General features: G+C 41.2%; 2 protein-coding genes across 2 annotated transcripts; one reads left to right on the forward strand and one right to left on the reverse strand.

Annotated features, from left to right (window-relative positions):
- Window positions 1–20,503: 20,503 nt before the first annotated feature.
- On the reverse strand, window positions 20,504–37,010 carry cmpk2 (cytidine/uridine monophosphate kinase 2). Its single transcript, XM_062983405.1, has 5 exons — window positions 36,703–37,010; window positions 33,683–33,797; window positions 24,835–25,036; window positions 23,531–23,764; window positions 20,504–22,602 (listed from the first exon to the last, which is right to left on the reverse strand). The coding sequence occupies exons 1-5, from the start codon at window positions 36,922–36,924 to the stop codon at window positions 22,473–22,475; spliced, it is 903 nt and encodes a 300-aa protein (XP_062839475.1). The 5' UTR covers window positions 36,925–37,010; the 3' UTR covers window positions 20,504–22,472.
- A 7,821-nt stretch (window positions 37,011–44,831) lies between these two features.
- On the forward strand, window positions 44,832–60,719 carry rsad2 (radical S-adenosyl methionine domain containing 2). The gene is made up of 6 exons (XM_003215411.4): window positions 44,832–45,288; window positions 49,284–49,445; window positions 51,055–51,284; window positions 53,450–53,599; window positions 54,994–55,026; window positions 57,936–60,719. The coding sequence occupies exons 1-6, from the start codon at window positions 44,964–44,966 to the stop codon at window positions 58,098–58,100; spliced, it is 1,065 nt and encodes a 354-aa protein (XP_003215459.2). The 5' UTR covers window positions 44,832–44,963; the 3' UTR covers window positions 58,101–60,719.
- Window positions 60,720–60,948: the final 229 nt, after the last annotated feature.

Genomic DNA, 60,948 nt, shown 5'->3' on the forward strand with positions numbered 1-60,948 from the left:
CCAGTGCTCTAGCACAACTGAGTGCTATGCTTAACCCAGAACTCAGGGAATTCAATGTCAATGTCATTTGGTCAAACCCACAGTTTCAATTCAATTACATTCGAGCCAGGAATATACATACCCCTTGTGCATTTTACTGTCCCAAGCATGGGAAAAGTTGAAGCTGTGTTCTTGTGATCAAATGGGTTGCTGGAGCTGCATGATTACCCGTTCACTCCGCAAGTGGTAGAGGCTGGTGTCTATCCAGAAAGAAGTCCCACTGAGTTCAAAGGAGCATAGTAAGTGGGCATAGGACTGCAGTGTAATCTATCTCCTACCTATTGGTATTGACATTCTTCCTGACAGAGGACTTGTAAAAAAAAAAAAAAAAAAAACAAGACAAGAAATACTGAAGCCAGGTGAATGTCCCAAGCCATAAATTTTCCTAGGAGCCTTAAAGGGCCTCTGAGGCCTCATTCTTCTGAAGATCCTGTGCTGTGCAGTCAAAGCAAGCAAGCTACAAAATAAAAAAGCATGGAGGTTTGGCTGGATCTCCAAGGCCTGCAAAATCCCTGCAGCTGTTCTTTTCACAGAAGCTTATGGGCTGACAGAGAATTATGTCACTCTGCCCACTCAGCCTCCCCCCTGCTGTGGCAAGTCAGTGTTTTAGCATTAAACAAGGAATGAGACAAGAAGGGAGTAGTAATTTCAGAGTGGGAATTGCATTAGACAGTTGAAGCAAAAACTTCTAGTGATGGCTTGCATGTTGCTGAAGTAGCAACGGCTGTTCCTCGTTTTAGTCTGAATTTCAAATGAGCTACTCAATATAGCAAGGGGACAAGATGCAGCATTTGGAATGGAGTCTATAAAGTTTAAACTATATTCCAGAGTGGTTTAATCCCTTCACCAATTACTAGTTTTAACTGCCATCCTAAAATAAATGTATTATTGTATAAGATATTGTAAATGCCAACTGCTCCATCAAATGTATGTTTCTTAAGTGATTACTACAGTCAGCCCTCCACATTCACTGGGGTTAGAAATGCAGGGCCCAAACAAAAAGTGGAAAAACTATGGGGCTCCTATAATTGGTGGCAGCAACTATCAAACAAGCTAAAGATAATTTTTTGTTTGCTTCTTTTGTAAAACCTTCTATTCAGAAGGAAGTCCTCTCATTTGACTTATCTACAGATAGGTGGATATCAAATTGTATCTTTAAATCAGCCTTAAAGTGAAAGCAAGCTAGTATGCCCACCACAACGCATGCAGCTGAATCAGACTTTACTTTTAAAACAAGATGTCCCCAGTTTAGGATCTCCTGGAAGATGCATCTTTGAATCCCCTGCTCTAAGCCTATCTTTAATTATTGTTTGTTTATTTGTCCTGCTTCACTCCTAGCTGGAGATGTAAGGTAACATACGTTGGGGGATAATTTCCAAAAAAGAAAAAAAAAACACCAAAAAATTGTAAGGTAGCAATAACAGTAGTAGCAGCAGCTCTGCAGATCAGAAGCTTCTAGTGCCAGCAGTAGACTTTAAAAAAACAAACAAACAAACAAACAAAAAACAGAATCTGACACAACTTCTGTACCATTATCCCTTACACTGACTGAGCAAATGGGAGGAATACTTCTCCAGCTCCTCTCACCCTATCTGTGTAGAGATATATGTGTTACGCGCATGCACACACACATCAATCTGCCCCCTTTATTCACCACAATGGCTGTATCTGGTCCCTTTCTGTTCTCTCCTCTCCCTTGCCCATGGAGGGGTATGTCTGCAGGAGAGGGTCTTGCAGAGCATGAATGGCCAGTCTGCAACAATTGAGATTATAGAGGAAAGAATGAAGAAAGGAAAATCCCAAAGAAAGAGTTTCCTCCTGTGTATCAAGGGTCCCCCCCCCCAAGACTTGACCTTTTTCTGCATGTCTCCTATTTTATTTTATTTGTGAACAAGTTATTTCTGCATGTCTCCTATTTTATTTTATTTGTGAACAATTTCAACCATTTCTTGTATTTGACAGGGCCCTGGTCCCTAACCTAATGAATAAAGGGGGAATCCGGTGTCTGTTTAAAATGAAGGGTTGCTCTATATTTACATTTGAAAATTCTGATGTCTTAGGCTGAGCGCCACTGAACATGGGCAGACACCTTTACTTTTGTCACAGAAAGCATCTTCTAAGACAATCCTGAATGTATTCAAGATTACCCCTATTTCTAGCAGAAAAAAACATTTTCAAAGAGAAATGTCAACTTCTGGACATGTTGAAAGTAAGGGTGTTTTGAACATAAATTTAAAAGTAGCAATTTTTGTGTTTCAGAATTTACTTTATTGGAAGGGAAGAAATAGTCAGGTCATTCCCTCCTGAAAACATTCTAAAAAAGATATGTGGAATATATTCCAGATCTACACATCCTTATTTTCCAGTACATTGAAATTCTGGCCAGCTAGCATTATTTGCAGATGCTGCATTGTGCTGTTACTACCTCATTTCACATAATCATAGAATACTACTGTGTTTGTATTCTTTTTCTTGTTTTACAAGAGTAGCCATTTGGTTCCTGGTTTACTACCTTTTAATCTGCCATGGGAGTCTTTTACTACACCTTTTATATGCAGTGTTTTGCATTACAGCAGAAACAGACCTCTCCACTCTTATATGCTGAGTGGCCACTTTCCCTTAAAAATAATGTATTTTATTGTACCATAGGCAGCATTTATTGGGTCATGTGTGTAAAGCAGATAGGCAACATATACCTCATCCAGCCTTTGTTGGATTACAACTTTCAGCACTTCTCACCACTGATTATTCTGGCTAGGGCTGATGAGGGTTGCAATCCAAGGTCATCTATAGTAAAGCATTTGTTGCCAGAATACCTCTCAGCCTCCTATTTGATCCTGGGACGTTTTCCCACCAGCATTGTAGAAAGGAGGTTATCGTCTGCCAATCGTTCGATCTGCTCCTGCAGAATTCTGGGAAATGTAGTTTAGGGAAGCCAAGGACCTTTTTATCTGAGAATTTGAAAGACTCTGCCCTGAACTACATTTCCCAGAATTCTGCAGGAGCACCGGGGATAATTAGCCTACAGTTACCCCCGTTCTATAACACTGTGGTTCAATGTGTTTTAAGATGTTAGATGTTCCTGCTGAAATCTGTCCATGAAATGGAAAAGGAAAGCATCCATCTTTCTGCATTGTAGGATAGGATCTCTGCTTGTCTACATCTCACCTCATAGCCATTGAGATCTGTACACACGACGTTCTAGATGATTTCCTTGGACTGTGGTTGCTTGGGCTTTAATCTGTTTTTTAAAAACTTGCTTTTTAGCCCACAGTTTTCCAGAAAACCCATTAAAATACAATTTTAACTTCCATGTCTCAATGCTATGGAATTGTGGGAATTGTAGTTTTGCAAGGTCTTTACCCATCTCTGTCAAGGCATCCTGGGACACCACCAGACTACAACTCCCAAGATTGAGACATGGCTATTAAAGTGTTGTCAAATGCAATAATTACACAGTGTACACGCAGACTGTGACAATTATAAACAAGTTATCTACAGGGACACATTTGTGACTCGTTTGTATGCACGATCCCTTTGTAGCTCCTAATTTCAGTTATACATAGGGAATGTGAAAGTCTGAAAATCCTATTCATGTGATCTCAAGCATAATTCCATTAGCATGATCTCTGGTACAAGGGAGGCTTGTGAGAGGGACCTTTCAATGGAGGTTGCTCACAGAAGGAGAGAAGAACGTCAGCCAACTGTTTCCTAAACAGACTTCCCTTGATCAGAGCAGTAAGTGGGGATGGGGAGAATTAGGCCAGGAAGCACTACATGGCTATGTAAATATTGTGGTTCTGTAGCTACATAGCTGATAGAGAATTCCATCCCATATGTCCATGCAACTGGGATTAAAACTACTCAGTGAGCTAGGACTTTGTGGGTTCTTGGCTCATTTTCCTTTCACCAGGGAGAAGAAAAGGAGAAAGAAGAAGGTTATCTGTTACCTCTGGTGAGTGGAGTTCACAGGTCCATAAAGATCTGCAAATGTATGATGGTCTTTAGCCAGGAGCTGGATGAAAGGTTTCCAATAATATATTGTTAATATAGCCAGGAACTGCTATTAACTGATGGTAAACCTGGAATAACAGTTGTTAGATTTTGATCTAGTAAACATGTTCTCACAAGGCCTGTTTGTCTCTAGGACTCTTTCAAGGTAAGTGAGAAAATCAACACATTCATAGGGTTTCCATCAGCTGAATCCATAGGTAAGCCTTTCGGGTTGGTTCCCCTCAGGGCCGTAGCCAGAAAAAAAATTCGGGGGGGAGGGGGGTTGAAAATTTCGGGGGGGGGGGGGGGGTTAACCCCTTGCACACACCCCTCCCCGCTACAAACCTGTCAATATCTGCTTGGGATAGTGCATGGAGGGACTCTTAATGTTTTGTGTCTCATAGACTTAGCATGGGGATTTGGTTAACCAGTTAAAATTCATGAGTAAACCAGGTTTTTTTTTTATAACCTGAAAAATTTCGGGGGGGAGGGGGGTTGAAAATTTCGGGGGGGGGTTAACCCCTTGCACACACCCCTCCCCGCTACAAACCTGTCAATATCTGCTTGAGATAGTGCATGGAGGGACTCTTAATGTTTTGTGTCTCATAGACTTAGCATGGGGATTTGGTTAACCAGTTAAAATTCATGAGTAAACCAGGTTTTTTTTTTATAACCTGAAAAATTTCAGGGGGGGGGTTGAACCCCTAAAACCGCCCCCTCGCTACAGGCCTGGTTCCCCTGGTTCCAAGTAAGGCCATTGGATGAAGTTAAGGCTCAAGCAGAGATTTCTGCTACAGATATGTGAAGTGCCCTTATTTCTGTTTTACATTAAGTTAATGACATCTCAAAACTAAAGTAAATCTCTGAGGGCTTTTGATGTAGTTGTTTTGCTGAATTCAAACTAATGTATTCATTTAAGCTGTGTATGTGAGAGTCCTGATTGATCTTGGAAGCTCAGCAAGGATAGCCCTGGATGGGAGATGGCCACTGAATGATGCCATAGGTTCTGTTTCAGAGAAAGGGACTGACAAAACTGCCTTTGAGTATACCATGTGTATGGAAACTCTATGAAATTAATGGGGTTATCAATCAATAAATAACTTGAAGTCTCTCTCACACACATACACACTTGGAACATACATAAATGCATACAAGGAAGAGAAACATATGTTATCCTGGGTGGGAGGAGGAGTGAGACATAAACATGACTGATAGATAAATGCATACAGAATACCTTTTTCTTCCCATGGACACAGTAACCAATATTGCTGCATACGTCAAAAATAGCAATTGAACTTCTGAAATTAAAGGTGTTGCCAAATGCAAGAGGCCCTGCCAATGTGCCATCTGCCCGACACTCTGTCACTACACTTCTAAGCTGTAACAGAGAGATAATGGATCACCATTATGCCCCAACCTGTTCCCATCCATGAAGCATCTCCTTTGTCATAGCCATGTGTCGCAGTTTTTAACTCCAGAGGCAAAATAGAATGCTCTTTATTTGCCTGCTCTGAGATGATTGAACACATTGGTAGGTCTACAGAGGGACGTAACTGGCCATTTGCCTAGACCCCAAGATTGGCAGAGGGCCACCTACCTAACCTGTGCTGAGCACTAACCCCTAGAGTCAGACACGACTAGACTTAATGTCAGGGGAAAACCTTTACTTTTACCTTATGAAATGAATTATATCAACATAAAACAAAACATTAAAAATAAGCATCAATTTCCCAGAGCCAACATAATTTATTGGGGGTATATAAGTTGATTATTGCTAAAGATGTTAACTGGGCTAGTAGGGTAATCAGAAGTATAGTAGCAGTACTATACTAATAATATCATACCAAAGACCCCCCCCCCCCAATTGTATAGTTAAATACTCACTTATCCCTATACAAAGGCTGCATTTAAGGTAACCATTATTAGTCCTTGCTGCTGATTGGAGCAAGGTGCATTACACAGAATTCCCAGATGAAGACTTTGAAAGCAATTCAAAGGTTGAAGCCATACGCAGTCTCTGGCAGGTGTGATCTTCTCTGATAGCCCCAAACCTGCCAAAGAAACAGCTGCTGTGCTGACACCCCACCACTAGAGATATTGATAAGGTAAAGGTAAAGGTTTTCACCTGACATTAAGTCTACTCGTGTCTGATTCTGGGGGTTGGTGCTCATCTTCATTTATAAGCTGAAGAGTCGGCATTGTCCATAGACACCTCCAAGGTCATGTGGCTGGCATCACTGAATGGAGCGCTGTTACCTTCCCGCCAGAGCAGTACTTATAAAATAATATGAAATATCCAATAACCTATAGAAAAGAGAAAGAAGATGTGATGTTCAATTGCTTGGGTATAGAATTAGAAATGTTGCATTAACAAATATCCATACATTTGTAATTGTGAGTATAAAGGGAATTTTATCGCTTGAAGATGAGGTCTAACTAACTAAACCAGTATTCCTTAAGCAAAACAAAAGTTCAGTCCAAATAAGACTTTAAGGAACATCTTAAAGCAGTTGTTCTCAAATGTTTTACCCCATGATCCCCTTGGCTGCTTGTGAACATTTCTCTCTCTCTCTCTCTCTCTCTCTCTCTCTCTCTCTCTCTCTCTCTCTCTCTCTCACACACACACACACACACACACACACACACACACAGAGCACTGGATGCAGTATATGATTAAAAAAACATTTTGCTTGTTTAGTGTGCCTGCTGTCATAAATCACTCTCTATCTGATGTACTATCCACCTCCTCTCTTCATTCACTCTTCCCTCCCAATAAACCATCATCTCCTGGTTGCTAAAGAGCATGTGCCTGCTGCACCAGCAACAAAATGCTAAGTGGGGAAAGCATAAAAAAAATACATATTTTTCCTATGTCAGAGATTGAAGAAAGGCATAATGGTGGAATGTGTACTGGAATGGCTTTAGGGCTTTTTCAACAGCCACTTTTCCTTCTTCGCCATCCCACCATCTTCTCCACCATGCCAGGCAGGCTGGCCTGTGCACATCTCAAGCAGCCAGGAATTTGGTGGGTTGCTTCTAGATGACCCTCTTCCTTCCTCCTTGCCCCCGCTCCCATTCTTCAGCAGCACATGCTCCTGTAAACCTATCCAGACAAAGTGATCAACCTAAATCTGGCCAGTGGGATGAAGAAGACAGTGAGCGTCCAAAAGCAACCCGGAAAATGCCTCTGGCTTGAGGTGAACAGAGGCCAGGCTGCCTGGCTGGAGAAGGAAATATGAAAAAGCGACTGCCTTACAGTAGCTTATGTTCCTTAAGCTGGTAGGAAATTGCTTGGTTGCTTTTGGATTATCCTCTCTCCACCCCCTGGGCCTGTTCAGGGCAGTCATCCCAAATTGGTAGCAGGAAGCCTGTTTCTTGCTCTAACCACAAGCTGGCCGCAAACTATATAAATTATGTAGAAGCCCTAAGGACAAAATCTTTTAGATCTGTCTCAAACCTTAGGTTTGTCATCTAGAGCCTGAAAATGGAATTGAATATAATAGCCAGATTTTAATTATCTGAACTTAGTCCTAAACACATACATACAACAAATACTAAATAGCTATGACAGAACTCACACCGAGTATTCACACCAAGTTTCATGTGTCCAGGTTAAATGGTTTGTAGATATGGTGGAAACAGACAATTGCGTATGGAAACAATTATTATTATTATTATTGTTGTTGTTGTTGTTGTTGTATTATTATAGGTAAAAATTGCATCTGAGTTACTGGTAGTAGTAACATCTGAGTTGCTAATATAATATTACTATTATTGAAAGACTGAAACAATATTTATCCATCCACCTGCATAGACATTGTGATATACCACTTTTGTCCATCCCTGCAACACCAGAAACATTTTACTAAGTTTTGAGCTCACAGATATGTGCTCAAATGTTCCCAAAATGTGGTCACGGTAGGACCATTAATTAGCACATTCAAATTCACTTTTCAGTTCTAGCATACTGTCATTTCTTTTTCTGTGTATGTGAGCAGCTTTGAGTCTCCGTATGGAGAAAAAAGTGGGATATCAATAAACATAATAATAACAACAACAACCTGTATACATGTTTGTGAGCACGTATATACACATACCTATAAAGAAGGAATTAATGTAACTGGAATTCTCTTTAAGCCTTTGTGATATTTTTAATTTAATTTAAGTTTTAGCGCTTCCTCAGCCCTTCTTCTCTTTGACATGATATTTAATAGCACTTTAGAAAAGGCATCCATGTGAGCTTTGGCAAATAGTCATACATGTGTGAGATGACTCACACATGTATGTGTATATGTGTGAAATAGTCCCCTTAAAGAGTTTTTGATAGATTCATCATGAATAAAAGACATTATTTTAAATCCAATTTCCTCTCTAGAATAAAAATGCCTCTTCTTCCCAAGGCAAGCCGCTGAGAGATGACACACCTCCCTAATTACTCTCTCTGTGTGTGTAATGGGCTAGATTTTCACACCCTCTTCCACATTCCATCTTATCCTGTGGTAGCATATATACAGCAAGTGAACTTTCTGTGAACCATTTAGAAGCACTGATTGAAATTAAATGTGCTGTAAATTATGTGCTTTCCCTTTGGAATAACACGGGGACTAGTTTCTGGTTTGTTCTTTTATTTTAAGTAAATTTTAAGCTCAAATTTAATTTGTCACTTCATTAATGCAGCACTTACTTTATACGAAAACCTGAAACCCATCATTGACCTTATAAGGGGAAAAGACAGTGGTTCTTTATTTTATTTAAACCAAACTTCCTCTCTGGATGGAGCCAATAGACAGGGTAACCAATAGGCTTGATCGATCCATGAAAAATTTGATTCTAAACTCGTTTCAAAACTAGAGGGGGCAGTTTTTCGTTTTTGTTGCTAATAACGAATTTGGCCCCCAAAATCTTTTGAAATTAACGAAAATTCGTTATTTTCGAAATTAATTCGTTAATGGCGGACGCGCATGCGCGGTTGCCCCAAAACAGCCCCGGGGGGGGGACTTAGGGGGCTCTCCCGCCCTCATTTTTTGAGTGATCTTCTTCAATCTTGGTACAGTGGTAGAACACATTTAACACTGATAGCTCACCAAAATGTGGAACGTTTCCCTTATCCTCTGATTTTTGGCAAATTTTCATAGCTTTTATAATAAACCATTTTTTAATAATTGCAGAAATCTGTTCCTGGTTTGAAAGTCTTATTTCCTGTTTCATTGGGTTGTCTTTACTGTGAAAGTCATTGTTCTACTTCAGAAACTTTGTTTTTGTGACTGAAACTTTGTTAAATTGGTGGACCAAACCATAATATGTTCCATCCATGTCGCTTGCACAAAGTTCAGGCAGTGTCATAGATTTTGCCATGTTTCTATGACAGAACCAATTAGGAAATGACATTTATCACCCAGGAACAGAAATCGTAGTACACCATCAAATCATTCCTGACAGATGGCTATCAGCCTCTGAATAAGGAAATTAGTTCCTGGTTTGAAAGTGCTATTTCCTGTTCCATTGGCTTTTCTGGGCTGAGAGTGTGTGACTTGCCCAAGTGGGTGGCAGAGTGGGGAATCATGACACAATTGGAGTCCAAAATTCAAACCTCTTCCTCCCTCCTTCTCTCTAAACTTCTCATACCTTCTAAGAATTCACATACTGTATGAAAGTTTGGTCAAGATGGTCAGAGGAGGGCAACTAAAATGATCTAGGGTCTGGAGAACAAGCCCTATGAGGAGTGGCTTGAAGAACTGGGCATGTTTAGCCTGCAGAAAAGAAGGCTGAGAGGAGACATGATGTATAATATGTGAGGGGAAGTCATAGAGAGGAGGGAGCAAGCTTGTTTTCTGCTGCCCTGCAGACTAGGACACTGAACAATGGCTTTAAACTACAGGAAAGGAGATTTCACCTGAACATTAGGAAGAACTTCCTCACTGTGAGCTGTTCACCTGTGGAACTCTCTGCCCCGGACTGTGGTGGAGGCTCCTTCTTTGGAGGCTTTTAAGCAGAGGCTGGATGGCCATCTGTTGGGGGTGCTTTGAATGCGATTTCCTGCTTCTTGGCAGAATAGGGTTGGACTGGATGGCCCAAGAGGTCTCTTCCAACTCTACTGTTCAATGACGCTATGATTCTAAGTGAGGACAAAAGGGGGTGGAGAATGTTAAGAGGAGAGAGGGCCTGGAACACCTGGGAATTGTAGTTTTAAAGCGGGCATAATACTATTGGAGAAACGTTTGCTTCAGCCCAATGCTTTTATAAATGGTCAATATTCAGAGGCTTCCTTCTCCTGCATTTTGAAAGCTATTATGATGAAATTTGCCAGAATGGAAGCAAAAATTAAGTACTCTTTGCCTATCAAGTTTCATAATGTTTGACCCATCCACTGATTTTTGGGGATTTCTGAAGCAACATTTTTTTAAAATGTTAGCAGATCGATAGCCACGCCTCCCTGTCCTTCTTCCTTCCACTTTGATTGGCTTGCTAAGGCTTCTGGGAAATGGAGTTTTTTCTCTCGTTATGGCGAATTGCTTCATTAATGGTCAATATTCAGAGGCTTCGTTCTCCTGCATTATGAAAGCTATTATGATGAAATTTGCCAGAATGGAAGCAAAAATTAAGTACTCTTTGCCTATCAAGTTTCATAATGTTTGACCCATCCACTGATTTTTGGGGATTTCTGAAGCAACATTTTTTTAAAATGTTAGCAGATCGATAGCCACGCCTCCCTGTCCTTCCACTTCCTTCCACTTTGATTGGCTTGCTAAGGCTTCTGGGAAATGGAGTTTTTTCTCTCGTTATGGCGAATTGCTTCATTAATGGTCAATATTCAGAGGCTTCGTTCTCCTGCATTATGAAAGCTATTATGATGAAATTTGCCAGAATGGAAGCAAAAATTAAGTACTCTTTGCCTATCAAGTTTCATAATGTTTGACCCATCCACTGATTTTTGGGGATTTTTGAAGCAACATTTTTTTTAAAATGCTAGCAGATCGATGTCCCATGCCTCTCCCTCCCTCCCTCTTCCGCTCTGATTGACTGAGAGGCATGCCAACATGGCTTCTCCTCTACAGCTTCATCCGAAGACATCAGAAACAAACGAAAAAAGGTACTTTTATTATTCAAATTCGTAATATTTGTAAGGGCAGTGAGCAGATGGTTCAATATTAATTCAAAATTGCTTACGAAACGAATTTTTAACGAATTTAACGAAATAACGAAAAATTTGCTCAAGCCTAGTAACCAATAGAGATACCCTCTTTAAACATTTCCACAGGCAATTGTAACTTTTATAAGTGACCACCTTCCATGTTACCTATTCAGCATTTTTATCCTTCAATACACATGCACAACTATTTGGCTGTCTGTTGAAGCAGGTGCCCAGGCCTAAGATTTGATAGAAACAGACAAACTTCCATCTCCCTAGTCTGTTTGTTTGTCAATTTATACTTTACCATTCTCTAGGGATGGGATTCAAGAGTCATTGAATAGCAAACGGCTAAATGGTTTGCCAAATTTTTCAAGCTCCAACCATTTAGTCTCTCATCACCTCTTGTCATACCCGAATCCTACCTCTATTATTGTTGCACCCCAGGCCTGGAAACCCCTATGATCACAGCACCACGCAAGAGTCCAGAATATAAGCAAATGGTTTATTGTAAAATATATCAAAAGTATAGAAAAAATTCAGGAATAGAGAAAGAAGTTTATCCAGAAAGGGTTTAGCAATAAGCAATAATCCAACAGGAGTTGGATTCAAAGGTAATACAGTCCAGGAATAGCCAAAAATCACAAGAACAGCTTAAGTCCACAAGCAAAAGGTATCCTTAGAAAAACTTAATCATGAATATAAACACAGGAACAGAGAAACTTCCAATATAATTGAATCCCAAAACCAAAGTCTTGACTTGAAACATGGACCAGGAATGCAGGCCCAGCTTCTTACTCCAAACACTATGTTGCCTGAACTAACTTGAAAGTAAAAGCCGCCCATGAAAGCATTTCGTCTCCCCTGAAGAGAGGAGAGCTTTGCCTCCCCAGCTTTGCCACGCAAACACTCTGCCCTGTGATGTCTATTGTCGGCTCTTATCTGTAAATGAAGGCCTGTGTTGATTTCCGTATCTGCAGATACTTTTTCCTGGGAACCTACTGTATCACTTAATTCTCCACTGGATTCTTCCTTATCTAATGTCTCTGGCTGCTTTGACTGACCTTGAAGGCCTACACTTTCCCAGTGAGCTTTCTCACTGAAAGAAGCATCATTCCCTTGATTTGAATCTTCATCACAATCCTCTCTAAAACATCAGTGAACTCATCAGTCTCAGGCTGATCTACAACTATTATTATGGCATCTTAAGAATGTATGGGTTTCATCTGGGGACTCCCAACTCCCAGAATTCCCCAGCTAGCACAGCAGTATTGACCGGAAGACTCTAGGAGATGTAGCCCAGTAATAAACTTCTCTGAGGTCTGGCACTATACCAATAATGGTTCATAGTAGTCACACTATCATCTAGTGTTAGGACTTTATTGCACAAGGCAGACAAGCTTGTATTGAAATTGGCACTGGCCCTATTTCACAATGCCATGTACAACCTGTTGCTACTCTCCCTCCTCTCCAAGAGTAACCTGACCCCCACTACTTATGGACAAAACACATCAATAGCTCACAACCCCACAACATTCCCATTGCCTGCCTTGTATAATAGGCCCCTTCTGATGCCATTGGGTAGGAATTTCCTTCTCACCCATATTTTCCCATTCCTGTCATGATTTTTTGAGCTGTTTATTTAATATCTTACAGTTATGTTTCTTTTTTATTTTTAACTGTAAAAACTACAAAATTGCTCTAAAAATAGGAGAAATATGGGAAGGTGTGGTTGCGAGGGTGTATGAAATAACAATCAAGGAAATGTGATTTGGCAAATCAGCACAATTATCTGAATGAAGAGATACTGAAGCTGCTCATCCCAGTACATATCTTAGGCATGGGCAAACTAAGCCGCTCCAGATGTTTTGGAGTTCAACTCCCACAATTCCAAACAAACAGCCAGTAAGCCGGCTGGGATTTCTAGGAGTTAAAGTTTAAAATACAGAGAGCTGAAGTTTGTACATCCCAGCATATATCTACTATCTAAGATCATCCAACTACTGTGGAATAGCAACTTTGTGCAACAAAGTCCTTAGAGTGTTTGAACAGGTGCTATGGAGATGCTGTCAGCATTTCAGCTTTCAGTTCCAGCTTTCACAAAAGAGTATGCCCAGAAGACTTATTTTTTTCCCTTGGACTGATGCTGTTCTTAGTCTCCTTTTCCCTGACATGAAATAAAATGGCTGAGCTCAGAACAGTTGTTTTTCAACTAAATCCCAGAATCCCCATAGACACCATAAGCACTGGCTTCTGACAGCTGCATCCTTCCCACAGCAACTTTTCTAGACTCTGAAAAATTGTCAAGGCTGCTCCACTGAGAATAACTAAAATACAAGTGGTCTTTCTCATGTTATACATTATGGTATGTACAATACCTGGAGCAGAGATTTTTGCACTTTCCTCCCACAGACAGACATAAACAGGGCTTTATTTCTAGTCTTGTCTTGTGAGCTAATATAATGCAATTAAATGGAAGTTATATGTTATGCTGTGCAGTCCTGGGAGTCATAGTTTTTCAAGGTTCATACCCTACTCTTGGTGCATTTACAATATAGAATGAATGCTCTTGCACCCTACTTTAAATACCACGGCTTCATACTATGCAGTCCTGGGAGTTATAGTTTTCCAAGTTCCATACCCTTCTCTGGGTGCATCTACACTGGAGAATAAATACAGTTGGACCTTATTTTAAAGGTCATTATTATGAAATTGTTGTTGTTGTTATTATTATTATGCCATGTCTCCATGCTGTGCAGTCCTGGGAGTTATAGTTTTCCAAGGTCCATACCATTCCCTGGGTGCATCTACGCCAGGCATGGGCAAACTAAGGCCCAGGAGCCGGATGCAGCCCCCTGAGCACTTATCTCAGGCCCTTTTCATTTTCCCTATTCTCTTGGCATAAGGACATGGTGGCTCACTGCATCCTTATGCCAAAAAGATGGGAGTGGGGGGGAGGCACATAGCTGATGAGCCCTCTGGAGCGCTCTCAGCCACGACGTCTCACCCTCCTGCTGGCATAAGGACAGTGAGAGCAGCCCCATCCTTATGCTGGGAGGATAGCTCAAGAAAGGCATGTGGCAGCTGAGAGCCCTCCAGAGCACTCTCAGATGTCGCCTGTCTCACCTTCCTCCTGGCATAATGCCAAGAGGGCAGCCCAAGTATCAGGAGAGGAGGATCGGGGCAGTCTCTGCATGTCCCGCCTTCCTCTCGGCATAAGGATGGGGCTGGCAGCCCCGTCCTTATGCTGGGAGGACAACCTGAGGTCGGGACCAACTTTCTGCAGTGTTATGAGAACTACTGAAAGAATACTGAAAGAATACTGAGCAACACAGAAAGATTTAACAGTATGATGAAGGTAGGGAAATCGGCCATTTGATTTCAAAACTGAGTATCAAATCCTGAGAAGATGAAGTCCTTATTGTAATCCTATTGCTTTCAATGGAAGAGTTAAAGAAATTGTTGAAGAATGGTTAAAGAATTATCAATTTCAGCTAAAAACTTCAAGTGAGGCAATGGAATTTTATTCCACCAAAATCAATGGGCTTCATATAAAGCCGTGATGTTTCTTAGTATAGAAAATTTGCTATGGACACCAAAATGATTGAGGGTCAATGAATAAACATGCTGCTAGAACACTGCAATAAGAGTCTACCATTGTTTTTGATGTTGAAAACGTGTGAAAGGTGTGTTCTGTGGTGACAAAAAGGACAAGACGACATTTAGAGATGTCAATATAATTGTGACTGGATTAAGAAGGAAGAAAAATTTAAGCCATCTTAGAAAATTTCCCAGATCTTCAAAATAACCCAGAGGTGTTAATACATTTTAAAGGAATGAGTGTAATAGAAATATAACTAATGGAAATCAGAGAACTAGTGTAGCGTAGTGATTTGAGTGCTCGACTAAAGACTAGGCTTCAAATCCCTACTTGGCCAAGGAAACACACTGGGTGAGCTTGGGCAAGTCACACTCTCTCAGCCTTAGGGGAAGACAAGGCGAATCTGAACAAATCTTGCCAAGAAAACCAAAACAACCATAGGGTTGTCATTAGTCAGAAATGTCTTGGGATAGACAACAACCACAGCAAACATCAATAAATTGATTATTAGACAATTGTATTGAATAGCTCAAAGCAAGGATCCTGCCTTATCTCCTTTGTAGACTAAAACCTGTTTATGCCAAAGGATGGATTAATTGGTTGGCCCATAAAACAGAGATGAAACTTCATTTCCCCATTCACTGCATTCCCATAATTTCTCGTTGCAAAAATGGTGCCACATTCCTAACACATTTTCATAATTTCTTTTAAAAGAACGCAATTTTTTAAAAAGAGCATGTACATGTTTTTGCTATGACAAAACTGTGGATGTGGGTAGAATGTTTAGCCCAATTTGGGGAGGGAGGGAGAGATATTGAGACATATCGAGAGGGAGAGAGATTGAGAAAGACAGACTTTTTCAGGACTAAAGTATTATTGAATACATACACTTTCTCTCCTTTAATGAGCCAATTTGGTTAAAAGAATGCTTTAAGGCTTCCAGAAATGCTTTAAAAGCAGCAGGTCCTCTGGTATATATTCCAAGATGCAGCCAAGAGTGAAATTTTATAGTCCATTGAAAAAAAAGAGATCCTATTATAGAAAGTCTGACACACCCTTAATTATACCAGCATGAGCGAATCCATTAAAATAAAATACATCAGCGGCACAGAAGGGCTTTCTGTAATGTGGTGTCCGATCAATGCAATCAGTACATGACTTCAGAGTTCCAGGAATCCTCATTCTTCCCCCTAACCCCAGGCTGAGTGAAGAAAGCATAATGGGAATAGAGACCCGGGTTGAACATGGCAAGGTGGCAGACCAGAATCAGTCAATTCAGGTGGAATTCAAATATGAAATAGGCATAGAGCTAAATGTCACCTCCATCCATCTGTAACATAAGTTTTTATTATTTGCCCCAAGATTGGCTTTGATTTATGGTCACAATATGAATGAGAGATCTAGAGCTAGTCATCAACAGCTCCTGCTCAGGTCTTGCAAACTGATGGCCTTGGCTTCCTGGATTGTGGTGCAGAGGGTTAAACCGCTGAGCTGCTGAATTTGCTGACCGAAAGGTTGGTGGTTCGAATCCGGGGAGTGGAGTGAGCTTCCGCTGTTAGCCCGTTTCTGCCAACCTAGCAGTTCGAAAAACGTTCAAATGTGAGTAGTTCAATAGGTACCACTTCTGTGGGAAAGTCATGCAGTCATGCCGGCCACATGACTTTGGAGGTATCTACAGACAATGCCAGCTCTTCGAAATGGAGATGAGCACCACCCCCCAGAGGCGGACATGACTAGACTTAATGTCAAGGGAAACCTTTACCTTAACCTAATGTGGCTTTCCTTTTTTTCTTATGCGCTTCACTTTACGAAGCATTTTCTAGTGAATCACATCATTTCATGGTATGTCCAAAGTACAACCATGTTAGTCTTATCATTGTGGTTTCTGGGGACAATTCAAGCTCAATTCACTATTGAGTCATCTTTTTGACATTCTAAGTTCCTCACAGACCAATGTTCAGGGGGAAACGAAAATGCTCTTATTCTTATGAAGCCTCATCCTGAACAGTGGAGCCCCCCAGTGGTGCAATGGGTTAAACCCTTGTGTTGGTTGAACTGCTGACCGAAAGGTCAGTAGTTCGAATCTGGAGAGTGGGGTGAAGTTTTGTCTGTCAGCTCTAGCTCCCCATGAGGAGACATGAGAGATGCCTCCCATAAGGATGGTAAAACATCAAACATCCAGGTGTCCCCTGGGCAACGTCCTTGCAGACGGCCAATTCTCTCACACCAGAAGGGACCTGCAGTTTCTCAAGTCGCTCCTGACATTAAAAAAAATCTGAGCAATAGAGTACTAACAGGATTCCTGGTCCAGTGTACCATGCCTTTTCTCTTTCTCTCTCTTTGACAAACATGTCTTCTCTCCCATCTGATATAACACTTTAAAAAAGAATTTGTAGCATTGTGAATCTTTGTTCCTTCCCAAAGCTGAAATAGGCTGCTCACTTACTTATGAGTAAGCCCTACAACGCTTTTGATCTCTGCCTATCACCATCCCCACCTCATGTGTGCCCTATCAGTCATACAGGCATTGGACTTGTGGATAAACTTGAAGGCAGGGAAGAAGAAAAACCAAACACAGGTGGAAGAGGTGGGAGGAATGTATGTGAAAAATTAGAGAGGAAGAAAAATGAGAAAAGAAAATGGAATGGGGAGAGGCATCAAAGCTCTACCTTGATCTTGGAACAGCGATTTGATCCCATTTCTTACATCAAAGCACCTTTAATGTATAAAATGGGTTATATGAACAAAAATGGTTCAAAAGCACTGAGAACTTAATGCCACAAAATGGAAGCTGAATGGCCAGATAAAAATATAGAAGATACAATTCACTTTTACCTTGTTTCAATTATCTTCCACAGCTGCTAAAGTACATGTACTTGTTCATATACACAAACACAAAGAAAGGCTGAGTCCTTTCATGAAACTGTGGCCCTAGAACACAAGGCAGGTTCTGTCACCATGTATGGGTCTCTCATTATGGAAGCAAACGTATATTAAAAAAAGTGAAGATAACCAGAGTAGACTAGGAGGAAACTTCAAAATGCAGTTGGGAAATCTCTTTTTTAAGGGCCAGGCAATATGTCATACACATCTGAAGAACTCAAAAGGATTTCATTATTTTATGGCCTTTGGTCTTAAAGAACAGGAAGGTCAATCTGCAGCTCTCTAGATGTTGCTCAACTTCCATGTTCTCTTCGCATGAGTTACCATGTGGCTAATGGGAGCTGCAGTCCCAAAAGATTGGCAGGGTACGGCTCACTCATTGTGTCCCTTACATGTAAATTTGCTTAATACATATCCAGTAAGATCAGCTCTGAGGTCGAAAAGTGGTTTGTCATGGTAAAGTCAGGTTTTTTTTTTCATGTCAGGAGCAACCTGAGTTGCTTCTGGTGTGAGAGAATTGGCCATCTGCAAGGACGTTGCACAGGGGATGCCCGGATGTTTTTACCATCCTTGTGGGAGGCTTCTCTCATGTCCCCGCATGGAGCTGGAGTTGATAAAGGGAGCTCATCCGCGCTCTCCCTGGGTGGGATTCGAACCTGGCAGCCTTCAGGTCAGCAACACAACCTTCAAATCACAAGGCTTTAACCCACTATGCCATTGGGGCTCCGGGGGAAGTCAGTGAAATTCAATCATGCTATTTTCATAGCTCATGATTCATGCTTTGAGGCTAACATCCTATTTCCCCTCTCCTTGCCACCACTTGTAGCAAATCCTTCCTCCCGATAGTGAAGAGGCTCCCCCTCGATGGATTGTCAGCTTGTCATGGTGAGGGGGCTTGCGTGTGGGCACACACTGATCACTGTCTCCCAAAGCAGTTACTATACTCCCAACAGGAAGAGATTTAAAGAGAGGCTTAAAGCTAACCTCAAAAACTGTGGCATAGACACTGAGAACTGGGAAGCCCTGACCCTCAAGCGCTCTAACTGGAGGTCAGCGGTGACCAGCAGTGCATGAACAGACAGCAAAAGGGAGATGCCCTCACTGTGGAAGATCATGTGGGTCAAGAATAGGGCTCCACAGACACCTGTGTACCCACCGCCAAGACACTACACTGGAGGGCCATCGTACTCGGACGAGAGATTGCCTAAGTAAGTGAAGAGGCTCCACTGCTGATTTTAATGCCAAGGAAGATGTAGGTGATTCTTCAGATATAGGCAGGAGGAAAAAGGAAAGCAGTTTATTCCCATCAATTGTAATTAAATCTACTGCAGAGGAGAACATTGGAAAGGTCAGTAGAAGAGAGACCTTCTTCAAGCATCTGAGAGAGGCAAAGAGAGCCTATAGCACAGTTTTGGACTTCCACAATTCCTAACAACTGGTAAGCTGGCTGGGATTTCTGAGTGTTGAGTTTGTCCATGCCTGCATACAAGAAAGAAGAACAAAAACAAATTCCTGAAGCTTCATTGACTTTGCAAAACACCTGCTTGGGAAAAAGAACCCCATTAGAATTGATTTGCCAAGCTATTAGCCCTTTTGCACCTTAGAATTTACACAATTCTGGTCTTTTACAACTGAGAACCCACAAATATGAGATAAAAAGATGATGGGGGAATGGTTGGGGAATGAGTCTTTCAGAAATTGTTGAATATTTCAAACTTTTAAGGGAAACCCTCCCACTACAATCACAAAATCCTGCCCATCCCAGTATCACCACTGTTGCAGCAGCAGCACAGCCTGAAACTCAAGTGGCAATGAAAACTATTTTGCTGTTTCAGCACTCTTTCACTGTTTCCCCTGCCCCCTTCCAAATAAAGTAAAACATGGATGCCTTAACAGGAGATACTTCTTGCTTCCAATCTAGATTCAAGATCATGCTGTGCCTGGCTCTCTTCTGCTCTCTGGTGGAATTTTCTGCTTATTTTCCAAAATCCACACTTACAAGACAATGCCTTGGTACAAAAACTTTTTAAAGGCTTAATGCCTAGTGTGCATCTACAGTGTAGCATTAATGCAGCTTGACACCACTTTAAGTGCAATTCCTCAATGTTATGGAATCCTGAGATTGGTAGTTTAGTGAGGCACCAATATGCTTTGGTAGAGAAGGCTTCAACAAACTACAGCTCCCACTGAATCCGCAGAACTATTGAATCAATTGATTCAAAGAGCTTGCCTTTGAATTTACATATATATGATTGCCTCATTACTGTGGACCTAACACAATTGACGTGGATTTAGGCCTTTGGTGTCAGTGGTGCTTATACCCTAACAAGCAGGTAAATGATTACATGAATATATTGAGATCAACATATGAAGGAATCTTTGAATCTAAGCAAGTCAACCCTGGCTAAGCTGAATGGGAGACTGTTAAAGAATACCAAGTGCGTTCAACTATATTTCAGAGGAAGGACCTGGCAAAAACCACCTCCTTGCCTTAACACACACCCCCCCCCCCCCCCACACACACACACACAATGAAATCTATGCACTTGCAGGAAGTCTTGTTCAAAGGTGAAAATTGCTGATTTTATTCTGCCGCTTATGTTGCTTGAAAAGACACAAAGTTTATCATCTGAAGCAGGTGAGATGTTTGTACCCTCAAGTGGTAAACATTCTTGACGGTACAGCCCAGGAGTCTAGGCATAAGTGCCCATTTACTCATGGATCATTCTGAAGTGCTGAACTCTTCCCCCATCTGCTCCCACTTCAGTGAGTCCAAATGGAAGTAGTGCAGAGCAAGTTAGCAGTAATAAACTACAGGAAAGTCATGATGTAGCAAAAAAGACTCAACACAGAAATGATTCCATTCAAATTGAGATTTACATCTCTTTGTTAACAAAAGTGTAAGAATATCTGCATCCTGCTCTGCCCTCCTCCCCCCAAAAAGGACAACAAAGGGAATATCCAAAATGCAGAATTATAACGGTTCAATGTCACTGACATGGTTCCATTCTAAGGAATTCTGGGATTTGTAGTTTGACACCAGAACACTTGACAGAAAAGGTTAAATAACTCGCAGAAAGACAACTCCATATAGCATTGACGCAAGCCAGTTAATGATATCATTCTGCAAAATAATAGTGGCTACATAGTTTCATTTCCTTCTTTTCTTTTAAACTCTTGAGCTGTATGTTTTAGCTTTAATAGTGTGTAATTCATAGCCTTATTTCTGTATTTAAAAACTGGTTGACATCATAAAGGCTTGTTGCCCCTTTTCCCTTTAGGCTTCTTATGGCTGGAGAGAATGTATCTCCTCTCTAACGCACACTTGCTGGGGAACATTGGGATGACTCTTTTGTGCTGAATGATACAATTTAGTATCATTTACTGGTATCATGTTGTGATGTCTTACTTAGCTTTGTGGCCAGCATGACTGCATGGAGTGCCGTTACCTTCCCGCCAGAGCGTTACCTAGTGATCTACTCACATTGGCATGTTTTCGAACTGCTAGGTTGGCAGAAGCTGCAGCAACAGCGGGCGCTCACTCCGCTCCCAGGATTTGAACCTGGGACCTTTCGGTCTGCAAGTTCAGCAGCTCAGTGCTTTAACACATTTTGCCACCGGGGCTCCTTTATCACATGTTTACCATATAATTATAGCTTTGTGTATTTACCTTATAACCTTAAAAGTATTTACTTCAAAGCCATAGCTAGTGCTTACCATCAGCATAGCAAGTGTTTACCATTATAGCTTTGAGTGCTTACCACAAAGATTAGAGAATTTTACTTTAGCCTTTAGTTCTGTAATTACCATATAGTTACCATTATAGCTTTGTGTGCTTACTTCAAAGCTAGTACTTACCTCATAGTTGAGTATTTAACATCATAGAAAGTATTTGCCACATAGATATTAAAGCCTAAAAAAGTACTTACCTCATAGTCTTTATAGCCTTTAGTTCTGTACATACCTCATTGATATTATAATTTATACTTACCTCATAGCCAACAGTATATGAATTTATAGCCTTGTGCACCAACCTTACAGCCATTTTAGTTGAGTATATACCTTACCTCAAAATCCTTATAGCAGTAAAGATATCAGCCAATATAGATCAGAGTATTTACCTAATGGTAACCAGAGCCTAAAATATTTTTCACAACATTATAGTTTAGTGCTTTACCATTTATATTCTGAATTGTACTAATTTACTAGTGACATATTTCAGTGATTTTACCTCATATTATTTCAAATACAGTAGAGTCTCACTTATCCAACATAAACGGGCTGGCAGAACGTTGGATAAGTGAATATGTTGGATAATAAGGAGGGATTAAGGAAAAGCCTATTAAAGATCAAATTACATTGATTTTACAAATTAAGCACCAAAACATCATGTTTGACAGAAAAGCAGTTCAATACACAGCAATGTTGTGGAGTAATTACTGTATTTACGAATTTAGCACCAAAACATCACAATGTATTGAAAAGATTGACTACAAAAACATTGATTACTAAAAGGCAGACTGCATTGGATAATCCAGAATGTTGGATAAGTGAATGTTGGATAAGTGAGACACTACTGTACTGCAGAGTTTATTTCCAGTGTGTTTAAGCTCAATCTTCAAGTTTTGTTTCTGTTATACATTATTTTGATTCATTATTCAAGAATACTGACTGAAGTTAACACTGCATTTGTTCAATAAATATATTCTTGGTTATCTTTATCCAGTTTCAAGAGTGTTTACTTTAAAGGGTTTAAAGTACATCATAGGGTAAATCGATGGCTGCTGAGTAGCCAGACATATAGTTACCTTTTCCCTCAGTGTGCCATCATACATGTGGTAGATCGCATTGTGTTTCAATCAGATGTAGGACAGCTTTTACAACTTTTTCTCTAGATGGACTGGCGTCAACTGGTTGGCATCCAGGATTCTCCATTCTTCTGTAGGCCTCCTCTACTCTGTTTTTTAAAAGCAGACAATTCAAAAATTACAGATACAACTCACATGCAATAGATATGCAATACTTCTAATGCAGTGCTACTTATACCTAAGTCTGATCAAGTTCTTATTAACTTTCTCCTTTCATAAGCCTGCTAAGATTTTACTAGATTTTAGTGAAAATAGAACAGATCATGAGGCTCCGGCATCGCAGCAGGTTAAACCGCTGAGCTGCTGAGCTTGCTGACCGAAAGGTCAGCAGTTCAAATCCAGGGAGTGGGGTGAGCTCCCACTGTTAGACCCAGCTTCTGCCAACCTAGTAGGTTGAAAACATGCAAATGTGAGTAGATCAGTAGGTACTGCTTCGGCAGGAGGGTAATGGTGCTCCATGAAGTCATGCAGGCTTAGAAATGGAGATGAGTACCACTCCCCAGTAACTAGTTCTTAAAGGTAGTTAATATAATTATAAAAATAACTTAAAAGCAACATTATTTAAAGTAATTCAGATGATCTTGTCCCCATATAATCTAAATTTAATTAACGGTACAGGATCCCACTCCAAATTTCCCACACTGGAAACCCTATAGTGCAAATGGTTTAACAGTAAAATAGAAAAAGGCTGAGCTCTTACATGCACTTGACAACTTTTCTGAAAGCTGTTTTTAAAGAGTAAGTAATTACAACCATAGTTCTAAGCCACCTATAAGTACTTATTGTAACTGAGTTATAATTACAAAAGTAATTTCTCTTAAACCTAGTACTGAAGGATTTGTCACATTGTCAAATGTAATGATTTTAAAAAATGGGATAGACAGGGTTTCCTGCAGCTAATGAAAATGGTTTATGTCATCCAGAAATGGTTTATAATGTACTGTGGACATTTTTACCCTGGACTGTAGTCACAAAACATAACACTTGATGGTGAAGTATTATCGTTTTAGTTCATACCTCTGACGGAAATATCGATTTTCTTCCAGCTCAGCCTCCTCCCTGGTCTTCTCCACCCCTCGTCCCAGCAATCGCCGGCTTCTTTCGTCTGAGCTGAGAGTCAGCAGCAAGACAATGTCTGGCCTCAGCAAGTCTTTGGGCCAGCAGTAGACCGGATGATGGGGTGGAGGGAGATCTTCTACCTTCCCACTGGTTTCTGTGGCAATTGCATAGGCAGCAGTGCTGTGCCAATATCTATCAGGCCAAACACAACAGCGTGACATTCACACACATATATAAATCTATCTATTTATATATATCAGAATCATATCTACCTTTTCTCAAAAGGAATGCAAGCGGTACATATAGGAGTCCACATTTTATCTTCACAGGGACCACTTTAAGGGATAGGTCTGGTTGGTGGCTGGCAAATTTCCGAAACTTTTGCAGTGACTTTTGAAGCTTCTCAAGAATTTTCTTTTTATATATATATATATATATATATATATATATATATATATATATAGAGAGAGAGAGAGAGAGAGAGAGAGAGAGAGAGAAAGAAAATTTTTGAGATATATATATATATATATATATATATATCTCATAGGGGAAGTCACAGTTTCAGAAAAAGAAACTCCAAAATCCTCTTTGGTTTATGACACTAGTGAACAGAATTGTTATGATCCAAGGCAACTAAGGTAGAGAAACTGCAAGAGTGGGCAAACTGTGAAACTCAGGATGAGTGCAGCTCCTATCAGTTTTCACCACTGGCTTTGCTGACAATTGTCTATGCTGAACTGCTTAGTCGAGTTAGTGTAATATTCAATCATTTTCCAAAAGCCACCAATTGGCCATACCTACAGTATTTGACTTTCCCAAAGGCTGTAAATCAGAACAATGATACAAGTAACAAGAGTGATCTCATTGGAAATGCTTGATGTTGCTGTAAAATAGTTCATGTTATTTCTCTCTTTGCTCTTCTATCTAAATATCACAAACATGGCATCTAAAATAGGATGAATGCCTAAAACAGGTGGTGAGAATCATGCCTCCCCTTCTGCCATAGTTGGACTGCAGATCACAGAAGCCTTAACTAAGGAGGAATACTGGGAAATACAGTCCAATAACAACTGTAGGGTTCCATAATTCCCATGTCTGGCCTATGAAATGTGGGTAGCCTGTGTATAATAATAGAGAGAACCCTTCAAGCTGTAATGGCTGGTTGAGCCTATCTCCATCCAGAATGAGGGTTGGACTCAGAGATGGATCCCCAACTGCTTTTAAATAAAGTGTGACACAGGAGATGCTTCACGTTTACAAACCTATCCACAATCACTGGTGACTTCACAGACTCTTTTGCTATTTCAGAAGCAACAATGTAGTTAGTCAGTGCATAAAATGCTCTCCGTATGAGTGTTGGTTTATCATCAAAAACCTTTCTCCACTGGCTGACACAAGGAGGAGGGGTCCTCAAGAGAACAGCATTCAGTGTGTCCTTCACAGCACTAGTCACTGTCGTTTTGCCTAAATTTGACACAGAAAATACAAAAATGAAAATGTATTTACAGAATAGATTTTGGAAAATAACTGCACCCACTCTCTGGGCACATATCTTTTTGGAAATAAATGGCAATCATACCCTTATTGAAAAGGAAAAATGGTGTCATACCTATTTGACAAATGTGAATCAACTTTTCAAAACCACTACAGTAGAGTTCCGGTTATCCGAGATAAAGGGGCGGGCCCAATCTCGGATAACTGGTGAGCAGCCAGCTGCAGCCAGTTGCAACAAATCACTCTGACCAAGAGGTCATGAGGTCAAGGCCAGCTTGGAGCCTGCATTTGTCTCTGTCTTTGTTCTATGTTAAGGCTTTGAATGTTTGCCTTATATGTGTAATGTGATCCGCCCTGAGTCCCCTTCGGGGTGAGAAGGGCAGAATATAAATACTGTAAATAAATAAATAAATAACCGAATTGCTTGGATAATAGGGAGGCCCTATTATCCCTCCCAGCAAACCGGTTTAGGGAAGCGCCCCGCAATCGCCCCTTGGGAAGCACCCAAGGCTTCTGATTGGCTCCTGGAGCCAGGGCAAGGGAGGGTGGGTGGGAAGGAAAAGGGCTTTCCACTCGTCCTGCTCCTTCTGCTTCTTAAAGGTACAGGACGCATAGGGATTCTCCTCTCATCCTTATTCCTATCCTATGCCATGAAACTTATTATTTTATACTATTATTCTATTACCATATTATTATCATCATATTCTGTTACTATTATTATATCCCATTATTATATTATCCTATTAATATATTTTATATCATTATATTATATTTTTCTATTATTATTATATCATTATATTATTATTCTATTATATTTTCATATTATTATATTATTATTCTATTCCATTTTATATTATCCTATTAATATATTTTATATCATTCTATTCTATACTATTATTCTATTATATTATCATATTATTATTTTATTATTATTAGCATATTCTGTTATTATTATTATATTCCATTTTATATTATCCTATTAATATATTTTATATCATTCTATTCCATCTTATTATTCTATTCTATTATTGTTATGATTGAGCCTCATGGCTCTGTTACTGACAGACGTGGGCGTAAGACTCCTCGAGAGTCAGATACTCTCGAGGAGCGAGAGAGAAAAAGACTGCGAGACATATTTGCAGCACCATCTGACGAGGAGTCTTTCGAAGGGTTTACGGAGAGAATGGAGGAGGGGCTGGTTAGCTCAGAGGAGGATGAGATGGATTGGACTCGGGTAAGGGAGGAAGTGGGTGCCACTGGCCATGATGGGACAGAAGATGAATGGGGACCTTCAGGATTAGACCCATGGTTTAGCTGGAGGGATGGGACGGGATCCACAGCTGGAGATGCTGTTGGGCGTAGTCAGAGGTGTTCCAGCTCTGACGAGGAAAGTGATGAGGAAACGCCCGGGTTAAGGAGGACAGCTGACAGTGATGAAGATTTGTAACTGGCATAAAATGGGGCTTGAGAGCAATTGCAAATTGCGTTGGGCAAGGTAATCTGGGCAAACGCTTGGGATCCGTGTGTGTGTGGGACGCTTCCCTGAAGACTTGTGTGCTTTCCTGTGCTGTGACGTAAGTTGATTGGAATCCAGGGTCAGACGGCGGGAGGGATTGTGTGGGCATTTGTTTGTGCAAACCTGTGCTTACTCTTATTAGCTTGACCTTCCGTCGTCTTCTTGACGGACGCCATCTCCTGCTTTGAGAACTCGGACTGAACTGACCACGGCTTGTCTTCCCCCCTTCTTGGACTTGGAAAAACTACAAACGTCTGCTTCTGGCTTTGATCTACGGAACGGAACTGGTCTACTCAACTGCTACAATCCTTGGCTGATTTACTCGTGTTGGAGATCCTGTCTGCTGTGTGTGTGGGGGAGCGACGCAAGTTACTCTAAGCACAGTGTTGGCAGCAGAGAGGAATCTGCTGCCAATTAGTTGCATTCTTTGTATCTTTTGTTCCTTGGCTTTCGTTTCGTTTATACCCAGGCTGAAGCAAGCAGTTTGTTTTTACCCGGATTAAACTCCGGTTTAATCCGGTTTATCTTTTGAACATTTACTTTTGCCCCTTTTTGCTCCTAAAGGCAAAAACTGCCTGGCCCTTGTGTTTTACGGGCATTTTTGAGTTCTGTAATCTAATAAACTCTGTTACTTTGAATCTTGTGGCGTTCTGTCCTTGACAGATTGCCCAACGCCAATAAAAAGTTTATTGCAGCAATAAACCCGTCAGGAAGACGATGGATGAGTTAAGGGCCAAAGTAGACCAATTGCAAACGGCTTTTACCGTTATCCAAACAGCTCAGGCTGTGAAAGGACATGTTTTGACTCCTGAACGCTTTGACGGAACCAGGTGCAAGTTGCCAACCTTTTTGGCACAAGTGGAGCTTTATTTTTCTCAGCTCAGTGCTCATGCTTTTCCTACAGACACTAGCAAGGTGGCCTTTATTTTGAGTTTGTTGACCGGTCCCGCAGGACAATGGGCCACTAATTTAATTTTGGGAAATGACCCAGTCAAGGACAATTTGAATAATTTCAAAAAGTTGTTAACTGATACTTTTGGGGATCCTCTCCGCACGGAGAACGCTGGGTGGGCTCTGTATCGGTTGAAACAGGGAAAGGGGACTGTTTTGGATTACTTAAATAAGTTTAACCTGTATCGCCACCAGCTGGATTGGGGGGAAAATGCATTCATGCTTTTATTTACTGCCGGGTTAAGTGATATGCTCCAGGATGAATTAGCACGCTTGGAGCCGGCTGAAAGCTGGGACGCCTTAGTAGCTAAGGTGCTGCGTTTAGACGCAAGGTTCGAGGCTCGTAAACACTCAAAAGCAATGTGTGCGCCACCCATGCATGTAACCAGGGCACCTGTGGTGATGGGGGAAGAGCCCATGGAGCTTGGGGTCTTTAAAAAGCTGTCTACAGAGGAAAAGAGCCGTAGGAGGCAGCTGGGCTTGTGTTTGTACTGTGGGAATGCTGGGCATTTTGCCAAAAATTGTAATGTGAAACCTTCCCAGCTTTCGGGAAAAGGCCAGCCCTAGTGCGACGTGAGTCCAACGCACTAGGGCTCCTCAAGCAGTCAACTGAGGGGAGGAAGCATGTTTTCGTACCCATTACATTATCTGTTGGGGGAAGGGAACTTGTTTCTACTTTGGCACTGCTGGACTCAGGGGCTACGGTCTCCTATGTAGATATTGAGTTTGCTAAGAAGCATGGCATTCCTAGAGTGCGCAAGGCATGCGACGTGTGGGTGGAAGGAGCAGATGGGAGACTGCTGGAGACTGGGGTGGTTAACCATGAAACCTCAGCAGTAACGTGGGAGGTGCAGGGAGTAACGGGAACGTTTGTGTGGGATATTACGAGCTTGCCTAGATATGATGTGATCCTGGGGATGGATTGGCTAGCTGTAGTAAACCCACATGTAGATTGGGCAACACGTAAAGTGATCTTAAAGAGGCAGGATTGTTGCACTCTAAATGTTACTCATTCTGATATGGAGGGAGTGCCTGCTGAGTATGGGGAGTTCTCTGATGTATTTTGTAAAAGAGAAGCGGACAAATTACCACCGCACAGGCCATATGATTGCGCCATCAAGTTGGCAGAAGGTGCGAAACTGCCAGCAGGGAGGCTGTATGCCTTGACTGTACCGGAAAGGCAAGCTTTGCGGGAGTTTCTAGATGAAAATTTAGCCAAGGGGTTTATTCGCCCATCTAGTTCTCCAACTGCGGCACCGGTATTCTTTGTAGCCAAAAAGACTGGGGAACTTAGGTTGGTCTGCGATTATCGGATCCTAAACAAATACACCATTCGGGATAGGTACCCGCTGCCTTTAATCTCGGAACTGTTATCAAGGGTGCAAGGGGCTAAGGTCTTTACCAAGCTTGACCTGCGGGGGGCCTATAACTTAATCCGTATACGGGAAGGGGATGAATGGAAGACGGCATTTAACACGTGTTTCGGATGCCACGAGTTCCGAGTCATGCCTTTTGGGCTTTGTAATGCTCCTGCGGTATTCCAGAGGTTCATGAACGATGTGTTCAGGGACCTAATTGACCAATTTTTAGTGATTTATTTGGATGATATCTTGATTTTTTCTAAGGACGAGAAAGAACATCGTCAACATGTCAAGCAGGTTCTGCACCGACTGCGGGCTAATGGGCTTTTCGCCAAGGCTTCCAAGTGCGTCTTTCATGTGCCTGAAGTGGAGTTCCTAGGTCATGTAGTGTCAGGTAGGGAACTTAAAATGGACCCACATAAGGTTGACGCCGTCAACTCATGGCAGGAGCTGAAGACTAAGAAGGATGTACAAAGGTTCTTGGGTTTCGCTAATTACTACCGGGAGTTTATTCCGAATTTTGCAAAGCTCACGGTACCTTTGACGCAGCTTCTGCGCAAGAAACAGCCATTTGTGTGGGGGCGGGAAGCTCACGAGGCGTTTCTACAACTAAAGTCTAGTTTTCAATCGGACAACATACTAACCCATCCTGATGTTGACAGACCGTTCGTGGTAGAAGCGGACGCTTCTAGCTACGCGTTGGGGGCTGTATTGTCTCAGAAGGATTCCTCAGGGACCTTGCGTCCCTGTGGATTTTACTCGCGGCAACTAACACCCTTCGAGCAGAACTATACCATATGGGAGAAGGAGTTGTTGGCGATTAAGGTGGCGTTTGAGGTGTGGCGGCACTGGCTTGAAGGGGCACGGCACCAGATCGTGGTCAGATCTGATCACAAGAACTTAGAGCACTTGCAAACAGCAAAGAAGTTAAACCAGCGTCAAATCCGCTGGGCTTTGTTTTTCTCCAGGTTTAACTTCAAGGTGCAGTTCGTGGAGGGGAAGGCAAACTTGCGGGCCGATGCTTTATCCCGCAAGCCGGAATTTAAGACCAATGAGCAGGTAGTATGTCAGACCATCTTGCCTACTGCCTCTCTGTGTGTTGTAGATAATGAGCTTGGGTTACATGACCAGATCCTTGAGGCTCAGAAGGATGATGTATGGACTCAGGAGCAACTGATGCTGCTCTCTGCAGGTAACCGTACCATACTGCCGCATCTCCAGGATCAAGACGGGGTATTGGTGCGTAGGGGGCAGGTTTACGTACCAGTAGGGACCCTCAGGTTGGAGGTGATTAGAGCCCACCATGACGAACCCATGGCTGGGCACTTTGGCAGGTTCAAGACCGTACAGCTTATCACCAGGAGCTACTGGTGGCCAAAGATGCGGCAAGACATTCTGCGCTTTTGTGACAGCTGCGCCGTTTGTCAGCAGAGTAAGACGCCTGTTGGGCGCCCTAAAGGGTTGTTATCGTCTTTACCTGTTCCGGAGAGGCCATGGCAAATCATTTCCATGGATTTTATTTCAGATTTGCCTAAGTCTGGGGGTTATACTTGTATTTGGGTGGTGGTGGATTTATTTAGTAAACTGGCTCATTTTATTCCTTGTTCAACCATTCCGGCGGCCCCTACGTTGGCCTTACTATTTACAAAGCACATCTATCGTTTGCACGGAGCACCCGAGGTGATTATTTCAGATAGGGCTCCGCAATTTGTGTCACGCTTTTGGAAACACTTCCATGAGTGTTTGGGGACTAAGTTAAACGTGTCTTCAGCTTTCCATCCGCAAACGGATGGACAGTCGGAACGGGTTAATGGGCTCTTAGAGCAGTATCTGCGTTGTTTTTGTTTAGATCAACCCACGGCTTGGGTAAAGTGGTTACCGGTGGCGGAATTTGCTTACAACAATGCGGTGCACACGTCTAGTCAGCATACGCCATTTGAGCTAACTTATGGTTTTCACCCACGGGGAGGTGTGGCGCCGTCGACCAATGTGGTCTCTTTGGACCCTGTGTACCGCTCTTCGGAAATGGCTGCATTGCATGATGTTGCCCGTCGCTTACTGTTGGAAGCTAAGGCAACGCAGAAGACTCAGGCTGACCGCCACAGGCAGGCAGGGGAGGAGTTGGAAGAAGGGGATTTGGTGTGGTTATCTTCCAAACATATTAAACAGGCTGGGGGAAAGTTTGCGCCTCGGTATTTGGGTCCCTTTCCTATCGTTAAAAAGATTTCTTCTGTTGCGTTTCGTTTGCGTTTACCGTCTAGTTTAAAGGTCCATCCAGTCTTTCATCGTTCGCTGTTGAAACTTGATACCTCTAGTCGTCGTGGTGCTATAGCGGAGGGTATCACTGCCACTTCTCCGCCATCGGGGGAGGAGGCCTTTGTGAGAGGGGATAGTGTTATGATTGAGCCTCATGGCTCTGTTACTGACAGACGTGGGCGTAAGACTCCTCGAGAGTCAGATACTCTCGAGGAGCGAGAGAGAAAAAGACTGCGAGACATATTTGCAGCACCATCTGACGAGGAGTCTTTCGAAGGGTTTACGGAGAGAATGGAGGAGGGGCTGGTTAGCTCAGAGGAGGATGAGATGGATTGGACTCGGGTAAGGGAGGAAGTGGGTGCCACTGGCCATGATGGGACAGAAGATGAATGGGGACCTTCAGGATTAGACCCATGGTTTAGCTGGAGGGATGGGACGGGATCCACAGCTGGAGATGCTGTTGGGCGTAGTCAGAGGTGTTCCAGCTCTGACGAGGAAAGTGATGAGGAAACGCCCGGGTTAAGGAGGACAGCTGACAGTGATGAAGATTTGTAACTGGCATAAAATGGGGCTTGAGAGCAATTGCAAATTGCGTTGGGCAAGGTAATCTGGGCAAACGCTTGGGATCCGTGTGTGTGTGGGACGCTTCCCTGAAGACTTGTGTGCTTTCCTGTGCTGTGACGTAAGTTGATTGGAATCCAGGGTCAGACGGCGGGAGGGATTGTGTGGGCATTTGTTTGTGCAAACCTGTGCTTACTCTTATTAGCTTGACCTTCCGTCGTCTTCTTGACGGACGCCATCTCCTGCTTTGAGAACTCGGACTGAACTGACCACGGCTTGTCTTCCCCCCTTCTTGGACTTGGAAAAACTACAAACGTCTGCTTCTGGCTTTGATCTACGGAACGGAACTGGTCTACTCAACTGCTACAATCCTTGGCTGATTTACTCGTGTTGGAGATCCTGTCTGCTGTGTGTGTGGGGGAGCGACGCAAGTTACTCTAAGCACAGTGTTGGCAGCAGAGAGGAATCTGCTGCCAATTAGTTGCATTCTTTGTATCTTTTGTTCCTTGGCTTTCGTTTCGTTTATACCCAGGCTGAAGCAAGCAGTTTGTTTTTACCCGGATTAAACTCCGGTTTAATCCGGTTTATCTTTTGAACATTTACTTTTGCCCCTTTTTGCTCCTAAAGGCAAAAACTGCCTGGCCCTTGTGTTTTACGGGCATTTTTGAGTTCTGTAATCTAATAAACTCTGTTACTTTGAATCTTGTGGCGTTCTGTCCTTGACAATTATCCTATTATTATTATATTATTATGCTATTCTGTTATATCCCATTATTATATTATCCTATTAATAACATATTATTATCATATTCTGTTATTATATCCTATTATTATATTATCTCATTAATATATTGTATATCATTATATTATTATTATATTATCATATTATTATTATAGTATATTATATTATTCATAATTCATGACTACATTGAAACTAGAATAGAGAGAAATCAGCGTGGAAACCTTGTGAAACCTAAACTGCAAGAGGTACCATAGATTGTTGTACATGTAAATAATTGTAGTAACAAGAAATTCTTGATAGGATTCATAGTTTGTCTGGTTATGCTGGTTTGTGATGACAACTACTTTACAGTATATAATAAATGTTCATTTTGCTGTTCAACAATAAATGTGAGCTCTTCTTCATGGAAAAATAAGACATCCCCTGAAAATAAGACCTAGTGCATCTTTGGGAGCAAAAGTTAATATAAGACCCTGTCTTATTTTCGGGGAAACAGGGTAGTTAGGTTATGTGATGGTGATAATGAAGAGAAGCCTTATGAGAATTCATTCTGTCTCAAACTATACACTATCCAGAAAGTTCTGTTTATCAGATAGGTAAAAGTGCAATGAATGGATGAATATTCTCATAATTAAATAAATTTGCAGGAAGAAAGAATCCATCTAAACATTACAGAGAAATTTCTGTCATTAAAAGCTGCTCAACAGTGGAATAGGCTGCCTGGGATTGCGGTGGAGTCTCCTTCTCTGATGTCACAACCCTGCATAGCTGGAGGCTTTTAAGCAGAGACGGAATGGCCATCTGTTGGGAATGTTTTGATTGTGTGCTCCTGCAGGGCAGGAGGTTGGACTGGAAGGTTCTTGGGGTGTCTTCCAACTCTATTATTTGATAAACGTTGCTATCAACATTAACATTGATGCACTGCACCTCAAAATGCTACCACACCTATTTATTTTAATCTATGTAAATCCCCCACAACAGCTGATCATCAGCAAACACTCATAAAACACTTCAATCGCTAACACTTCACAAAATGGACTTTAGAATTTTTAAAAATGTGACACTTCTCAAAGTTGCTGCGGAAATGGCAACCCGAGAAATGGGTTGGCTTACTAATATAAGATAGATATAGGCAGTCCCTGAGTTCCGAACATCCTATAGATTTGTTCATAAATTGAGTTTGTATGTAAGCCTGTAAAAATGTTTTGATGAGCATTTTTATGAGTTACCTGTTGCATCCAGTCCTTCAATAACGATCACAGGGAAATTTCCCTTCTCTGCGTGCACAGGACAATTATCCACAAGATCAAGAATGGATCTAGCTTCGGGGATGGAAGATGTGCACTGCAAGAAAAGGATTTTAAAATGTTAAATTTAACTTTTGAAGGACTAAATAAAATGCATTTAGAACAACTATTTGTTTTTCCCAAGCCCTGCGATGGGAGTAGGTTACAGTACATAAGGGTGCTCAAGCTTTTCATAAGCATAAACAGTGAAATTCAAACACAACGCCCAAACATGAGTCAAGGAGCATGAAAGGCACTGCAACTAATCCAGCCAGAGAAGTCAGCCATAGCAGAGCACTTGATGAACCAACCTGGACACAGCATATGATTTGAGAACACAGAAATGCTGGACCACTCTAACTACCTGTCGGCGTAATCCAACACTACCATGCCAGGCTACACAGAGAAGCCACTGAAATCCACAAGCATGTGGACAATTTCAACAGAAAGGAGGAAACTTTTATGAAAATGAACAAAATCTGGCTGCTGGTATTTAAAAAACTCTAAAATCAGGACAGTAAATAAAGAACAACACTTAAAAACAGGGGAATTCCAGACATGACATAATAAGGGCCAACTAACACCTCCCAACAAAGGATTCCTCCAGGCAGGAAGCAGCCAGGCTTTGAATCTACAAGGCCATGTGCTAATCAAGGTGATCAAATGCAATATTCACACCTGCCTCAAAGAGAGAAGAGTTCTTTCTCCCAACCTACTTTCCATTGATATATAAACCCCACTTTCCTAGTTTCCAACAGACCTCACATCTCAGAGGATGCCTGCCATAGATGCGGGCGGAAAATCAGTAGAGAATGCTTCAGGAACATGGCCATACAGCCCAGAAAACTCACACCAACCTAGTGATTTCGGCCATGAAAGCCTTCGACAACCCCGTGATATTTCAGTTGTATGGCTCCCCATTTAAGCTACATTTGCTTCAATGCTTTTCTGAAGAGTGGCCTAAGATCCAAGATTCCAGCTTTTTTCTGTACTTCATCATCACCATGTATATTTCAAAGCAAAGGAAAACCATCACAAACCTTTGTTGGCCGAAGGGAAATTCTTAAGCTCAGTGTGTAGACTTGCAATAGAATAGTAAGAATAACAATGTTTGCTTTCCAAGATTCTTTATAGAGGTCAAACAAGGCCAACACACTCACTTCCCTACCATTCCTTCCTGAAGAAGGGAAGAGGCAAACGCAAGCTGTAGTCCTTAGGAGCATCTACACTAGAAGTTAATGCAGTCCTGGCACCACTTTAATTCCCATGGCTCAGTGCTATCTATGCCTTTACAATTTCTTTAGCCTTCTCTGCCAAAATGTGCTGGTATGTCACCAAACTACAAGTCCTAGGATAGCACAGCCTGAGCCACAGCAATTAAAAGTGGTGTCAAACTGTATTCCGTCTACAGTGTAGATAGCTCGTGCACAGCAATGAACTAGTTCAATGCTATGGAATTCTGAAAGCTGTAGTATGGTGAGGCACTGCCAAACTACAGCTTTGAAGGCCTTGTAAAATGACAAATCTTATGATTTATAGCAGCTCAAATAATGCATTAATTCCCAAGTATAGATCGGGCATGGGCAAATTTTGGCCCTCCAGGTGTTTTGGAGTTTAACACAATTCCTATCAGGCATTAGGAATTGTGGGAGTTAAAACTCCAAAACTTCCAGAGTGCTAAACTTTGCATACGCCTAGTATAAATAGTCTGTTCTTCCTCGCATATTTCTCCATTATAAAATCATAGAGTTGGAAGCCACACTGTGGGGCATCCAGTCCAACCCCCTGCCAAGAAGCAGGAAAATTGCATTCAAAGCACCCCTGATAGATGGCCATCCAGCCACTGCTTAAAAGCCTCCAAAGAAGGAGCCTTCACAAAGTTCGGGGCAGAGAGTTCCACTGCCAAACAGCTCTCACAGTGAGGAAGTTCTCCCTAATGTTCAGGTGGAATCTCCTTTCCTGTAATTTTTCTCAAGAGTAGATTAGTGTCTCATAAGCTGCATCTAGATCCCAGAATGAATGCAGTTTGACACCACTTCACTCACAGCTCCATGTTACGAAATCAAGGGAGTTGTTGTTCTACAAGGCCTTGAGTCTTCTCTGCCAAAAAGGGCTGGTGCCTCCCCAAACCGTAACTCCCAGGATCCCATTGTGCCATGGCAGTTAAAACAGTGCCAGACGACAGTGTTGTAGATCCACCTGAAATGTCCCTATAGAAAGCTGCCCTTGGTTCCTAATAGCACAGCAAACTCCCTGGATTCCACAGGGTTGAAGAGTTAAAACTGGGAGTTATCGTTTTGCAAGGCCTTGAGGACAAAAAAAAAAAAAAAAAGATGCCACTTTTTATGTCCTAAGGCTCAGTGCTATAGAAACCTTGTAGTTTGGTGAGGCAGGAAAAGACCTTACTAAACTATGACTCCCACGAGTCCAAAGCATTGACCCATGGTGGTTAAATCATAGAATCCTAAAGTTAGAAGAGACCTCATGGGCCATCCAGTCCAACCCCCTGCCAAAAAGCAGGAAAATCACATTCAAAGCACCCCTGACAGATGGCCATCCAGCCTTTGCTTAAAAGCCTCCAAAGACGCAGCCTCCACCACACACTGGGGCAGAAAGTTCCACTACTGAACAGATCTCACAGTGAAGAAGTTCACATGGAAACTCCTTCCTTTCCTGTAGTTTGAAGCCATTGTTTTGCATCCTAGTCTCCAGGGCAGCAGAAAACAAGCTTACGCCCTCCTCCCTATGACTTCCCCTCACATATTTATACATGGCCCTCATGTCTCCTCTCAGCCTCCTCTTCTGCAGGATAAACATGCCCAGCTCTTTAAACCACTCCTCATAGGGCTTGCTCCCCAGACACCAATTCCACAGTGTGATTGGTTGGCCAGTCCTTCCGGGTAGGCTTCTCTCTCCATTGGCGCCTCGTATCTGCCACTTCCTTGGCGGGGAGAAGCACCCACCTCCTCCAAAACCCTCCTGGCCGCCTGGGAAGAGCCCAAGACGCCGGCGCTCCGGAGGCAGGGCCCGCCGGGGTCCCCTCCTCGCCTCCCATCCCCGGTTGGGGAGCCCCTTCCCAACGTGGCGTCGCTGGCTAAAGCGGAATAGTCCCGCTCTGGGGCGAGTGGCTCCGCCATGAAGCTCCCTCGGAGAAGTGGCCCAGGCGCCAGGCGCCGCAGCAGCATCTTCTCACGGGCGGGGAGCGAAACCTCGGAGGGACTCCAGCCTTGAGGCAGCCGGGAATCGAAAGCGAGTCTTGTTGACTTTCCTCTCCAAGGGCGGGGGGGGGGGGGTGTTTCCCAGCCAGCTGCGTCAAGAAACGAAACTGCCCCCGCCTTGAGGCCACACCGCCCGGCTCCGTCTTGCGCCCAGCAACCGCGCGACGCAGAAAACGAAATAGAAACCGACAGGGTTGGGAAATGGAAACTTGAGGAAAGAGCTTTGTTTGGTATCGGCACACAAAGGGCCCTTCCACACGGCCATATAACCCAGAAGATCAAGGCAGATCATCCACAACTGGGTTATCTCAGTCCACACTGCCATATAAACCTGTTCAAGGTGGATTTTAGCCACAAAAGTGGCTAAAAGTTGCTCTTCTATTCGACGATAGCACTTAATATCTACCTCATTTACAATTTTCACTCACTGCACTTTACCCAGTACATTTTACTTTATCCATGTTTTTACCTCTATTGTCTTTTATACTTATATTTTTTTAATTATTATTATGTTTAGAATGTTAATTTACTATTTGCTTGTTTTTTTCTGGTGTTACTGTATTTTTTTGCTGTTTTATCAGGGCTTGGCCCCATGTAAGCCGCCCCGAGTCCTTTCAGGGAGATGGAGGCGGGGTATAAAAATAAAGTATTATTATTATTATTATTAAATGCAGGCAAAACATCAGGAGAAAATCCTGCTAGAACACAGGTCATACAGCCCAGAAACCACACAACTCTCCAGATGTTCAAGGTGTTGTCAAAGGTTACCAGTATTTTTTTTTAAAAAAAACTAAAATCAGGGCAGTAAATAAAGAGCAACACTTAGGGCCCTTCCACTCAGCCCTATATCCCGGAATATCAGGGCAGAAAATCTACAGAGATACACACAGGCACACCCCAGCAAGCGAGAGTCCAAAAGTGGCAGGCTAAAACCTGGAAGCTCAATCAGTGGCAGACGCCGGATGAGACTCCCTCCTGTGCACACAGAAGACTGGGTGACTTGGAAGGCGCTGAACAGACTGCACTTTGGCACCATGAGATGCAGAGACAACCTTAAGAAAGTGGGACTATTAGACATTTGGAAAAAATATAGAAAAGGTATGGAACCGAAAACACCCCTTTGGTTGAGGCCATTAGAAGCAGTTATAAGACCAGCCTTAAGTGTAGAAACAAGAACATATAAAGAATACCTTATTAGAGAAAATGAAGAATGGAAATTAAAAGGGCGGGAAGAATTGGAGATTAATGATTGGTTTCGATATCACCAATTGCATGAAAGATATAAAAAAGATATGAGGGTTGGTTTCGCAACTAAAAAATCAGAACTGGAAAGAATATGGGAAAAGGGAAATAAAGGGTTAATATCCAGATTATACAAATACATATTAAGTTATAATATGGAGGATAATACAGTCAAGACAATAATGATATCCTGGGCCAAGGACCTAGGTAGGCCAATAGAATTGGATAACTGGGAGTACCTATGGAACAAAGAATTCAAATTCACAATATCTGGATCAATTAGGGAGAATCAATATAAAATGTTTTATAGATGCTATATCACCCCAGCAACATTGGCAAAAATAGATAAATCACAACAAGGTATTTGCTGGAGGTGTAGGAAACAGAAAGGGACATTCATCCACATGTGGTGGACGTGTATGACCATACAGGCATTTTGGGACAAGGTAATTAAAGAGACTAATAAAATGCTACATAATAAGATTTAAAAAAGCCCAGGATTGTGTCTATTAGGTCTACATAGAGAAAACAATAACCAAAAGGACCAAGAAATATACCAATATAGCTTTGCGGCAGCAAGATTGACCATAGCCAAAGACTGGAAAGGGGAAAAAGGTTTAACTAAAAAGGATTGGAGAGAAAGAATGCGGGAATATATGCTAATGGCCAAACTTACCAACAATAGGAAGAACAAAAGTAATGAGGACTTTTTAGAAACATGGAAGCTGGCCATAGCATATCTGAATAAGGAGTCAGTAACATAGAGGAGTTCCATTAGGAATTTAGGGTTACTATTAACAAGGATAGATAAATTGGCTTAAAGGCTTCATAGTGATTCAGGGTTGGAAGTCATGGTGAAGGGTGCACGGGTGTGGGGAAGGGGTTTTATTTTATGTGGGATAGGGGTTTTGGGTGCGTGCAGGGTTTGTTGTGTGTAATACGTTGTATGTTTTTGTTTTGTTTGAATGTTAGGGTAAACTCTTATATTTAATTTCTAAAAAAAAAAATGAGTAGAAACCTGGATTGTGAGTGGTGGATGACATGTGGAAAGAGCAGTTCTATATGTTTTGAGTAACAGATAATAATATGTACTGTGGTAGAATTGGCAGGCTGGTTGACTAATGTAGATATGCATGTACATTTCAAAATGATTGTTATCTGACTATATTTGCGATAATTTGCTGTTTTGTTATGTAACGTTTCATTAATAAACTGTTTACCCACAAAAAAAAAAAAGTGGGCTACAAAGCCATCTTCAACAACAACATGGGATGGACGAAGGATTGGGGGAAATCCAACCCCAAATAGGGAAACAAGTTGTCCAGGAACACCTGGCCTCTCTAAACGAATTCAAGTCCCCAGGGCCAGATCAGCTACATCCAAGAGTATTGAAGGAACTAGCTGAGGTTATTTCAGAACCACTGGCAATTATATATACCTCACAACCTCTGAGGATGTGGGTGAAATGTCAGGAGAGAATACTTCTGGAACATGGCCACACAGCCCAAAAGACATACAACAACCCTGTGATCCCGGCCATGAAAGCCTTTGACAACACAAAGTTTTAAAAACTTGGCATTATATTAAATGTCCTCTTGAGAATAGCAAACCATAGACCACCTACTACAATGCAGTCTCAGTCATGCCAGATCCACAATGGAGGATCTTCTACTAGGGTGTGTGACTGGGCCAGTGGCACTTAGGTGCTTAACCAGGTAACATTTGATCAAGTTTCAGGGCACTGGACATGGTAAACCGAAAGGGAAATCCATGTAAATAAGCTTGATGTCTCATTCTCAAGAACAATACAATGAGTCACAGCAGCAAGGAAATATGAGAGAATGACATTGCCAAGTCAGCCATGAAAAGGAGTAAGAATGATTAACAAATTAGCTGTTGAAAACAATTAGAACACAAATCCTAAACTTGGCATGCAGCTACTAAAACATCCTTCCACCTTATTTAGTCTATGTTCCAATATTGATGTTTGGTTGCCTATCATTGTGGAAGAATATTCAGAAGGGTTTGTAACGGTTTAGTTAATGCAGTGAATTAAGGATCTTCTTGCTTTCAACCTTCTCAGAAAAATGCAGAGTCAAGACAGAGCTAAAGAAGGAAAAGTAAGGAAATGACAATAGGGTTGTTGTATGTTTTCTGGGCTGTATGGCCATGTTCCATAGCAAGTATAAATGTTCAAGCAGTAGAATGAGGTATACAATGAGGGTTAGTTTCCAGTTGATCCTGAAATTTATGTATTAAAGAAGCACCAGATTTTTCAGCATTTTGTTCTATTTTCATCTGATTCAGTCACTGTCCTGACACATTTTCTTCAGAACTACCAAATATATTAGATCTTTATTGTTAGACTAGGGACCTGTTGCTACTGTTCTAACATCTTCAGCCAAAGACTTTCTTCATCCCTTTTCAGAACAAAAATGCCAGTGTGGTGCTCTGGTTTGAGTGCTGGACTCTGGTGTACCTAAAAGAGCACCAGTTGTTGGAATTTGAGACAGTTGTTCCAGGACTCTATAGAATCATCATCATCATCATCATCATCATCATCATCATAGGAGTAGTAGTAGTTCTAAGCTGCATTCATTTTACACTGTAGATGTACCTTATGAGAGAACTGGGTTCAAATCCTTGTTCACCTACTGAGCAAGCCACTGTGATGTCTCAGGCACCTTTGGCCCCGAAGAAGACTTGGGTTTTTTCCCAAGGGAGCAAGATTCAATTCCTTTCCAGATGCCTCCTGTTGACATTTCCGTGCCAGAGCCAATTAGGGATGCCCTTGAGAAGGTGCCGGCTCTTCCTGGCTCTCCGGAGGGGTTGCTGTTTGATAGAAGGGCTTTCTTGAAAACAGACCGCTCTCTAAGGCAAAGTTTAAGAAGTGCCAGATTAGCAGAGCGAGGCGATTGTGGCAAAACCCAGTTCTCTTGGGAAGAATTAGGGAGGCAGGCACCAGGCATGATGTTTTGGAGGCTCAGTTCTCTTGGGAAGTTTTGGGGAGTTTAACACCTGTTTGGGGGGAGCTATGAACTTCATTAAAAGTTATGCGCTGAGAATCTTCTGTGCGGTGTCAACTTAATTTTGGATTAAGAAGTATCGTCGCCTCTTGTTCCTGATTTCCAAGCGGCCTGACGGTGCACTTACTCTGGAGTAGACCGGTGATGGTTTACCTTCTTGCCATGTTGGGACTGCGTTTCAGCTCCTGAGCTTCCAGCTTGCCTTGCTTTGAATCCCTGTTTGGAACATTTCTTCTAAAGGACTCTTTCTGCTCCTTGCTCTTTTCCCCACTCAAAACTCAGACGGAGTTTGAGTGTGCTTCGGATTTTGGATTTTTGAACTCTAATACCAGACATAAGACTTTATATTATTGGACTAAAATTGATCTTTCCTGGAAGATCAATTGCTACTTCTACCTTATTGCTTATTTCCATTTGGAACTTTATTTGCTTTAATAAAGATATTATATGGTTATTGGCTTCTGTGTTGGTTCCCAGTGTTCGCGTCGCTCAGGAGTGTTACAGCCACACTTTCTCAGCCTCAGCAATAGCACAACCTGTTTTCAATAACTCTTGAGAGAGAAAAAAACCCTTCATAGAGTCCTATTACATCAGAGTTGACTTGAAAGCAACAGTAATGGCTTGGCAATGAGGGGTTCCTCTTCACAGGGATCCCCAAACTAAGACCCGTGAGCCCTCCAAGCCCCCGCCCTAAACTTTACAGACTTTGTCCGAAACGACTTGAAGGTACACAACAGACCTAATTAACTGGACTCTCTCATCAGTCCAAAGCAGGCCTACACTTCCCATTGAAATACTGGTAAGTTTATGTTGGTTCAAATTGTTCTGTCATGTTATATATTGTATAGTTCTTTCGTAGCTTTTATTTGCTCTACAAATAAGATCCGTGCAATGTGTATATGCATCTGTTCATGTTTTTTTTCAAACTATAGTCCAACTCCTAACAGTTTGAAGGATGCTGAATTGGCCCTCAGCTTCAAAAGTATGGGGATCTCATGTGTTGTCGTAGGGTTTCATGGCCAAAATCACTGGGTTGCTGTGAGTTTTCCGGGCTGTATGGCCATGTTCCAGAAGCATTCCTTCCTTGTGTTTTGCCTGCACCTATGGCAGGCATCCTCAGAGGTTGTGAGGTCTATTGGAAACTAGGCAAGTGGAGTTTATAGATGTGTGGAATGTTCAGGATGGGGAAAAGAACTCTTGTCTGTTTGAGGCAGGTGCAAATGTTTCAATTGACATTGTGGTTGTTTGAGTTGTCCAGCATTTCTTTGTTCTCAGATAATATGCTGTGTCCAGGTTGGCCCATCAAGTGTTCTGCTATGGCCCACCAAACGCAGCACCCAAACATGAATCAAGGGACATGAAAGGCACTGCAGTCTAATCCAGCTAGAGAAGTCAGCCATCGCAGAACACTTGATGAACCAACCTGGACACAGCATATTATTTGAGAACACATAAATGCTGGACCACTCTAACAACCACCATCTCAGACTACACAGGGAAGCCATTGAAATCCACAAGCATGTGGAAAACAGAAAGGAGGAAACCATGGAAATGAACAAAATCTGGCTACCAGTATTAATAAACTCAAAAGTCAGGTCAGTAAATAAAGAACACAACCCAGAAAACGGGAATTCCAGACATGAATCGATCAGGGCCAGCTAATACCTCCCAAAAAAAGATTCCCCCAGGCAGGAATAAGTCAGGCTTTGAAGCTGCAAGGCTTTTCAATGCTAATCAACATGATTAATTTAAACATTCACACTTGCCTCCAACGGACAAGAATTCTTTCTCCCACCCTGGACCTTCCACAGATACAGTAGAGTCTCACTTATCCAACATAAATGGGCCAGCAGAATGTTGGATAAGCGAAAATGTTGGATAATAAAGAGGGATTAAGGAAAAACCTATTAAACATCAAATTACATTATGATTTTACAAATTAAGCACAAAACATCAAGTTTTACAACAAATTGACAGAAAAAGCAGTCCTATAAACGGTAATGTTATTGTGACACCTCAGGCTGCGTGAGCATTGGGAATCAGACATGAAGGCCAATAAACGATCTAATATCTTTATTAAGGAAATAAAGGAGACAACTAAAAATAAGCAGAGTATATAGTCCAGCAATAGACCTTTCAGGAAAGGTCAAATATAGTCCAGTAATATGAAAGTAGATGTCCAGTATTAGAGTTTAAAGTTTTAAATCCAATAACCGAAACACACTCAAACCTTTAGGCTGTTTGAGTGGGGATTAAGGCAAGATCTGTCAAAGAGTTCCAGGGCTCGAATCTAAAGGCTAGGATGCAAGGCAAGGCAAAGTTAGTCGGGGTAAAGCTAAAACGCTGTCCAGGCTTGACAGGGAGACAAGATGTAATGGCGACAGGGTCATGACTCGGGGGTCTCTGAGATACTACAGTTATGTAGTAATTACTGTAATTACGAATTTAGTACCAAAACATGGCAATGTATTGAAAACACTGACTACAAAAACATTTGACTACTAAAAGGCAAACTGTGTTGGATAATACAGAAGGTTGGATAAGCAAAGGTTGCATAAGCGAGATTCTGCTATATATACCCCCCCTCTTGCCTTGTTTCCAACAGACCTCACAACCTCTGAGGATGCCTGTCATAGATGTGGATGAAACGTCAGGAAAGAATGCTTCTGGAACATGGCCATACAGCCTGGAAAACTCACAACATCCCAGTGATTCCAGCCATGAAAACCTTTGAAAACACATTGGGTAAAGTTGTTCCTCATTTTAAATACTTATCCAAGCCTCACTTATCTAAGTGTAGTCAATGTTTTTAATATATCATGATATTTTGGTGCTAAATTCGTAAATACAGTAATTACAACATAACATTACTGCGTATTGAACTACTTTTTCTGTCAAATTTGTTATATAACATGTTTTGGTGCTTAATTTGTAAAATCATAACCTAATTTGATGTTTAATAGGCTTTTCCTTAATCCCTCCTTATTATCCAAGATATTCGCTTATCCGAGATTCTGCCAGCCTGTTTAGCTCTACACTGGAATAAATGCAGTTTGATGTCACTCCACCATGGCTCAAGGCTATGGAATCGTGGGAGCTGTGGTTGTTTTACAAGATCTTTCGCCTTCTCTGGCCAAGCTTCAAGCCTCAAGACCCCATAGCACTGGGCCATTGGCAGCTCAGGTGGGGTCAACTTGCATTCGTTCCACGGTGTTGCTAGCTGCAGCCAAGGGCGGGCAAGTTATCACAGGAGTAGGTGTCTCCACTTTTTCTTTTCTTTGTGTCAGGAGCAACCGGAGTTGCTTCTGGAGTGAGAGAATTGGCCGTCTGCAAGGACGTTCCCCAGGGGACGCCCAGATGTTTTGATGTTTTACCATCCTTGTGGGAGGCATCTCTCATGTCCCCGCATGGAGCTGGAGCTGATAGAGGGAGCTCATCCACGCTCTCCCCGGGTGGGATTCGAACCTGGCCGCCTTCAGGTCAGCAACCCAACCTTCAAGTCGCAAGGCTTTTATCCCCTAGGCCACCGGAGGCTCCGTGTCTCCACTGAAGCCTGTTTACACAAGCCTCCCCTTGGGTCCCCAGCTGGGGAAGAGGAAACCGAAACTGGGTTTTTCCTCCTCTCCCTCTTCTCCCTGAGCGAGGGTCACATGCGTCCCGTTATCGCGAAGCCTCAAAAGGCGGCGTGCCACTCCTCCCAGGCACAGAGCCTCCTGAGTCGCTTCTGGGGACGCCGCGATGTTGGCCCCTCCGCTCCGCCTCCTGCGCCTCTTGCGCCTCGCCCTGGCCGCCTTCTGGAGCAGCTACCTGGCGCCCACCTGCCTCTGGCTCTCCGCCCTTCCGCGGCGCCCCTCCTCGCTTGCCGCCCCTGCCAAAGCCACGCCTGAGGACAGCACCACCACCACGCCGCCGCCGCCGCCGCCCCTGGTGCCGCTGAGCGTGAATTACCACTTCACCCGGCAATGCAACTACCAGTGCGGCTTCTGCTTCCACACGGCCAAGACCTCCTTCGTGCTGCCCCTGGAGGAAGCCCAGCGGGGGCTCCGCCTGCTCAAGGAGGCCGGTGAGGGAGACAAGGGGGCTGGGTTACTGTGAATTTTCCTTGCTATATGGCCATGTTCCAGAAGCATTCTCTCCTGACGTTTTGCCCACATCTATGGCAGGCATCCTCAAGAGGTTGTGAGGTCTGTTGGAAACTAGGCAAGTGGGATTCATATATTTGTGGAAGGTCCAGGGTGGGAAAAAAGAACTATTGCCTGTTTGAGGCAAGTGTGAATGTTTCAGTTGGTCACCTTGATTAGCATGGAATGGCTTTGCAGCTTCAAAACCTGGCTGGGGAAATCCTTTGTTGGGAGGTGTTAACTAGCCCTGATCATTTCTTGTCTGGATTTCCCCTGTTTTCTCTGTGTTGTTCTTTATTTGCTCTCTTGATTTTTAAATAGTTATCAGATCTGCCATTTAGTTTGGTATTTGAAATGTCCCTCATATTTTCCATTGCAGTCAAATGCTTTTGTGTGTCAATGTTCCTGATTCACTGGCCAGCAGCTGTCTAGATGTTCATGTGTCCAATGGTCAAAATACTTGATGTATCGCATGGTCAGATGCAACAACTTGCCCTTTTTCTTGTATAGCCAAAGGAATCAATTGGTATCTGAGCCCACTGGAAAGTGCATCCATTTTGGCCATTGATTTATCTTGAGTATTTGTACAGAGGTCTTTATCCTGTCTTTATAGTGTCAAGATAGGCTTGAGAACACAAGTTATTGTTCTAAGTAAGGCTCTCTGGAAAATCTATACAAAACCAAAGGGTGCCAATTGTTGTATTCAAATAATTGACAGCCAGACCTCATCTGTACATCTGCAGTTTAAACCTGAGCAGGCACACGGCTTGGGCTACAAAAGGACCTATGGTCAGGATTCATTATGTAAATGAATGATTGTTCACTTACGAGTGGCAGTCCTACTGGGAGCATTCAAAGTTTTACCCATGTTAGTCTGTTTCACCATTCAAAGAAATCTTATAGCACCTTTGAAACTGAACACAAGAGGTTTGTAGGAAAAGGTCATACTAGAGAAAAAATCCACTTAAAATCCGGTTTCTGCCTCCTGCAGAATTCTGGAGTTTGTAGTTTAGTGAGGCTGTTCAGGGCTCTTCCCTAAACTACAAATCCCAGAATTCTGCAGGAGGCAGAAACCGGATTTAAGTGGATTATTTATCTAGTGTGATGAGGTCACAACGAGTCTACTTCACCAGATGCACGCCCATCTTCAAATGCTTCTGATAAAGTCTGCAACACTCAAAAAACTGAGAATTCCAGGCAAGAAACAATCAGAGCCAGCTAACACCTCCTAACAAAGGATGGCAGGAAGCAGCCAGGCTTTGTATCTGCAAGGCCATTAAATACTAATCAAGGTGGCCAATTGCAACATTCACGCTTACCTCAAACAAACAATAGTTCTTTCTCCCACCCTGGACATTCCACAGATATATAAACCCCACTTGCCCAGTTTCAACAGACCTCGCAACCTCTGATGCTGCCTGCCATAGATGTGGGTGAAACATCAGGAGAGAATCTGAACATGGCCATACAGCCCAGAAAACTCACAGCAACCCAACAAACATAGGTTTGTTCTTAAGTTACATTTGTACGTAAGTCGGAACAGGTACACTTTCAAGTTTAAGTACAAGAAAATATATGGATGGATAGATAGATACTGATATACGCAGGTGGGTCAAAAGATTTTGCCTCCTGTGTCATAAAAACGTTATGCCTGAACTTATCACAGCAGAAGTTTCTACAGATCATAGCCTGAACTATCCTGTACTCAAAACTACAGTTCAACATAGTCAACATCAATGTGTACGCATTTGCATCATTGTTTAACCCAGGCATCAAAACCGTTTTGGTAAAATTCGGGATTTTGCTTTGTGACCCATGATTTTAAAGCTGTTTTAACATCATTCAAGTCATTGAATTTGAAATCACATAGGTTGTCATTCTGAGGTTCAAAAAGACCCTTGTGCTATGAATTGCTGACCTGAAGGTTGGTTTGCTGACCTGAAGGTTTCCGGTTCAAATCCGGGAGACAGGGTGAGCTCCTATCTGTCAGCTGTAGCTTTTGGGGACATGAGAGTAGCCTCCCAACAGGATGGTAACACATCCAGGCACCCCCTGGGCAACATCTCTGTAGACAGCCAATTTTCTCACACCAGAAGCGACTTTTAGTATGTTCTCAAGTCACTTCTGACGTGATAAAAAATGCTGCGCTTACAATGTTTCATGGTGTGCCTCCTATACTGTAGAATGAATGCAGCTTAACACTTGTTAACTGGTCTGACTCAGTGCTATGGAATAATGAGGGTTGTAGTTTGGTGAGGCAGTAGTCCTCTCGGGCAGAGAAGGCTAAAGACCTTGAGTTTGTGGCATTGGGCCACTGCAATTAGCTGGTGCCAAACTACATTCATTCTACAATGTAGATGCATCCCTAGGCAAAAGTCAGTGGCTACAGTTTCTCCTGGCTTGTGTGATCCTCTTTAATGATCACACAATTTGATGTGGCTTGGCCAGATGTCCTGGGATTTTTTTAAAATCTGAAATGTTGGAGGACATGTGGTGTTTGGGACCTGCTCCACTTTTGCCTGTGATGAGAGGACATAGCAGAGGTCATTTGCAGAGGGAGGGAGAAAATATTCATTACATATCTTCACTACATCTCAGTCTGGCATAAACAGGGTGTGCATCTACACTGTGCTATTAATGCAGTTTGACACCACTTTAACTCCCTTGGCACTATGCTGTGGAATCTTGGGAGTTGTAGTTTGATGGGGCACCAACACTCTTGCAGAGAAGGCTAAAGATCTCATAAAATGATATGGCAGTTAAAGTGATGTCAAATTGCATCAATTCCACAGCTTATGTGCCCAGAATTGGGGAATGTTACTGTTTCCATATCTATTGACCGAATTTAATTAGAATTAGAGTAGATTTTGTTTTTGCTCATTGTATGGCACCTGTTCCTGGCAATTTTTCCTCTGAGTGCAGCTCCCCTTTCACCTTCTAAAACTGGAGTTCATTTTCCCATGGTTCTTCCTTGAATGCATCTGTAGTTCTTTCGTCTCTTTTATATATTTCTTCTGCATACTGTTTGTGTTGTCCTTCCTCTTGATCATGTAATGTTTTCTTTTTGTAGGTCATAGAGCCTCCTTACTCTTAGTTTAAATTTCCCTTTGATTTCTCAGATTTTGTGAAAGAGAGCTCTTGTTCTTCATTTTTTGTTGTTCTGTTTTTCTGCATTGATTATGATAGAAGTAATCCTTGTTCCTATGCCCAGGTCACTGAACTGTTGCATCGGGACTTTATTTCAGTTACTTTTCACTTTTGCTTCTTGTCTGTCCTTAACTACTTGAAAAATTCCACCTATTGCTTCTTTTTCTTTTAAGAGTTTTTTTCCATTCTGCCTTGACAATATCCCCAGCTTCAGACCAGAGTTCTTTTATCTCCCAGTCATTTATGCCCACCATAATTCGGGTCAATAGCATAAATCTATTTCTACATTATTTTTAAATTCTACAGGGATGTCGGGGAGCCTCCAGTGGCGCAGTGTGTTAAAGCGCTGAGCTGCTAAACTTGCAGACCAAAAGGTCACAGGTGTGAATCCCGGGAGCGGAGTGAGCACCTGCTGTTAGTTCCAGCTTCTGCCAACCTAGCAGTTTGAAAACATGCAAATGTCAGTAGATGAGTAGGTACCGCTCAGGCGGGAAGGTAATGATGCTCCATGCAGTAATGCCAGCCACATGACCTTGGAGGTGTCTACGGACAACGCTGGCTCTTCAGCTTAGAAATTGAGATAAGCACCAGCCCTCAGAGTCGGACACGACTGGACTTAACATCAGGGAAAACCTTTACCTTTACTACAGGGATGTTATGGCTCTTTTAGTTCACTTTCTGGTTTTTCTTCTTTACTGTCTTGCCCTAAAGTATAAGTGTATATATGCATGCATGTTTGAACATATATTTCACTTACTTTCTCTTTCTCTTTCTTTTGGACACATTCTAGGTATGGAGAAAATAAATTTTTCAGGAGGAGAACCATTTCTCCATGAGAGAGGCAACTTTGTTGGGAAGCTGGTTCAGTTTTGCAAACAGGAGCTGAAGCTGCCAAGTGTGAGCATTGTCAGCAATGGCAGCATGATTAAAGAAAGATGGTTTAAACATTATGGTAAGAAAACCAAGATTTAGATGCTGCCTTCTCTTAATCTTTCTTCTATAACAAGAATGGAAAATATGCAGTTCCTCCCATTCTCCCCCAGGGAGATAGGGCAGGTTACAAATAAAGTTATTATTGTTATCATCATCATCATCATCATCATCATTTGATATACAACAGGATTAGTTCACAGCAAACAAGATCACTATGCTGGCTTTTGTATTGTTTCTAGGACTATGTGATGTATCGGCAGATAATGCATGCAGATCCGAGTAGGGTGGCCTTTTGCAGTTGACAGATGGTAATTTTGTCAGCGTCTCTTGTTTTAAAGTGCTGACCCAATGTGCTGATCACTACTGGGACCACCTTTACTGGCTTGTGCCAGAGTCTTTGCAGTTGCAGTTGTTGTTGTTGGGCCTGTTCCATAACCCTTGATAAAGAGCTCTAAAAGTTACAATCAAACAAATAGACAGACCCATGACTACCAAGCCCGTTGTATAATGTGTTTATTGAACTGAGTCATTATTTGGGGAAGGGACACAAACCTTGGATACATAAATGAGTAGAATGGAGTATCCTGAGACTAGACTGATTGACTGGCCAGCAACCACATAAAACAAGAAGTGTAGTCATTCCTCTATATCCACAGATTCTGCATCCACAGATTCAACCATCTAAGTTTTGAAAATTTTCAGAAAGCCTTCCAAAAAAGCAAAGCTTGATTTTATATATGGTTTGCAGTTTTTCTATACCATTATATATAATGCAATCTAAGCACCCATTGATTTTGATATCTGCAGGGGTCCTGGAACCAAACTCCCAATGAATACCAGCGTCCCACTGTAAATGTGACTACTTACCCACATACTAACCATTCTGATTGGTATTGTTTTGGCTACAGAAAGGCAAGAGAATGTGGTATAGTGTTCTGAGTTTTGGACAAGGACTCTGGAAGATCAGGATTTGAATCTCCTTGTAGCCATGGAAACCTCTTGAGTAACCTTGGGCAAGTCAGCCTCTCTCAGAGGAAGGCAATGGCAAAAGTCTGAACAACTCTCTCTAGGAAACATCCACAATATGTTCACCTTTGGGTCACCATAAAATAGAAATGACTTGAAGGCACACAACAATGAGAATACACAGACATTGGGGTTGGGGACTTTCAGCAGATATTAGGTAACTCCAGAATTTGCAGCAGACATGAAGAAACACGAATAGCATATAAACAAATCTTGGAAAGTGAACACATAGATAACCCAACAATGGATTGTCTGAAACATTAGCTTTCAGTTTCCATCATTTCTTGCTATTGGTTATACTGACTAGGGCTGATGGGAGCTGGATTTTGCTGATCTCTAGTGTACCACTGGTGATGTATCTATCTCTGGGATGTGCAAGAAATCACAATAATTTTTTCCCACAATACAGGACCATTCTTTGCTTGGTAATTCTAGTTAAAATGTTCTATCTCTAGGTTTTAAAGCAGTAAATTCTACCTTCCAAGCTAGTAAGATAAATGATGCACATCTATGAAAATGAGCCTATGTTTGTGGCTGAGTAAAACTGGTTGGCGAATGGTGGGTAATTGATGCTGAACACTGATGTATTCTCTGCTTTTCAGGGGAATATCTTGACATTCTTGCAGTGTCTTGTGACAGCTTCTTTGAGGAAGTCAATGTCTTGATTGGCCGTGGGCAAAAAGGGAAAAACCACATTGAAAATCTTCATAAATTGAAGCAGTGGTGCCAATGTTATGGGGTGGCATTCAAGATCAACTCTGTGATTAACCGGTTTAATATGGAAGAAGATATGAATGAGCAGATCAGAGCTCTAAATCCTGTCCGCTGGAAGGTAAGAATCTTTCTTTTTGCAAAATATGTGAGCTGTTCAGTTAGTCATGTACTAGATTTTTTGCTTTTGTATTTTATGTTTTTTCACAGTGGTTCTCAACTTGGGGTTCCCAGATGTTTTTGGCTTTCAATTCCCAGAAATCTTGATGGCTGGTAAACTGGCTGGGATTTCTGGGAGTTGTAGGCACAAAACATCTGGGAACCCCATGTTGAGAACCACTGCTTTAGAACAATGGTTCTCAACCTTTGGTCTTCCAGGTGTTTGGATTTCAGCTGTCACAATTCCTAACAGTTGATAAGCTAGCTGAGATTTCTGGGAGTTGAAGTCCAAAACACCTGGAGAATCAAAGGTTGAGAACCACTGTTTTGGAACATGGAAGCTAGTGACTTTTCTTACTGCTATATGCACAGTTGAAGCCCATAGGATCACTTGAATTATTCTAAGTGGTTGAGCTTCAACTCTTCCCTGAAATATGGTTAAACCACATACTGCATTAAAGCATCACCAATACAGTGATTTTACAATGATGTATGGTATAATTGATTTGGTCATCCTTTTCTATACTGTATTCTATAAGATACATATTTTAAGAGGCATGGGGTTTCTGCTACATATCTCCTCCATGACTTTTCAGAGCATGGGTATGAAGTGATTTCATTGTGTCATGTCTTTTCCCTTCCTATTGCATATAACCAGGAGCTGAATGTCATACAACAGGGATGGGCAAAGTCTAGCCTTCTATATGTGGCTGGATGGCAGTTCCCATCAGAACTGCATGATTAGTGGAAAAACGTCCAATCTGGAAAGAATTATATCAGATCCCACCCACTTTACTTTGGATTTATTGCCTATACCTCAGTTGGTAGTTGTAATGGCCCCCTACATAACCTTGGACATTTTGAAAGGCCAATTGAAGTGACTTCCTGCTATGTTTCAGTGCGATCAACTCATTAAAATGAGTGCAAATGTAACCTTGGGCAAAAATGTGAAAATACCAAGACCCAGCACATTTAATTTGTGACTTTCTTAAGGCCTCCCTGTGTGATCTCAACACTGTGTTTTCCATCCATTTTTAATTCTTAATTTTTAAATGAGAAAGCTCACATTAGGGGGCAATTGTAACATGTGGTTTTTTATGCCTAGCAGAGGCGTTATTTTAAATTTTAGGCTATACCTCTCAGAATCCAGTTGTTAGCATAGCTACCAAATTCTGGGAGAATACTAGTATATTTTTTCAGTTCTGAGACACACTTTTCCCTATATAATTCCCTTTAAAAATTGGATGTGTCTTAGAATCGCATGTGCATCTTATGTACTTTTGTGGTGGTATTGAAATTGGGGTGTGTCTTATAATAGATGCTGTCTTACAATTGAAGAAACACTGTATTTCTAGGCTTCGCTTGTGGCATATTGGCAGAGATACTTTAACTGTTTATCTCAAAATGTCCTTAGTTTCCAATAGGTGGCAGTAAAATTGTGAAAATGTTCTGAAAAGCCCTCCTTGCTTCCATGCTAGGGATACACAACAAGATTTGTGTAATATTCATCCCAAACACAGGGCTTATGTGTATAAATATCAGCACTTAATGATTCTTCTTATAAAATCATCATGGTTCCATATTTGAAGTGTTCTGAATCTCACTATTTCCTAAATTTTGCCTTAGGTTCCATTTGTATCCATTGTAGGTAATAAGATTTTGCAAGAGTTGATCACATTGAAACATTACTAAAAGCAGCAAGAAGTGATTCAAACTGGTGTCTGGAATGATTAGAGCTGCAGGTTTTGCTTTTACTTTTGATTAACCAGTTAGTTAATCAATTACTCTATTTTAAATATTTTGATCAACTAAAAATATTGCAATAGAAGCAGTGGTAGAGACAGAAGGCTGGGCTTGTTGGGCAAAAACATTGGAAGACATAGCTATATGTTCCATATTATGGCCATGCTGGCTGGGGGATTCTGGGACTTTGGAGAAAAACAAAACTCAATGGGTGTGTCCTCTTGTGCCTGACAGCTTTGCACTAGTGAGTTTCCAATAACTATAGTGCGGTTATCCCAGTGCTGTTTTCCTCCATGAAAGAGACAGCCAGACACATTATTGTTTTCCACAATAATTGTGAGAGGCAAACATCCTCTCTGACTCATTCCACTTGATGTCTCCTAGGTATTTCAGTGTCTTCTGATTGAAGGGGAAAACTCAGGGGAGGATGCTCTGAGAGAAGCAGAAAGATTTGTCATCAGCGATGAAGATTTTGAACAATTCCTTAAGCGTCATCAAGGTCTCTCATGCTTAGTGCCTGAATCTAACCAAAAGGTGAAGTTATAATGACTAGTGTTCATACATCCTGAAAGCAAGATATTTTATCAGAGCATTTATTTATTTATTTATTTATTTGCAACATTTATATACCGCCCTTCTCACCCCGAAGGGGACTCAGGGCGGTTTACAAGTATATATACATACAATATATTATATTATACAACTATATCGCAATATTATTAGTAATATTGCATGTAATATAAATATACAATTATAATAGTGAAATAGTGAGTACTAGGAACTCAATTGCTAATTATTTTGTTAGCATTCTGAAAGATGCTTGCTAAGAACAATAGCTGGGTTTCTTATTTTCTGTGGTTTCTGCAAAGCGTTTTATGGGCAGGAAAGGGTATTTGTCCGAATGCTTGCAAGTTTACTTTGTGTACTTGTAAGAACTCTTCACTGGGATAAGACTTAGAGGGCCAAACAGTATAGAAGGTTTATGACAATAAGAGGATGCCACAAGTGTTACAACAGCATCCACAACATTGCCTCGGAGTGTGATGGAGTCTCTTTTTCTGAGGTTTTTAAACAGCGGTTGGATGGCCATCTGCTGGTAGTTATTTGATGGTGTATTCCTGCATGGCTGAATAGGGTTGGACGGGTGGCTCTTGTGGTGTCTTCCAACTTTCTGATTCCACTCTGCTGCATTGTTTTTTTTTAAGCATAATATAGTTTAAATTTTAAATAGCAATCAAAATTGCAGTTACATAACCTCCACTGCTGAAGAATGCTGCAAACAAAATGTACATTTTACAGCCATTTTTTGGAAGAGTAGCAACAGGGATGAAAGCTGGTGTGGAGTAGTGCTTGAGTGTTGGACTAGTGGTACATCTATGCTGTAGAATTAATTCAGTATGACATCACTTTAACTGCCATGTCTCAACGCTATCGAGTCACAGAAGTTGTAGTTTTACCTTCTTGGCTAAAGAGTGTCAATGCAAAAATACAAAGCCCAAGATTCCACAACATAGAGTCATGACTATTATAGTGGTGTCAAAACCGCATTGATTCTGCAGTGTACGATTCCTCTGAAGCTGAGAACGTGATTTGCTTGACGACACTTTCTGGGTTTATACAGCTCTGGGTGCTTTGAACCTAGTCTCCAGAGCTGTGGTCTAACACTCAGAGCCTTACACCATGCTGGGTCTCACAGAATGCAATATATTAAAATTATATATTTTATGTTTTTGAAAAGCAAATTTCTAGCTCTTATGGTGTGCAGATGAGTGCTGCCTTCTGTCTGTAGTTTCCATTACGTTATATGAGAAAGTAAAACAAAAATAAAAGCTATACCGGTCTCGTAAAATGAGTCATTATTAGTCATAATCATGTTTTTAACATAACATTGTTGTCATTAAATAGTTTAATTATTCCTCTTTTAACAGATGAAAGATTCATACTTAATTCTGGATGAATACGTAAGTCTTTTTATACTATTAATTCATTCACCCTATAACCACACTTAGAAAATATGACTTCATTTATGAACAAAGGACTTTGTTGATACTTTACCCTAGGAAAACAGACACCAGCCCCTGCTTGATTCAGACCAAGTCTCACTGAAATCAGTATGGTGTATTTATAATTCAGTATTAAATAGCTAATAAAATATTTTATGGCCCCATATCTGCAGGACTAGTATGGGTGGTCAACATCCTATTTCCTTGATCAACATCCTATTTACATGATAGTTATAATCCCAGTTATGTGTCTAATAGTACTTTAAATAGCACCATGATGGCCTAATTGTATCCTGAGTACCTTGTGTTCGATCCGGACTACCTAACCCTAATTGGAGGGAACCTCTGTGGAGGATGAGCTGTTAAGTTTGCAAAAGAAAATATAGCACAATACTGAAGGAACAAGTTCCCCCTTTGATTGGTTAATGGGTTGGTTACCTTCCATCCTATGAATTAAATACCCTTTACTGTTGCTCTGCTTCTTGGGATTGCTTACAGTGCTAGTGTTGTGCTGTTTACCTATTATTGTTAAATTCCTTCAAAATCGCTTAACTACTTAGGACCATGAGAGGAAAGCCTCATTTACAATGTTTACCAAACAAAGGTGATGCTTCCTCATGTAGAAGTTGGAGCATCCGAGGGGAGAATGAAGGGGTCAGTAAGATCATACAGACATTATCACCTGCATGATGCTAATTGAGACAATAGGGGGCACCATGTGATCAGGAAATGAATAGTATGTTGTTTTTTGCCTGCTTAAGAGAAAAGTTACTTTTTGTACATGTCATCTCACATGCTGTTTCTGTACCAATAAAATATGTAGTGCCTTAAAATGCTTTGGATGTAAGCCAAGAGTATAAATATTATGTGTGAATGTGCCATGGGGGTCTTCGGGAATTTGTGTTATAGTGATCCACCCGAGGTCCCAGCTGAAGAAACCTGTATTTTTTCCACTCCAGAGGAAGGCCTGGTGTGTTTCCTAAAAACCCACTATAGCACAACAAAAGGCCCTTTCTAGGCATTTTCTGAGTCCTTTGGCAGGGTTTTTCAAAATAATATAATTTATAATAATTCATTAGACATTTTCCAAACATCTTTGAACTCATGTTATACTGCTTTTTAAGACAGGAAACAAATTTCACTTTAGTCCAATTTTTGGTCCATTGTTCTCACAAACAAGTGTTACGTAAATTTACCAGCATTCCATGGTTTCATGCTGATCTTTTTGCTTATGATTTAAATCAGTGTGGTCCAACCTTTAGTTACCCAAGGGCCAATCAAACTTTAGTATAGGAATGTGAGGGCCAGAGACATTCCAGAAAGAAAACGAATTACATAATTAATATTAAATTACATAATTAAAATATTTTCTAGTAAGAAGGGCAAGGGCCAACAAAAATGAATTGGTGGGCCGCATGTGGCCCGCGGGCCACAAGTTGGGCCACATTGATTTAAATGATATAGTTCCCACAGTCCCATAAAAATGTCATATCACATTCCATGCAAAATGGACTGCAAAGAGCAATTTTCAGTTTTAAAAAGACAGATTACGGTTGGGTCTAAAACTTGCATGAAAATATAAGGGATCTCATTCATATCATAGAGATATCATATGAGGAATCATAAATATCACATTTGTTCAACATTTGTTCCTAAATGTTAATCAAAGAACAAAAATTGCATATGGTAAATCCAAAAGATGTGAGTCAAGGAAATATGCATAGTGTTGACATAAAAGTTAATTTTTGGATTACAGCTCCCAGGAGCTACTATTTTTGGCAGTATTGATGCCCAGAAACATAGCATAACTTCTCTAACCTCTGGTGTATAATCATATGCAACAACAAGCGCTTCTTGGTCTGGAGTTAAGCAGTAGGGCAGGGGTCCTCAAACTTTTTAAGCCGAGGGTTGGTCCACAATCCTTCAGACTGTTGAGGGGCCGGATTATCATTTGAAAAAGAAATACAAACAAATTCCGATGCACACTGCACATGTCTTATTTGTAGTGCAAAAACAACAACAACGACAACAACAACAACAAGAACAATGAAAGAACAATACAATATTTAAAAATAAAAACAATTTTAACCAACATACATTGATCAGGATTTCAATGGGAAGTGTGCTCCTGCTTCTGGCCAATGAGATAGTCAAGTTAATTAGGGTTGTTGTTGTTGTTGTTGTTGTTGTGTGCCTTCAAGTCATTTCAGACTTTGGGTGAGCCTAAGTCTAAAATTTATTTATTTATTTATTATTTACTGCATTTATTTACTACATTTGTATCACACCCTTCTCACCCCAAAGGGGACTCAGAGTGGCTTACAAATTATATGTACATACAATATATTATATTATTAGCATAGCACAATATTAGCATTATATATTACTATATTGAACTATACCACAATACTGTTATATTATTAGTAATATTATATGTAATATAGAATATATAATTAATATTATTATATGGTATTATTATTAGTGTTATACTGTATTACATTATAATATTATTATCAATATTATATGTATATACAATATATTATATTATAAAACTGAGGGCGGGGGCCAGGTAAATGACATCGGAGGGCCGCATCCGGCCCCCGGGCCTTAGTTTGGGGACCCCTGCAGTAGGGCATTCTATTACCATTAACATAAAATGGTTCAGCTACAGGTCATGTAATTTTTGGATAATAATTATGTTGTTGTTAATTGTCATCAAACTTACACTATGAATGTGAGACCTCCAAGTCATCCTGTTATCAACAATCCTGCTCAGGCCTTCCAGACTTAAGTCCATGGTTTCGTCTATCCAACTCTGTGATTAGCTATCTGCTCTTAAAATTTTGTTCTCTGTGATTTTTTTCCAGATGCGCTTTCTGAACTGTGTAAATGGGCGGAAAGAGCCTTCCCGCTCTATCTTGGATGTGGGTGTGCAAGATGCTATACAATTCAGTGGATTTGATGAAAAGATGTTTCTCAAGCGAGGAGGGAAATACGTCTGGAGCAAAGTGGATATGGCACTCGAATGGTGATCAGACTTTGCAAGTGCACTGAAACCCTGAGAACTACTTTAATCTACTCTACAAGAAAACCCCCTGAGATTCTGAACAGCTGCTGTTCTACCAAGCTATTCTGCAACATTGAATATTCCAATGAACGTTGCTTACAGGCACAGAGTTGCACACAATTGGGAATTAGGCTTCCTTCACTTTAAATAAGCAATTGTGCTAGCAATAAATACAAAATGGAATACATGTTGGTTTAGGAAAAAGGTCTCTCCAAAGAACCACACTTGGATTTGCTGAGAGATTTGGTTTGCCCAAATTGGCTTTCATTTCTCTCAGAACTAAGATGACTTTTACATGTAGCATCTAAGGCCACTGAGGCCTAGCATAACAAAAAAGAAGAAGGAAATGGCAAATGTGGACAGAGATTTGAGTGTTGAGATACTCAAGTATGAAGGTGCAATTGTTATAAATACTGTACTAGGTATTGTTAAGCAAAGGAAGAATATGATGGGACACTAGATAGTCCCGGTCATTGCCAACGCATTAGGGAATGAAACTACAACCCCCATATCCCTAGTGGAGTGGCGGCATATAAGTTTAAATAATACATAAATAAATATCCATACTCTTAGACTTTGGGTAGATACACAAAACCACAAATAATAGTGAACCTCATTTAAATAAAAGGTATCCAACCTATAAATATAATTGAATTGCACTTCAGGACCCAGCAAATGCTTAGAGGGGCTCTATTTGGCCAGAAGTTGATAAAACTGCAGATACCAGTTCCACTGATATATGGATCATATTGTATTAAGAATATAAGACAATCTTCAAAAGATTTGTGACTCAATACATGGAATCCTATTCATCATTGTAATGAAAAAGAAGGACTGAAGAGAAAATTCCAGACCCACCAAGAACATAGCTGTGGCTATGGAGGTTTGAAACACCTACCTGGTGAACAGCTTTCCAAAGAAATAAAATGGCACAGCACTTTTTGATATGTAGGATTGACATGTGTCCAGAACTTTTTAACCAATAATTAATCACTTTCCACAATTCTGTGTGCCAGGAGCTGGTACAATATCTGTGCCATATTACTATTGTATTAGCATCATTTTCTGGAAACTTGTAGCAGACTGGCAGTTTGATGGCTTTCAGAGCAAATTACACTCGAGTCCCAGTAATGAGCTGGCTGGCACAAGTCTTAATGTGTTTCTAAGGCCGTTCAGTTACCTCAGGTTATTATTCTTTTGTGTTCATTGATTAATTTGATGTGTTGAAATAATGGTGTTTCATGCTCCTTGTATTGTATTCAGAATGCACTTTCTTGGCATTGTGTCTCAATTAATTTAGTTTTACATTTAAAAGACTAACTGTGAAATTTGTATTTTTCTAGTTTTGCACATGACCTATATTATAGCTAAATGTAAAAAAAAAAAACAGTTTTCTATATTTTTTTTAAAAAAGGTGGATTAGACTATGCAATTACAGATGGTGTTGTGTGTGTGTGTGTGAGAGAGAGTATTTTAATACAGAGGTGTAAGAACATAAAGCATCAGATATCATTAAATAGTGTTATTAAAATATGTTGCTCTCTCTTTGACAATGTTTTGATATTAGAAACCTCACATTTTCGGCATGTTTATGAACCCTTATAGCAAGGGTAGGGAGTATGTACAGCAGGGGTCCCCAAACTAAGGCCCGGGGGCCGGATGCGGCCCTCCGAGGTCATTTACCTGGCCCCCGCCCTCAGTTTTATAATATAATATATTGTATATACATATAATATTGACAATATTATAATGTAATACAATATAACACTAATAATAATACCATATAATAATATTAATTATATATTCTATATTACATATAATATTACTAATAATATTACAGTATAGTGGTATAGTTCAATATAGTAACATATAATGCTAATATTGTGCTATGCTAATAATATAATATATTGTATGTACAGTAGAGTCTCACTTATCCAGCACTCGCTTATCCAACGTTCTGGATTATCCAACGCATTTTTGTGGTCAATGTTTTCAATACATCATGATATTTTGGTGCTAAATTCGTAAATACAGTAATTATTACATAGCATTACTGCGTATTGAACTACTTTTTCTGCCAAATTTGTTGTATAACCTGATGTTTTGGTGCTTAATTTGTAAAATAATAACCTAATTTGATGTTTAATAGGCTTTTCCTTAATGCCTCCTTATTATCCAACATATTCGCTTATCCAACATTCTGCCGGCCCGTTTATGTTGAATAAGTGAGACTCTACTATACATATAATTTGTAAGCCACTCTGAGTCCCCTTTGGGGTGAGAAGAGTGTGATACAAATGTAGTAAATAAATGCAGTAAATAAATAAATAATAAATAAATACATTTTAGACTTAGGCTCGCCCAAAGTCTGAAATGACTTGAAGGCACACAACAACAACAACAACAACAATCATAATTAACTTGACTATCTCATTGGCCAGAAGCAGGAGCACACTTCCCATTGAAATCCTGATAAATGTATGTTGGGTTAAAATTGTTTTTATTTTTAAATATTGTATTGTTCTTTCATTGTTCTTCTTGTTGTTGTTTTTGCACTACAAATAAGACATGTGCAGTGTGCATCGGAATTTGTTTGTTTGTTTTTTTTCAAATGATAATCCGGCCCCTCAACAGTCTGAAGGATTGTGGACCGGCCCTCGGATTAAAAAGTTTGAGGACCCCTGATGTACAGTAACTGAACATCCAGGTGCAGTTGGATTGCAGTTTCCACCATTTCTGACCATTGGATATCAGAATTGGGGCTGACTGGGCTTGTCATACAACAACATCTGGAGGGCAGTAGGTTACCCATA

Source organism: Anolis carolinensis, chromosome 1, assembly GCF_035594765.1.
Source record: "Anolis carolinensis isolate JA03-04 chromosome 1, rAnoCar3.1.pri, whole genome shotgun sequence".
NCBI classification, from domain to species: domain Eukaryota; kingdom Metazoa; phylum Chordata; class Lepidosauria; order Squamata; family Dactyloidae; genus Anolis; species Anolis carolinensis.

Excerpts from the sequence above, each read along its gene's own strand:
- cmpk2 (XM_062983405.1), bottom strand. The coding sequence starts at position 36,924 with ATGCTGCTGCGGCGCCTGGCGCCTGGGCCACTTCTCCGAGGGAGCTTC. Across the intron at positions 23,765-24,834 it reads TCACCAGTGATTGTGGATAG|ATATTGGCACAGCACTGCTG; the intron begins GTTTGTAAACGT and ends TTGGCCTGATAG. Across the intron at positions 22,603-23,530 it reads AATCGATATTTCCGTCAGAG|AGTAGAGGAGGCCTACAGAA; the intron begins GTATGAACTAAA and ends TTTAAAAAACAG.
- rsad2 (XM_003215411.4), top strand. The coding sequence starts at position 44,964 with ATGTTGGCCCCTCCGCTCCGCCTCCTGCGCCTCTTGCGCCTCGCCCTG. Across the intron at positions 45,289-49,283 it reads CCGCCTGCTCAAGGAGGCCG|GTATGGAGAAAATAAATTTT; the intron begins GTGAGGGAGACA and ends GACACATTCTAG. Across the intron at positions 53,600-54,993 it reads TGCCTGAATCTAACCAAAAG|ATGAAAGATTCATACTTAAT; the intron begins GTGAAGTTATAA and ends CTCTTTTAACAG.